General features: G+C 43.5%; 1 protein-coding gene across 4 annotated transcripts; it reads right to left on the bottom strand.

The window, feature by feature from the left end:
* Window positions 1-18,684: 18,684 nt before the first annotated feature.
* Window positions 18,685-68,118, bottom strand: DUSP10 (dual specificity phosphatase 10). 4 transcript variants are annotated; one of them, XM_033144730.1, is made up of 4 exons: window positions 68,034-68,118; window positions 62,888-63,727; window positions 25,126-25,506; window positions 18,685-19,977 (listed from the first exon to the last, which is right to left on the bottom strand). In XM_033144730.1, exons 2-4 carry the CDS (start codon window positions 63,684-63,686, stop codon window positions 19,712-19,714), a joined length of 1,446 nt encoding a protein of 481 aa, XP_033000621.1. In that variant the 5' UTR covers window positions 63,687-63,727; window positions 68,034-68,118; the 3' UTR covers window positions 18,685-19,711. The 4 variants fall into 4 exon arrangements, with proteins under 4 accessions (XP_033000621.1, XP_033000623.1, XP_033000620.1 ...); XM_033144732.1 differs by lacking the exon at window positions 68,034-68,118 and adding an exon at window positions 66,606-66,632; XM_033144729.1 differs by lacking the exon at window positions 68,034-68,118 and adding an exon at window positions 66,495-66,612.
* Between the last annotated feature and the right edge of the window lie 3,971 nt (window positions 68,119-72,089).

Raw genomic sequence — 72,089 nt, 5'->3', positions numbered from 1 at the left:
AGTGGCTTGGCACACCCCAGTTCCCAACTCTTTGATTCTGAAGGCCCTCTATGCAATAGAATTTTAAAAGAAACAAGCAAATTAATATCCCTGCCATTATGACCACTGCCATTCTAGCAGTAGACAATTGTGAGCGTAAAGTACCTGTAAACAATAGCTTGTACTTTCACTGTTTATTGTTCATCTGATAGAGCAAATACTTCCAAGGTTAGGTGTGTTATGCAATGCATTTTTGATGGTATCTGCATTTTGACATCAACACTGAATGCTGACATTGCACCTGCTGTTTCTAAAAAGTGGCAGAGGAAATCCTATAATATACTCTGCGATTGCATTACAAATCCTGAGGCATGTAGCTAAGAGCTCCATAAAGCCCCCAATGACAGATTGCCGAGTTAAAAATAGACTGAAAACCCACATAACCTGTCCAACTTGTAGGTTGCAAATGAAAGACATTTATGAAGTTCGTGTCTATGATTGGTTTGACTGATAGTGGATGTCTGGCTGACCTTGCCGACTCAGCTGCAACTTACTTTCAAGGAGTCAGCAGGCAAAGCAAACAAGCTAATAATGAACTAAAACCAGCAACCTTTTTGCTCTGTTTGTCCTCACAGGAGCCCCTGAGCAGATGCCTCAGTGTGCAACCCAATGTACATGGAAGACGGGAAGATGTGTGCTGGGTTGCATGTGGATTTTATACACTTGGAATCCAAACCATGAATTCCCATGTCCATCAAGGAGAGCCGTTGAGAATCATGCCTTGTGTTTTCTGAGCCTCATGTATGTTGGATCAATTAACTGGAGAAACATAACCTGTCCTGCAATAAAATAAATCCCAGTTGAATATGCCTTAATACTTGAGTTTCATGACATTTTCCCCTCAGTATCTGCCCCAAGATAGCTAAAATGACCCCTTTTTATAGACTCCAAATGGGGGGCATATTTTCTCAATGATGGATAAAAGTGTAAAGCTACAAATTGTATTGACCAAATCACACAATAGACTTGACTGCAGCAGGTAGGCCAAGAAGCAGAAAAACAGTCTAGATCAGGCATCCTGAACTCGGCCCTCCAGCTGTTTTGGGACTGCAACTCCCATGATCCCTAGCTAACAGGACCAGTGGTCAGGGATGATGGGAACTGTAGTCCCAAAACATATGGAGGGCCAGGTTTGGGGGTGCCTGGTCTAGATCACCAGGCCATCTTAGAAATGGATAGAACACATGTGGGACTCACAAAGTTGCTTCAGGATGGAGTGCTGCTGTTCAGAATCCAGACCAGGCATAGGCAAACTCCAGCCCTCCAGATGTTTGGGACTACAACTCCCATAATCCCTAGCTAACAGGACCAGTGGTCAGGGATGATGAGAATTGTAGTCCCAAACATCTGGAGGGCCAGAGTTTGCCTATGCCTGTTCTAGACCACTCCATTTGTTTCCTCATACCCCCCACCCATTTTCCATTCACCTCCTACACATAGTTAGCATTTGGTGCCACAGAGTATGCTCAATCCTCATGAGAGTGTTTTCAGGGCTCCCTCCAAATTTAATAAATTTATTGTTCCAAGTGGTTTAGTCATGCTGGCCACATGACCCAGAAAAGCTGTCTGTGGACCAACGATGGCTCCCTTGGTCTGAAAGTAGAGATGAGCACCGTACCCCATGGGACTTAACCGTCATGGGGTCTTTCCCCTTTCCCTTTTACCTACCATTTGGGCTACAGAAACCATGTAACTCCACCTGAACATCGTCATCATTCACAGCAGGTCTCAGGACAGGTTACAACAATTCATAATTAAAAACAGATAAAACAAATGACCGTCACAGGAATAGGGTGTATCCTAGTCGGTGATGATCCATTGGGCAAAGGATATTGGACATAACATTATGCTAGAAGACTGGGAAAAACTATGGAGGGAAGGAATGAAATTTACGGCATGCACGTCAATAAAAGAAAATTTATTAAAAATGATGTATAGATGGCATATTACCCCAGTTAAACTAGCTAAGATGTATAAGTTGGACAATAAGTGTTGGAAATGTAAAGAAAATGTCGGTACTTTTTATCATGTGTGGTGGGAATGTAAAAAGGTGAGAATTTATTGGGATATGATATACCATGAGTTAAGAAAAATGTTGAAATATAATTTTGTTAAGAAACCTGAAGCTTTTTTGTTAGGCATTGTAGGTACAGACATTGAAAAGAAGGATATTAAACTTTTCCAATACGCAGTGGCTGCAGCTAGAATTCTTCTAGCACAAAAATGGAAACAAGAAGAATTACCGACGAAAGAAGAATGGACAGTGAAATTGACTGAATATGCAGAAATGGACAAATTAACGGGAAGAATCCGAGAGCAGCGGGACCAGAAATTCATCAAAGACTGGTTAAAATTTACAAATTATTTGAAAGACAATTTACATTTGAATACGTAAATAGGATTTCAAGAAGTTTTTTAGTGAATGTGTAGAACTATTATTGTAAGTAGGATAGTAAAAGTAAGGAAAATCTTTTTTGATAATGTAAGCAATGGTTGATTAAAGAAGTATAATGCTAAGTTAAAATTTAGAAAGCCATGTGAAGGGATTGATGGAAGTCACGGCTTGTTAGCCAAATGGAAAATGTATGAAAATGTTTGTTTAAATAATATTGTAGTAGTTTAGTATAAAAAATAATAAAAATTATATATAAAAAAGGAATAGGGTGTATCCTATACATCAGAAACACAGGCAACGATGAAAAAGTGACTCACTCTTCCTGTTTTCTGTGCGTCTTTGCAGCATCCACTGAGGAGCTCTCATTTCTTCCCCTGTGGTGAAACATCTGAATTGTCCATGCATTAGGACCTTGTGTACAGCACCATCAGGGGACGTTGCAAGATTTGCATGGATGTCAGATATTACAAAGAAGTACAGAGAACAGGAAGCACTTGCCACTCACACACTCCTATTTCCAGGCAGCCTTTCTGTGGGGACGACAAACCACAGATTCCTGACAACTAAGGTACAGATCCCTGGAACCTCCCTTGGTCACCAAGCCTTATGTGACCTGATATCTGTGTTTCTTTCATTCCAGTCCTGACCATGATAAATGATATAGTCCCATTACCTAAGTGATTTGTAAGTTGTTAGAGTGCAAAATATGGTCTGAAGCTCAACATAAAAACACACACAAAGATCATGGCCACTGGTCCCATCACCTCCTGGCAAATAGAAGGGGAAGAAATGGAGGCAGTGAGAGATTTTACTTTCTTGGGTTCCATGATCACTGCAGATGGTGACAGCAGTCATGAAATTAAAAAATGCCTGCTTCTTGGGAGAAAAGCAATGACAAACCTAGACAGCATCTTAAAAAGCAGAGACATCACCTTGTCGACTGTTAGAGATTTCAGAATTGCCTACGTGCAGAAATGCAGCTGCCTATCTCCAAGCAAATAACTAGTTGGCAGAAAGCCCAGATCTGCTCTCTCTCAGACCCTTAGCAACGACCTGTGATTGGTCAATGAAGTTCCTAAAGACTCAGCTCTGTGTGAGAGCTTTGTGGTTAGTGTGGTTAGGGTTGGTGTGAGAAAGTAGTCAGTATAGAGAGAGAGAGACAGAGAGGAAAAGATTTTATGTTTTGTTTCGTTTTATTTTGTAAAGTCTGTACATAGTAACTTTATGGATACTAGTTGTTTCAATAAATACTGTATATAGTTATCCAGTGAGTTGCTGAGTTCCTGCGTTGTGCTGTCCAGTCAATTACACAACAGCCAGAAGCTTCCAGAAAAGTCTGCGTCTAACTCTGCGGTGTCCAGGAATACGTTATACTTCTGACACTAAATCTTAAGATGCTGGGTTACCATATAGTTTCCCCAGTAGTGATGTATGGAAGTGAGAGCAGGACCATAAAGAAGGTTGATCGCCGAAGAATTGGTGCTTTTGAATTATGGTGCTGGAGGAGACTCTTGAGAGTCCCATGGAGTGCAAGAAGATCAAACCTATCCATTCTGAAGGAAATCAGGCCTGAGTGCTCACTGGAAGGACAGATCCTGAAATTGAGGCTCCAATACTTTGGCCACCTCATGAAAAGAGAAGACTCCCTGGAAAAGACCCTGATGTTGGGAAAGATTGAGGGCACTAGGAGAACGGGACGATAGAGGATGAGATGGTTGGACAGTGTTCTTGAAGCTACCAACATGAGTTTGACCGAACTGTGGGAGGCAGTGAAAGACAGGAGTGCCTGGCGTGCTCTGGTTCATGGGGTCACGAAGAGTCGGACATGACTAAACGACTAAACAACAACAATTTGTACGCAGGGCCTTGGCTCCAGGGCAGGAAGCTGTACTAGAAAACCTTCAAGTCTCTTCTAGACCAGGATTCTGCCCGCCCCAGTTGTTATTGGATTCCACAGCTAAGATGGCTGCTCTCAAACATTGGAGCTCCCTTCCTAGAGAAGTTAGACTGGCTCCTTCCTTATTGTCCTTTCACCGGCAGGTGGAGACTATTTTATTTCGAAAGGATTTTGGGAATTGAATGTTTTTGTTTTTTTTAAGGAAAGGGCTTTAATAGTGCTGTGCTGATTTTATTTAAAAGATTCATTTTTCGTGTTGTTTTAATTCTATTACATTTTATTTATTTATTAAGTTGATATACCACCCCTTCACCCGCAGATCACAGGGCAGTTTATTCTTCCACATTATTCTTCTAGACTTCCTTTTTTATGATGACGTACCATTTTCCCTTATGACTATGGCTTTCACTCGCCTTCGCATCCTGCACCCCTCTTGAATCATAGCTGACTTTTTCTCTAATGACACATTGGCTTTCTATAGCTGCCTGTAAGGGAGGTGTCTGTGAGGAAGCCAGTTAAGGCCAGTCAAAACCCTTTGGAAGTCCTTGCCTCTCTTAACCTTTGACAGCAGTTCCTCCGACGATGCAGGTTACTAAGTGCAAGGAGGGCACTTTTGCTATGTATTACACAAGGGTCCATCTGGGGATAAGCAGACAACAGGTTACATTACAGCAGACCTTGGCCTTAAATCCCAGTGAGTATACTTGAAAAGAGTTCGACTAATTTGCCAGACTGGCCCAGGAATGGAGCGTATTAATCCAATTACTTGACCTAGCTTCTCAAGCCAACACACAACCAATTGTCAGAAGAGTTTACACTCCCGCTGTTGGGATGAAAAGTTAGACTTCGTGTGTTTATGGCAGGCCTAAAAATACACGAGAAAGAATTCAGAGCACCTGACATCATTATGAGGCCCTTCTATTTCAACCAAGCCCAATTACGCATTTGCAAAAATTTGCAGTTTGTCAGTGGTGCAAACCAGGCTGTTTTAGCTCTCCCCAAGATTACATCAGACATGTTTTGCTCACTATAATGGAACAAGAATACACACAGACACCCCCCCCAAAATATTTACACCAGGGGGAGTGGGGGCAGGGGACGACGTGTAGGTATTTCAGGTAGATATTTTTTAAAAAAAAGATTTTTATTAAAGATTTTCTTGATTTACAAAGGTAGTGCAATGTTTCTCTTGTATTTTTCCGTATAACATTTTTACAAATCAGTTTTTGTTGTTGAGACATTAGGAAGAAAAGGGGGAGAGAGGTGGGTGGGATGGGGGGATAGGTGGGGTGGGGTGACGATGTTTCTATTTTACTTAATATGAGTAGGGTTTGGTGTCAGCGTTGTTTGTGTAGGTTCTCTGTTGTTCGCTTGTGCTCCATTGGCGGTGAGAGAGGTCGGGGTTGGCGTAGGGTGTGATTGTTCATTTGTGGTTGGCTGTGGTGATCTTTGGTTTCCTGTCTGAGTGGGGTTGGTGGGTGTTTTGGATCAGGTTAGCCATATTGATTTGTATGCTGTCGGTAGATTTTTGTCATTGTCTTGTTGGGCTGTGTGTGTGATGAAGGGGAACCATACCAGGGTGAAGGTGTCTTCTTCTGTTTGTCCCTGTGGTTTCAGGTAGATATTGCAAGTGACCCATAATTCAGCACCTGATATAGTTTCTTCTTCTTGATTCTTCAGTGACAAGTAAGTGTCAAACCTAAAAAAATCAAAAAAATCATGTTGTTTGTGATTTTCAGAGGGATAGGCAACTGGTGGCTAGAGAACTCAGTCTGAGATGCCAGGGGGTAAAAAAAAAAGTTCCTCTTTAACTAGGCCTTTGGATGAGTGACAGCCAATGTCCTTTTAAAATGTGTTGGGGGTTTATTGGGTTGTTTTCGTTTTAATTTTTATCATTTATTTTGTGTTTTTATATTGTGATTTTATGTTTTAACCTCCCTGAGACCTGCGGGCATAGAGCAGTATACAAATCTAATAATTAATTAATTAATTAATTAATTAATTAAAATAACTGTAATTACTTTCTTATTATCCTGTCAAGCTCCTAGCATTGTTCTAGATCACAAGTGCATCCTTCTCCCATCATAGCCCTAAGGCATACACACTTTTTGCAAAGCAATTTCCCCGATAGAATACATTTTATATGCTGTTTTCACGAATATATATATTCTTTTTTATGCACACTTTATTCCAGTACCTGCATTTTTGTGCATATCAATTTGGGCTGTAGAACTGCATCACAATATTCAGAGAAGTGCAAATTTCAAAGGAGGGCTGTGTTTCGGTTCATATATTGTTCTGGAAAGTGTGAATCAGGTAGGCTTGCCTTCGGATGCAAATTGAATGGAATTCCTAGGGAAGGAGACCTTGGGAAGTGCTGCTCAAAGTAAGAGCCACCAACCATTTTGTGTCCCTCAGCTCTGCCTATGGAGTCTTGCCTTTTTTTCTGTATATGCCCACAGCAGTACATTCACTGTTTTCAAAGCTCTCCCCGGGATCCGTCTGTCTATACTGAGAGCTGTTTGTTCTCAAGTGAGAACACAAGCATTTAGAAAAGGGCCTGTGTTTGTCTGAAGTTTGTAACATCTCAATGGCTAAGATATACAGAATGATATCCTTTGGACTGATGGAGCCATAAAAGCGAATCTTGTAAATTCCCATCTAATGAGCTAGCTGCTGTTTTATAAGAAGCCCCCTGATGAGATTCTTGGGGACTATGTGGCAAAAAGAGGGGGAGCATTAGAATCAGGAAACCAGAGAGATCTCATGTGGTGGTATTTCAGGCATGCAGTTCCTTTTAACTACTAGTTATCATTCTTCCTTACTTCCTTCTTGGATATACACAAATTTATATATTTTTTGCCTGCGGGGTCTACCTTTAGCTTGGAGAAAGGCTGAACAATATAGTTAGCCAGATGCTTCTTTTTTACTCTGCCCTAAGAAGTCTAGGGACGCGGGTGGCGCTGTGGGTTAAACCACAGAGCCTAGGGCTTGCCGTTCAGAAGGCCGGCTCCCTCGGCCAATAAAGCAAGATGAGCGCCGCAACCCCAGAGTCGTCCGCGACTGGACCTAATGGTCAGGGGTCCCTTTACCTTTACTTTTAAGAAGTCTAAGGTGAATACCTGGCCACATCTGCTTGTGGCAGGTGTTCCAGTAGGAGAAACATCTACCACACCAAAAGCTGGCCATGAAAATAAGCCTAAAACCAGTGGTGGGGAACTTGTGAACCTCCAGATGCTGTAGGACTACAACTCCCATCATCCCCAGCTGTTGGCTATGCTTGCTGGGGATGATGGGAGTCCAATGACATCTGTAGGGCCACATGCTCCTCATCCTTGACTTAATTGCAACTAGAATCTCATCACATCTCAGTGAATTTCCAGTGACAGTGGTGAGGGTGAAGGGAATCTAACTGCCATCAAATCAGCTGCCTAAGAGAAGAATTGTGTGGTGGAAACTGCCCTCATCTCTTGGCCAGGCCATTGACACCAGCTCTGCTGGTGATGTAGCAGAGAGAGTCCTCCTGGGACAGGACTGCTCTTTGTCAAGGGCAAGATAGCCAGAACCACCACTGATGTTGGTAAGGAGTTGTTGCTTTGCTAGGCAGCCAGAATCTGCCGAAGAAAACTATATAATTGCACTGTAAGAACTGTAGCTTTAAGAATTTATGCTTGAGCTTGCTTTTTCCTCTTCCCCCGCCATTCCATTTTTCTTGTATGTCATGACTTGTTCGATTGTGAGCCTGAATGCAGGAAGCATCTTAAGTACTGATTTTTGAAAGCCATTCTGAGTACCCTTTGGCTAAAGGTCCGGGTATAAATGCACAAATTAAATAACCAAAGCTTTACACTTACGCTTGTCCTGGCAGATTCCTGCTCACCTTCGTCAGAGAAAGGTGAATGTATCCTCACCCCTCTGTTCTGATATTTGCCATCTTCTCTTCTTTCTTTGCCAGTAAAAACTTAATATCAGCATGAAAAAGCCCTATGTGGAATTAATCAAAGGAAGGCAACCTCCACCCCATTTCCAAGTTATCATTCAGCCAAAACCACATATACAGTACTATGCATTTTTCATCGTCTTGCCTTTGTGATGCTATTAAAAATGATGGGTGATGTTTTAATGTTGCCGGAATGATGCAGCGCCCTGTGAATGCTGCGAGCCTGCCAATGAGAGTGAGATAAATGGGCTAGGATTCATCAACTATTATTCATTCAAAACCAACCAGTCATAATAGTCCTAATGTGTGTGCATTAATACATTAGTGTGTGAGGGGGGGGGGGAGAGGAATAAATGGACCCACACACAAGCCACATTCAGCCCCAATGCTGAGATCATTTAGAGTGGCCTCACATGTCCATGCCCCTCCCTAAATGATTGCTATAACTTGAATAGAAATACAATACATCTCACCACAGCGGGGAAGACCGTGAACAAGTGGGTGCCTGCCAAGTCTGTTTGTTTAAGTGTTAATTCTTGATGGGTAACTTCAAGGCCCTTGCTGTCCCCCCTTCTGGTTCTTTAATCTTTAATTCAGACAGCACGTCAAATAGAGGGCTGTCCTCTGTACGGTAGGATGCATTGTCGCACTGCCACACGGGTTTCAAAGAGGATTTCTGCATGATTACAACATGGCCATGATATATTGGATTTGAAAAATAGATGGAATCTTGCACCCAAACATCCTCTGGAACAGAGAGAAAGCAGATGCCATCTATCGAAACTGTGCAGTTCAGTCAGCAGTTCATTCCATAATTGCTTTGTCAAGGCCAGGACTTAAGGAGGCCCCCATCTGATGCCCGTGTAATTCAGAATGCAACTGTCAGCCAGTCAAGGATAAGCACTGCAGTTGGCACAACTTTCTTCTCTCTAAGAAAAGTTTGCTTGCAATGCTTTGACCATTTACTCCAGAGAAGTCCTACTAACTGAAGGCAACTGAAGAAGTGACTAGAACCACAAAGATTGCACAGGTGAACCTGAAGGTGGTTATTTTGCAAATCACCATGTCTTAAAATAATAATAATAATAATAATAATAATAATAATAATAATAATAATAATAATAATTGAAAGCATAGTTAGAATAGCAACAAATTGTAGCAATGGAGAATTTCTGGAACAACAATGGGATATTAGCTCCATCCAAGGCATGATGGAGAACAGCAACAACCAGGAAAAGATAGACATAACATTTTACAAGGACAGGAAGAAACATCATGGACAGAAAGATTGAAGAACAAGGATACAGTTTGAGTGCCTCACTTGTATATTTATATATTATTTAATGTGTCAATACGAATGGAAGTTGTTAATATTGCAGTTGTTGTATAAGGGATTATTATTTTGACTCGAGTATAATTGAAATGAATAAGATTCTGGAATGCAGAAATAAAGTAAATCATCAAACCATCAATTCTAGCATGCAGGCAGCCACCTAAATTATATAATTTGGTATTTGAATGATTAGTATTAGTAATTGTATCATAATTTGGCATTGTTATAATGAGGCTATTATTGAAAACTAATAAAAATTATTATCAAAAAAAGTGCAGCACAGTGTACAGCAAGCTGAATAACATTGTTTTTGCAGGAAACTGAACTGCAGCAGAACAAAAACAACACTGCATGTGATGCATGTGGGTTAGAATGGAAATCGATACCTTATATCCCTAGTGGTAACTCAACTAATATTCCTTGGACACTCACATTCCAGCATTCATCTCTCTTTTCTTTCATTCTTACCCACCTTTCTTCATTGTGTATCCTTTTCTATCAATATTCAGTGTCTTTTTAGTTAGGCTACTTATTCCCATTTGTGCCTAATTCCAAAGTCTCACAGAAAGCCTAACCTTGTTTTAGTGACAGTTACCGGTAACTCTACATCACACAAAGAGCTCAGGGTCACAAAGTCCCCTCATAGAGTAACTAAATTTTCCTGAAAAGGCATGATTGCTTTTAAGCACAGTATAAGCATAAAAGGTCTGAGGACACTAGTGTGCTTTTGTGTTCTGACACCTGTCTGGTTGAGGCATAAAAAGTCCTTCATGGCAGTTTAAGAAATGCTGTTGAATGTTTGTGAAGCCACTGTCATTGTGTTTTGAGGGTAGATCAATCCCATATTTAAATAGGTTGAAATGCTTATGTTTAAGGGCTTAATTGCTCCATCATTTGCCAACAACTTTGGGCCAGTGGAGACATTTTGAATTTGGATAGTGCTGTAGGCGCTAGTCACAAGAGGGCCATCATGGGGTGTGTGGCATAATACAAAATGGCTGCCACATCTAAGAGAGCAGAAAAAGAGACAGGACCACAAAATGGTACAGCCAGGCCCTCCCAATATCAATGAAGACCTACATCTGCCACTGCAACACCTGCTCACAGAGAAGCTCTTTGCACTTTTCCTCTGTTCAGAAGGGAAAGGAGGAAGTGCATCCTGGCATCCAATGAAATGTTGCCATGTTTGAGGGGACATGTCCAGTACAGGAGAGCCTGGACCTGGAACCAAGCTGGAAGAGCAAACATTCATTCATGCACTGTGGATTTCTGAAGGGAAATTTACTGAGACCTTTTGGGTGCACTGTAGCAGGTACTTGTGTCCATATTGGTACCTGCAGGCACCATGCTGACAAGCTGTGAATTATTCAAGCTGGTGGAGCCTCACAAACTGCACAAGCGCAATGCTGTCCAATGGGGTGGGCAAGTCTTGCTCGAATTACCTTTCTCTGGCAGGGCACCTGGGATTTCATCAGCCATGTGGCAAGCAGAAAAGATCATCTCACACCAAGGAGGTGAAACGATGCAGGAGTATAATCAATTCCCAGAGTAGTTAAACAATCTGGGAACTCTGGGAATTGTAGTCCTGGGAGGGGAAAAGGGGTCTCCTGACAACTCTCAAGAGCCTAGCTCCCAGAATTCTTTGGGGGGGAAGCCATGGCTGTTTAAAGTGGCATCATAGTGCTTTAAATGTAGTGTGTGAATGTGGCCAGAGTTCCTGGAGGGGCTGCCATTGAAGTAATGCAATAGAGGGCCTCGCCTTCTGACCTATTCAGTGCTGCTCGGAATTGGAGTATGAGCTGGTAGTTCTCACATGCTTGTTTGCTTTCTGACAAAACAATATCTGATTCTGTGCCATGTGTCCTGTTTTCCTCTCACCAAAGGGACCCTCTATTATAAGAAGGGAGAGAAGGGGGCATTTAGGACTCAGGCAGCAGAATGAGCAGGTACACAAGATGTCAGCTGGCCACAGGCTTGCCAACCATGGGGAAGATGCATTGTATTTTGGTTTAAATAACAACCCTGATTTCTAAACTAGCATGTGCAAATTGTAGGCAAATATATGTCTTCTTTTGCGCTCTCTCTCTCCGATGCCTGACTCTGCCTTTCCACGGCCATCTTTTTGAACGCATGGAATGCGCACAGCCCTGAGCTGCAGCCAACCCAACACTTCAGAGGGGCGCTACGTGATTTATTTATTAGCAACAATGGATTCTTTTCATAATTCAAGCATGCGCTCAATTATTTATTTCTCCTCTAAATAGGGAAAGGATCTTCAATATTTGATGGCCCCAGCTTCCCTAGCTCCCACAGCATTTACTAGGACTGTCCTTGTTCCTGGTACATTTCATGGACACTGGCAAACAGGAGCAGATCCACAGGAGCGTAATCCTTTAAAATCTGTTAAAAGAGGATTGAAGAAATTCATGGAGGAGAGGGCTCTCGGTGGCTACTGGGAACGATGGCTATGCTCTGCCTCGAGAGCCAGAAATGTTTCTTTTCAAGGGGCTCTGGGAACTATAGCTCTGTTAGGGGGTCTCTTAACAACTCTCAGCACCCTTAACAGACTCAGATTCCTTTGATGGGGCAGAGCCATGACTAGGCAATTCATCCATCTCAAATCTTCATTGGCATATAGACAAAACTCCGAAAGGTTCAGTACAGTAAAACCGCTCAGCGAAATCTACATCTAACAGTTAAAACACTGCCGTATAATATTCACAAATCCTCACTGCGTGTTACAGAAACCTGGCTACTATCTCCATCTTATCCCCATCCTGTGGAACCCATCCATTAGGAAGGTTACCTTACATTTGTCTGAGAGCCACTGCCTGCTAACAACCAACTGATTAATGAACATAGATCGAATTGTGTGATACAAGAGGCAGTGCAAAGGAACATGCATGACTGGTTCTATACCACTCAGTCCATGGGGGCATAGTCTCTCTGCGAGGAGTATTTTCTGGACTCCTCTCTGTAGCATTGCTGAAGGTGTAGCACATTCAGTCTCGCTAGCATGTACGCCCTGTGTTGATTCAGGTTAGCCAAATGGGAGAGATAAGTCACTGTTGGCTGTTCACATCGCACCATTCCCAGACATGCACACAGTCACTATTCATGATTTGGCTACTAAGTTCTTGAAATTCGTTGTCTAACAATCTGCGTTTAATGATATCAAATGCAGCGTTTTCTGATAACCAGTACAGGGAGTCTAGTGAGATTCCTATCAGTTTAATTTTGTTCTCAATCCCTCTTAACCCTCCCGGTGATTGGCATTCAGTTAACATGGCCGCAACAAGACTATTAGATTCAGATCCGTAATGCAGCTGAAACTAGTTGACATGGTATTGTAGTGCTTTAAATGTCTAGGGTGAATGTGGTCAGGGTCTGTATTCTGAGGTGAGCCACTCCCATGATTCTCTAATTCTTTTATTTCTTTCTTAATTTTTTATTTTATTTTGACAAAGTAATAATCTTAAATGAGTAAGAATAAAAATGTGCACCCCATCACCGAGAACATTCCATTGTAACTATCCAGCCTCCCAAAATTTCAACACCTCTTGTGATGGTTTGACCCCTTTCCGTTTTAACAGTACAAATTCTACAAACACCCTCCATATCTCCTCAAAATCATTTCTCCTGCACATTCCCCGTCTTACCTTAATGGCACATGTTGATTTATCATTAATAGCTATATCCCACACCTCTTTATACCATTCTTCCATTTTGTATGCTGCTTACCCCTTTCACTTTTTAGCTATAATAACACGTGCAGCTGTCAATAAATTTGTGAGCAAGTCCTTCATAGCCTGTGAACCTTCCACCCCATGGTAAATTGATAATAATGCTACCTCTGGACTTTCAGTCAGCTTTAACCCAGTGATTTCTGTTATCTCCTTAAACACCCTTTGTCAGAAAAACTGTACATATTTACACCCCACCGCATGTGAACATAATTCTCCGTTTCCTGGCATCTCCTCCAACGTAATACTGAATATTCCTTATTTATTTGATTTAATCTGACTGGTTTTAAATACCATCTCTAAACTAATTTATAATAATTTTCTTTTATTCTTATAGATAACATTATCATTGTACGTTTCACCCTCTTCTCTCCCCACCGGCTGCCACTGCTCCACCCTTTTTGCCTTGCACACACCTATTTTATTTTATTTTATTTTATGCATTGCATTGCATTGCATTGCATTCCACCCTCTTTCTCTCCCTCTGGGCTTCTTCCCCCAGCTGCTGAGAGACATAGGGACACAAAAGTCATATGCTGTTGCCGTGGTTGCAGCATTGCTGGAAAGCCAGGGTTCAAATCCCCAGTGAGCCATGAAGCTCTCTGTGTGACCTTGGGCCAGTCACTGTCTCTTAGCCTAACTTACCCTCACAGAGTTGTCGTGAGGATACCGTAAAATGGCGAGTGGGGAGAATCATGGGTGGTGCATTGTGCTCCTTGGGGGGGAAATCAGATATAAACGTGCAAATAAATAATTTAATACAATTGGTTCCCAATCCCTAATTTAAATCAGTGCATACTGCTTTGAATTCTCTGCTGCTATTCTAGACTGTCTTTAGGAGCAGTCCAAATCTAGGAGCCTTATCTACAAGAGATGCATGAAATTTGCTCCCTGCACATTAAAAAGTATTGGTCCAGTAACTGCAGCAAAGACTGCAATACCCATTTGACCAGCAGTCCATCTCGAAAAGATAATATATTTTTTAAAAAGTGAACTTGTAAATCAGCAGATATTTAGGTGTTTATATCATCTATAGTAGGGACCCAGGTGGCGCTGTGGGTTAAACCACAGTCTAGGGCTTGCTGATCAGAAGGTCAGTGGTTCATATCCCTGCGATGGGGTGAGCTCCCGTTGCTCAGTCCCAGATCCTGCCCACCTAGCAGTTCGGAAGCACGTCAAAGTGGAAGTAGATAAATAGGGACCGCTCCGGCAGGAAGGTAAACGGCGTTTCCGTGCGCTGCTCTGGTTCACCAGAAGCGACTCTGTCAAGCTGGCCACATGACCCGGAAGCTGTCTGCAGACAAACACCGGCTCCCTCAGCCTATAGAGCGAGATGAGCGCCGCAACCCCAGAGTTGGACACGACTGGACCTAATGGTCAGGGATCCCTTTACCTTTTTATCCTCTATAGTGGAAGGAGTGTGGGGAGAAGAGGAGACAAAAATAAAGTATTTCGCCTTTCCCCTTTCTAACCCAGAGCATGGTTTGCTATTGTGTTCCAAAAGAAAGAAAAATAAAAGACATCTGCTAAATAATGTGGCTGGAAAAAGATTCCTCTAAATAATGCAAACATAAAGAGCACAGATATATTTTCTTACGAAATGACATAAACCTCGGTGGGTGATGCACAGCCTCGACTATATATAACGCCAGCTCAGTCAAGTAGAAGTCCCCTTGGGCCTGTGGTGGAAACTTGCCTTTCCCAAATACGTTGAACACACAAGCCCAGGGCTGAAATGCAGGATTGCTGAGATCAGGGCTATTCTGGTGCAGACAAGTTATGCACTGCTGATAGGGGAGGATTAATGAGCCAGTCTGCTCATCCGTTGCAATTAGAAACAACACACTGGAACTATTCTGGGGCTGTTTCTGCGCTGAGAACGACAGCTTATCAGAGCCCAGCCTCTTGTAGGCCTCCATGGAAAATGAGGCGAGTTATAAATATAGGATAATCAAACTGGGAGCAGAATCATACATGCCGCTCTTTGTTTATCGAGTCAAAGGGCTGTTTCTTAGCAGTCATGGAACAGTGTTCATAAAGGATAGCATGAGGGAGCAGCCATAGCACGATTTTTTGTGTCTCTCTATCAAGAAGCTCAGGTTGTCCGAGTATTGTTTACCCACAGAAGGGTGCGCAACAGCTCACAGCTCAGTGGTAAGAGCAACTGATTCAGCTGAAGAAGATCCCAGGTTCAATTCCCAGCACTGACATGGAGAGGTCTATGGCCTCAAAACCTGGAGGTTGCATATTGCCACCATGGCTAGAAGCATTTCCCCTCTTTATCTACAACCCCCTTTTAAATCCTCACAGAATCAGAGAATTGTAGTGTCAGAAGGGTCATCTAGCCCAACCCCAGCAGGAACTTCCTAAACTAGTATCACCACATCTTGTTGCAGTCGGTTCCATCAGTTAGGAATCTAGGAAGCTGCCTTATACTGAGTCAGACCATTGCTCCACCTAGCTCAGCGTTGTCTACCCTGACAGAAACCATCCTCATGAACTTTCCATGGTATTCAGAATCTGCCAACGGATTAGAATTACATTTGGAAGATTCTGGAAATTTGCAACCTAAAAAATGCACACTACTGAGTGCTTAAGAAGTATGTGGTCCCTTACTATTGGCCAAGTTCCATACATATAAAAAGACACTGTAAATATAACCATTGTGAAATTTGGGGAGCAGCAACAGAAACCCTTTCCTCTTTATGCTTTTTGAAATTTAGTCTACGTGCTGTTAAGCATACGCTTAACAAATTGCTGAATGAAATGTACGCTTTGTATTTTAGTTATTATGATATTTTAGTTATTATGATATTTTAGTTATTATGATATTTTAGTTATTATGATATAGAGGCATGTGCTAAGTTTAATGGGTTGTGCCCCATGTTAGTCATACTCAGCAGCAACCCACAGAAATTAATTGACATGACTAACACATGTGCATCAATTTCAGTGGGTCAAGTTCCAGTAGAATGGAGCTTGAAGCAGACCAATATTTATAACTTTTTCAGGATGGGTGCAAAGAATTGGAGAAGCAGCCCTAGAAATTAGCCAACTAATTTTAGTCAAATGTTCTCTCATCATTTTTTTCCTGAAACTCAGGAGGCTCTTCTTTGTATTAACAAAATTCCTTGAGGAGAAACAAAATCCAGACAGAAAGTCTACTACTGTTCAGAGAAAGCAAAAATAACCAATCCTTGTATAAAAATAGTTTAATAAAGGCATAAAATTTCAAGAAAATATATGTATAGTAACAACATTGTTCAGTAAAAGTGCACAGCAATTTACACATCTGGGGTCAATATACACAGTGGTTTTTTGTGTTGTTTTTTTTACACACCTCACTTCACTTTATTCTGCCTGTATAGAATTTGATCTGAAGCAGTGGGGTGGGGGTGGGGGAGCCTTCACTGCAGTACAAAAATCCTACAAAGGTAATCTAACTGGAACATCTCTCTAATCATTCCAAATTCATACTAACAGGAGGCACAACTCACTGGGAAGCTCTTCAGCATGCTCCATTGAAATGAACAGAAACTGCACAAAAGCACTCGTTTTAATGGCACTTGAGCAGCAGAACTTTACCATGGATTATATCCAATCTTTGGACTGGCAAAGGGAGCAAAGACTAGCACATCTAAATGAGAGATCAGTGATAAATGCCCACTTTATAAGATGCATCTCACACTGATGTGACCATGGCCAAAAAAATAAAATAAGGCTGGGTGGGCAAATGAAGTCTGCTATAGCTCAAACACAAAATAACTATTCAAAAGCACAAGGAGCTGGAAACCAAAAGGCCTTTTCCATGTGCGTGTTAAAATTAGTCAGCGAACTAGTGGAGGAGTGGGGAAAGCAAGGCTCTGCAGCGTTTTCCATGGAATGGATTGTTACTGAGCCTCCATTCTGCTTCTATCTTGCTGTTTCCCCAATTGAAATTCACGCAATTGAATCATTTTTTTGTTTAATGTGGAAAATGCTCCAAGTGGTGCAAAATTGTAATTGGTTAGCAGGCTGCTGACCGAGAGGAAATCTCCATAGTCCCTTCTCATGTTACTGATTCATGGATGCATGGATACCTCCTAGGGTTGCCATATTTTGAAGAGCAAAAAAGAGGACGCTATGACGACTCTCATTTTAAATACCCCTACTATACAGGTATGTAGGCTATAGAAGCTGTGATATATTGCTGAGGGGAACTGGAGAAGAGAAGAAGAAAGCAAGTCTTCAGCCACCAGTTATGTCTATGTCTCATCCAGAAAGTATACCTTCAACATTCAAGCATATGGACTATATGCTTTGAAATTCTCCCTTCAGGTATGCGGACAACTGGGGATCAGTGCATGTGCTTGGCAAGTGTTGGAGATGTGTGAAAAACCACTAGCTAAAAACCCTAGGTGGATGTAGCCTACAATCATCAATATTTTCCCTACCTAGCTATCTAATCAACCCTTGCTCCACATATACTCATCACAAAAATAGCAGCTCTCTGGAAAATGCTGGAGTTGGGAGCTTGCAGAATAAACCTGCAGTGAAAAAGGAGAATGGGAGCAATATAAAATTGACCCAAAATGGAATAAAATGGGATTGGACGTCTGTACTACAGAGTACTCAAGGCCTGTTTAAGACTGCATGGGAGCCACAAAAGCAGCATTCACCAGTGTGCCCTGCAGCTGCCATCTAGTTTAAATGCTATTATGAGCATCTGAACACATGTGCAGTCTGGGCCAGGTGGATATGCCTACATGCAGATCAACTTGTTGCCCAGGCCCCTTTCAAACAAGATAAACTTGGTCTGAATAAACCACGTTTTATCAGACTGAAAACAAGAGTTGTATTAACATGCACCCTCTTCCCTTTCTGTTGTGCATCTAGGACTTTAAAAAACAACAACCTGCCATTTCCTATTAAGTCTGAGAAACTGTCCTTTAAGAAACCCCAGAAGGTAGGGTTGGGGAACCTGTGGTCCTCCAGATGCTGCCAGCTCCACTGCCCATCACTCTTGACCATTGGCCAAGCTGGCGAGAGTTGGACTCTGAACTACATTGGGAGGACCACAGGTTCCCTATCCCTGAGAGAAAGGGAGAAGGAAGTGTGTGGGCATCATACTCATTCACTGTCCAACAAACCATAGTTTCACTGGACCAATGCCATAGTTACATGCATCTAGATGAGACAGGGGCCACGTGGAACATCTGCATGGCAAGTACTGCCCTCCCCTTGTGCCACAATCTGCCCTCCCACCACCGCACCATGCCCTGCTGCTTATTGCAAGTGGAAAGCTAACTACATAGGAGCGTTCACGAAAGAAATAAGGGAAAGGAGACACACTCACAATTTCTAAAACAGTTTTCATTTTTATAATCAAACTTTTTACATGAACAGAAAAACACACCAGTATTTTGTGCGAAAAAATATTTTAAATAAACTTTGCTCGTTCTTGATCTTTGTACATTCTGATATACATATGTAACAAGGTGTATGGCACTATAACCAGAATCGGAAAAAGGGAAAAAAATAATTGCTTTTTGTTGTTGTTGTATACCTTCTTCTTAAATCAAGCCAGCCACCTTTATGCTATTTAAAAATATTATTAATATTATTAATGGGCAGCCAGCTGTAACTGCTTTGAACACTCAAAATAAAGAACTCTTTCCATTACTCAAAACTATTATTGCACAAGAAGCCAGTAAAGGCATATGGCGTAAAATGGTCAAGTCCCTTGGTGTTAGCCTACCCCCCAACCCCCAAATAGAAAAATAGTACCAGAAGATGAAACACAGCAAATAAAAAGATTTTCTCTAGTCAAGAGGGTGAGAAGGGATTTGCAGATAGTTTTAAGCTGCTCTGATCTTCTTTGCACCAGCAAGCATTTTGCTTAGGGTTTCTGTAGCAAAGCCTTTGCAAACTCAAGGCCGCCCGTGGGTTTTAGTTGTCTTTTCGCTTTTTTATTTTGGCTGGTTGTATTTTATTTTGGAGGGGGGAAAATAGCTGTCTTCGGTCTATGAACCTGCACAGACTACTTAGTCATAATCTCTACAAGTAGCTGAATAACCAAAAAGGGAAGAACAAAATTGTATAGTGTCCAGTTTCTCTCTTAAAGGAGATTTTAAAAAACTGGTTTCTTCAAAGCACCCCCCCCACCATCCTCTTTTCAAGAAGGGACTTGCCCAATGTTTGTGAAGTCCTTGTATTTTTAAAACCTTTTCTTCAAAAAGGTTCCTGTCCAAAGTTTTGTCTTATAATAAACCCTCCTCAATAAAGCTAAAAAGAAAAAAAGAAAAACGGGGTAAATCCAAGCCTTCCAAGTCGATGTCAAGTGAAGAATACGAACATCTCTTTTTAGTCACGTGCTTCCTTGCCATCACACGACAGTCTCTACCCCAATCAGCTTTGGCGTGAGAATTCGCGGCGTGACTCCATTGTTTAGATCTTCCTCGAACTCCAATAACTGCCCCATAAAATTAAGATTAGGAGAAATGATTGGTCGCTTGCCTTTGACAAACTTATAGGCATCAGTCATGGTCATCCGCGTGTGCTTCATAAGGTAAGCGATGACAATGGTGGCAGAGCGGGACACACCGGCCTGGCAGTGGATGAGGAGGCCTTTTCCACACTGGTGAGCTTCCTCTGGAAAAAAAAAGCACAGAAATAAAATGTCAACATTCACTTCCATGAGTGAAAGCCAGAGGTCAAGAGACCGGAGCTCCTAATGCATCCCTCAAAATAAGCAGCAGCCAGAGATTCACTTACAAGAGTTGGGAAGCCTATAGCCCCTGCAGAGGTTACTCAGTATGCACCTAATTTCTCTCATTTGCAACTGGGAAATGGCCAAAAATCATTGTGCCTGTTTCCCTCCCTCGATCTGTAGATTATTCTTGCAATAACCAATTCCAGGCTAATGCATTTTAAAAATATTGCTCCTCAGAGAAATGCATGTTTATATGGCCATTATATTATAGGGCTTGCGGATCAGAAGGTCAGCGGTTCGAATCCCTGCGACGGGGTGAGTTCCTGTTGCTCGGTCCCTGCTCCTGCCAACCTAGCAGTTCGGAAGCACGTCAAAGTGCAAGTAGATAAATAGGTACCGCTCCGGTGGGAAGGTAAACGGCGTTTCCGTGTGCTGTTCTGGTTCGCCAGAAGCGGCTTAGTCATGCTGGCCACATGACCCGGAAGCTCTATGCCGGCTCCCTCGGCCAGTAAAGCGAGATGAGCGCCGCAACCCCAGAGTTGTCCGTGACTGGACCCAACAGTCAGGGGTCCTCTTTACCCTTTTTACTCCTAACAATGTTGGACATAGAATGTGCCACAAAACCAGCTCCTGACACCAGGAAGAATGTGCTCAAATGAACAGAATAAACAGTGGATTTTGAAAACTAGGTGCAGTGCCTCCAAATGATGTAAGGCTTTCACACTATACCAAGTGAACCCACAGATAGGACAAACTGGAGAATATGTTAGGCATGCCATTGTCATCATTTGCAGTACGCAAGTCCCACTTTTTAAATACCACTTTGTTCATGCACATTTTTGGGGTGGTGTCTGGACCATGGGCACAATGGCCTCTGTTAGTGCGCATTCTTCATTCAACAACATAACATGACCATTGTGAAATGCCCGGGGGAGGGGGGGTGAGCTTTAAATCTGGGAAACTGCAATTATATAATAAAAGAAAAAGTGCTGATTTTATATTGAAACATAATGTTGTAGTGTGGAACACACCTGTTCTGGGGGTATTTGTGTGTGCATCATAGGAGCCAACTCCTAGGGGTGGAATAAAATATTTGAGGGCACCCCCCTCAGTTGATGGGCATTGTCATTCAAATGGTGTATGTGTGCCACGTCTTGTGATCAATTATATGGGGCGGGGCTTGCCTGCTCCCACTCTCTACAATATTTTACTGTGGTACCTCTGGTTACGAACTTGATTTGTTCCGGAGGTCCATTCTTAACCTGAAACCATTCTTAACCTGAGGTACCACTTTAGCTAATAGGGCCTCCACTGCCATCGTGCCACTGCTGCGCGATTTCTGTCCTCATCCTGAGGTAAAGTTCTTAACCTGAGGTACTACTTCTGGGTTAGCGGAGTCTGTAACCCAAGGTGTTTTTAACCCGAGGTACCACTGTATTCAAGTTGGCATCCTGGATACACATTCACATTGATATTTTGAAACACAGGCAACAGCAAGAAGGAAAAATAAAGTGCTGCCTTAAGGGCAGGGAAAACCAATATTAGATAAATTCTGGATGGCAGATGTGGTTTGTCCTACGTGCCACAGGTGACCCTCCTCACACAACCTTTTCTCCCAATAGCCCTTCTGATCTGGTAGGGGGAAAATATTCACTGTTTTTTTACACTACAGCAAGTCATATGTGCCTTTTATCCAAGGCTTGCCAAAAGCCAGCTGAATTATGGAAACCACGTAGAATCCAGAATTTTTGTTTCGAAATTGTTAAGTATTTGTAATTCATGAGTTTTGCAAGGGCCAATTCACACATTAAGAGACAGAAACCTAGGAATGCTGGGAAACCACATTTCCCCTGCAGCAAACCTCCAGTTCCTAATGTGTTGGGTGTGTGCTTCTCCACATTTGTATATATCTTTAGCTGCATCCCTAAAAAAGGTGATGTGAAAGTGACCTTCAATATGACCTAAACCAGGTGGATTGGTGGCCTGATCCAGCACGACTTGTCTTATGGAACCAGACTGTGCTTCATGTTGATTCTTGGGAAGGACACACATTGATTTTCCACAAGCCTTCTGCCTTTATTTCAGCCTTCATAAACCCCTGCTTTGGGAGCAGGGAGAAAATCTATTTAAGACACCCAGATCTTTGTAGATCCAATTTAAACTGTCCCTAGGGCAAAGCTAAGCTCTGACTAGTTACTTAACAGAATATTTATCCTACTAAAAAGTCAAGACAAAGAAATATATGTTCATCAAACATGCAGGCATAGCTCTAGGCTATAGTTACCAAAGTGAAAAGGGGTGGGGTGTGAGAATTTAATTTAGGTAGATGATGACAGATAGATAGATAGATAGATAGATGATAGATAGATAGATAGATAGATAGAAAGAATTGTCCAGCATATAGCCTTAAGTGGTATTTAAGAGACAGTCTGTAAAGTATTGGTTAATAAAGGACCAGTCAAGGGTAGACATTTTTGGCCCTCCATTTCACTGTCCTCCCACATTTATGACACAGTAGTAAAAGATAGATACAAAAAGGGACTAAGATTTCCACAAAGACAACACTGGCTCTGCTTTTCTTTATTATGAACACCTATCCTAATCACAAGAAGGTATTAACGGTATATTAAACGGGGGTGGGGGTGGGGGGAATACTGCGCCTCAAAACATTGAGCAAGCTTTTGAGTTCTCCAGAACCCTCCATCATTGTATTGTATGTCTATACAAAGTCTATACAGGGTGGGGCTGGGGGAGAAAAAACACAAGAAAAGAACTTTAAAAGCTTGCTCACTATTTTTGTGACATTTTGGTTGGTCCAAATAAAAGGTATTGCTCAACTTTGGATTTCAGAACTCTGGCACTGAGTAAACATTTATGTCACGTGGTGAGATCAGTGCCGTCAGGAGAGAAAGGCTTGCAATCTCCTTTGGCTGTGGTTAAAAGCAGTTAAATTTTCAAATGGGAGAAATGCTGTAGTCGTATCTCTTTCTGTAGTAGAATTTAGAATTAGTAGTATCAGGTGGTACCTTTCTAGGAAGAAAGCCACAAAATGATTTTTCCCTGATAGCAAGGATAGGAAAACTGCCACAGCAGATCAGCCCAAAGGCACCCTCCTCCCTACAGTGACTAATAAGATGCCTCTGGGAAGCCCCCAAGCACGACATGCATGAGGGCAACTGGCTTCTCTCACTGCTGCTCCTTCCAAAAGGTATTTAGAGGCCTAATGCCTCTGAAACCATAGGTAGCATACAGTTAGGGATGGGGAAAGAAGTTGTTCAGCCTGCTTTTCACAGCAGACTGATGTGATCCAGCGCTCCCGAAAGTGCAGGCAGATCAGAATGCAATCCCCTGTCGATTATGTACTTTTCTAGATGCTGCAATGTAGCTTGTGTGCAGATTATGTGCACAAAAATATAACTTTTGTGTGAAAGATACAAGCAAATTGCATATATTACAGATTGGAGAAGCATTAAAAAGTGTGCATTTTGCATACAAAATGCATAAAATTTAAATGTGGATTACATCTATCATCTATCTATCAGTTGATTGATTGATTGATCAATCCATCTATAATCTCCACCACAGAACAAAATGAGCCTGTGTCTGAGCACCAGCAAGAATGAAATGAGAAAGAGTTAGGCTGTTCAGTCCATCTCCTACGTATAGCTGCCATGACTAGCAGTCATTGACAGCCTTATCTTCCACGAATTGGTATATTCCTTCTTTTTAGAAATATTCACATTGGTGGCCATCGGCACATCTTCTGGCAGCAAAATCCCCTATTTCTACCACCCCTTTAACCAACATTCTTACTCTGAAAGGTAAAGCCAAATGGGAGTTTCAGCGTATGACCTAGAACACCCCACTGCTGTCACCTTCTGTGCACTGGGGTGTTCAATCAAACTCCTTGCTACCTATATGTCATACATGGAGGTGCGAGCAGGATCACACCCATTGGCCCCACCTATAATGTCCACATGCTCCTGGCTTCCTCCCACTAACACCCACATGTTTAATGCAATGCATCAATGAGTTGCCAACAGATTAATGCACTGCAGGTGTGACTGTGGACATGATCTCCCTGCCACCAGTACCCATTGGCTTGGCTTTTATGTCAGCCCACGTTTCTCATTCCACCCTCCCTCTTGCAGCCACCTTTCCTCAACGTAGAATTGAGGCTGCAGGGAGTTGCTTGGGGCACTCGTTTCCATGCAATTTAATTCCAGGAAAAAGATCCATTTGCAGCCACCTTAACCAAGAAAATGATGGAAGTGAAGTGATGAAATTTGGGACGTTATACTGGCGTACTGTTCTTTCCTGAAGAGAAGCACACATGTGTGGAAAGAGCGTGGGAGAAGCAACATTGTCCAATGACATTTGTTCTTGTGTCACACCATGGCCACTGCTGGGAATGATGTTTAGTGTGGCACGCTGGTATATCCATCAAAACACTGCTACTCCATAACAGGTACTGCAGGGTGCAAGGTGCAGAAGTGCTAGCATCATAATCAGGAAAACAAACTCAATATTTCCCATGTCCGAAGGCAGCCAAAGTTTGAATGTGAGAAACTGGTGTTTTGCAAACATCTGAATCATACAAGAATGGCCACTGTCAGCAGCTGCCCATCTAGCATGCCCCCTCCAGAAAATGCAGGTGTGCTCCTGAAATCTTGCAAGTTTAAACACACATGCACATCGCAGAATCAGAGTTGGAAGGTACCCCCAAGGGTCATCTAATCCAACCACCTGCAATGGAGGAATCTCCTGCCCATTGTGAGGCTTGAACCCACAACCCAGAGATTAAGAGTCTCATGCTCTACTGACTGAGCTATCCCAGCTGCATAATGTACGAAGAGGCCCAAAAAACGATAATAAAACACTGGAAGCAACCAGATTTCTTTGGCAGCACTACCATAGGCCGACGGAAAGTTTTGCAAGTGCTGAAATGCTCAGACAACAACACAACACGATAAAGCTGCTTCCCACCCCCTTGGGCAAAGATAATCAGTTCCACGCCTGTCAGCCCAGAACTAAATGCATTTGCGCCGCAAAAGCAGCCATTGTGGCCGTTTTGCTGGGATAGTTACCAATGAATTCAAAAGCCTCTTCGAAGTACTGCCTGAGATTCTGCTTGTTGCTGTCTGTAGCCGGCAGCCGCTTGTAGTTGAGCAAGCCTTTCTCGTAATGGTAGAGAGGGAGGTGAGTGGTGACGTTGATGACGTAGCCGATGTTCAGCCGCTGCATCTTCTCCAAGTCCTGAGCGTCGTGCTCGTTGCCAAGAAACAAGAAGGGCAAGATGGGCGTGAGCTCGGCGTTCTCAATGTCTGGGGTGGTCGGGATGGACTGAGGTAGCGTGCAGGTCACCGCGGCGGCAGCACCGCCCCCTCCTCCGCCTTCGGGGCACTCTTGGAGTTGGAGGGAGTTGTCACAGAGGTTTTCGTGGTTCTGTTTAAAACTGCTGAGTCCACCTGCAGCACAGAGGGATTTTAAAAAGGAGAAGGTCAGGAACCTGAGATATTAATTAGTTAGTATCATCATCATCATCATCATCATCATTTTTAATATTTATATCCCACCCATCTTCCCAAAGGAGCCCAGGCTGACAAGCACACAAATAATAAAATGTTGCAATTCAAATAAAATAAATAAATAAATAAATAAATAATACCCCACCCATCTGGCTGGGTTTTCTCCAGCCACTCTGGGCTGCTCCCAACAGAATATTAAAACCACGATAAAACATCAAACATAAGCAGGGCTGCCTTCAAATGTATTCTAAATGTCAGATAGCTGTTTATTTCCTTGACATCTGATGGGAGGGTGTTGCCACCGAGAAGGCCCTCCGCCTGGTTCCTTGTAACCTCACTTCTCAGAGTGAAACAAAATAGAAAATTCTTTCCATTAGCACCTTAGAGACCAACTGAGTTTCTTCTTGGTATGAGCTTTCGTGAGCATGCACACTTCTTCAGATACACTGAAACAGAAGTCACCAGATCCTTAAATATAGTGAGGGAGTGGGGAGGGGTATTACTCAGAAGGGTGGTGGGAATGGGTGAGTGAGGGAACCACCAGAAGGCCCTCGGTGCTGGACCTTTGGGTATACAGGGCCAAAGCCATTTAGGGATTTAAAGGGCCAGCCCCAACACTGTGAATTGTGCTTCGAAATATACTGGGAGCCAATGTAGGACTTTCAGGACTGGTGTTATATGGTCTCAGCAGCCACTCCCAGTCATATAGATGCAGTCATATAGATGTAGACTGGGAAACATCTCTACTTGAAAGGCTTGTTGGAAGATGATGGTCTTCAGTAGACGGTCTTCAGTGACGGCACCTATGTGATATTTAACAGAGCGGAAATTCCAAAAGGGAGGGGAGGCACCTCAACCCACAAGTTCTGAGTTATACACTGTGTAGAGCCTGGATAGCTCCATTGGTTAGAGCATGGTGCTGATGAGACCAAGGTTGCAAGTTCGATCCCCGTATGGGACAGTTGCATATTCCTGCATTGTAGGGGGTTGGACTACTGATGATCCTCAGGGTCCTTTCTATGATTTACCCATTAGATTTGGAGGTTTGCTTTCAATCAAACTCTAGGATCTCCTAAAGGTATCTGCAGGAGGCCCTCAACTCCATAGTGCACTGATTGATTGGGTATATAAGGGGTGAGATGAACTTTCTGGTATCCTGGTCCCAAACTGTAGGGTGTTATACACTGGTAGCTAATTGGCGCACAGAAAAAGTGGAATATTCCCAATAGTGTGAAAAGTCATTTCCTTCACTTACCTGGGAATTGTAGTTTGTTAAGGATGCTGAGAGTTGTTAGGTGTCCTCTATTCCCAGAGGGGCTTAACAATCATTCCCTCTTTCTAGAGAATTCTAGTTCTGTCTCCTAACGACAATCAGCACCCTGGACAAACTACATTTCCCAGGATTATTTGGTGAAAGCCATGCTTGTTTAAAATGGCCTGATACTGCTTTAAATGTATAGTGCACATGCGGCCTTGTCAACATCCAATGATTTCAATGGGTCTACTCTGAGTCTTACTAACAGTGGATATCACCTAATATATTTTAAGCAAGCCTATTCTGAATGCAGTCCAGTGACTGCTAAACTGTTTTTCAAAAACAGTTTTTCGAACACTTCCAGGTTTTTTTCAAACTAAAAAAACAAACAAAACATGGTTGTGTTACACATGTATTTTATAATTTTTTCAATTCCCAGATAGCACTTTTTTCAGATGCAGAAAATAAATACCCCCCCCTTTCTCAAATCAAGGAGATGATCCATTTAGATTCCACAATAACATTTTTGTTTTGCCTATGAAAGGGTAACACTCCTTATGTAGTTCCATAATTGATGATTCTGCTCCATAAAAGAAGATTTCTCAAAGAGAGGACACTTGGAAGGGTGAGGGGGTTTCAACAAATGCACCCAAGACTGATACACTTTTTAAAAATAATATTGTCCTAACATACTTTGGGGTTTTCCAATTTGTTGTCTAACGCCGTTCCACAAAATCTGAAGAGAAAAACAGGAGCTTAAGAACTTTCTACACCTCGTTCCGAGATGACATCAGCTCAGGCTCCCCACCTGCCTGGTTTCCATGGCAATTACACAAAGACATACAATGACATCAGCTCGGCATGACATCAGCTCTTTGAGTGCAAACAATGCAAGAAGAGCTACTTTGTTTCAGGCCTTTTGGTACAACTGTGTTCTTGGGAGCCAGTGATGTAATGCTAACAGGTGGTTGGAGCAGCATTTGCCTGACAGGGAGGAGGAAAAATACAGCTATATCCCTTGTGTACACATGGGTGATTATAGGTTAAGCTTTCACTAATGGCATGTGAAATAAGGCACTAATGCAAGAGAAATGTTGCTTTATGCAAACTGACAAAGATAAGAGAAAATTGCAAGAACCAGAGACACCTTGTCTAAAAAGTGATGTAACTCTTGGAAAGAAGGTTGAAAAATAATAGTAGTTGCTTTTGGTAAAAGGCAAAGGTTCAAACTATGGCAGCTCAGAGACCTTTTGGTAACAATTCTTTTTTATTCTTATTTTGTCTATAAGCCTATGTGCCAGAAAAAAACACCTTTAGACATTCCAGCCAAGATTCCCCCCCCCCCCAAGATAAGACACTTATCTTTTATCACTTTAACAGAGATGCTTTTATACCATGTGAAATAATGAAACACCAACCGGTTACTTTAAGAGAGGAACGCAAGGTAAGAAGAGCACAGGTAAAGAGGTGATGGACAGATTACAGATCTGAGCAACCTTCTGCCATTTTTGTTTGCTCGCTTATGAATCAGAAATGCTCATTCAACTGACAAATCTGACAATCAGAATTTAGAAGTTAGTTGCATAAAGGCATTTCAGAATGTTTGGCGTAAGTGAGTTTATTTCGCTTTGGGCTTCATCCAAGTCCTTTCTGGTCCCTTTCCCCCAATTCAGAGCAAAGGTAGCTGGATAACTATTTTTACCTACGTCTTCCCATATTACACAAGAAAGATCAACAGATCAACACATCAACAGATCAACACATCAACAGATCGCAACTCTGGCTTTAAGCACAGCTGCAAACATTTTTTCTACTAACTCTCAGTGCTTATTTAGCCATACCCAATTGTTCTTTTGGGGGGAAGTAGGGTTGTCACTCCCATCCACACACAGTAAAAGCCAGTGCAGGCTGGTCCATTAATGCTAAAGGGGCCCAGGCCCAGTTTACCCTCAGTCCGCCTCAACCTACCTGCCTTCTTACTTAGATGCAGCCTGACAGCTTCCTCCTCTTTAGTGTCAATGTTGAAACAAACTTTGTAAGAGCTCATCAAAGAAGAGGATGGGGGAGAAGATTAGAATTAGTTGGCTCTGCCTGCCATTGGCTCTGACTCCATCTACCCTTGGTTTCTGCCCTACCAGTCCCAATGGGCACCAGCCCATAGGGACAGAAGCTCCATCTCTTTAACAGCTGCAGGATGGCAAATTTCAATCTGCGCAGACTTTCTTATCGCTATGCTGTACCTGATTCATTTTCCTTGCTATGCAGCTCCTAAAAAACACAGGGCCTCTGCCCAAAGAGAGTGAGCAACCTTCAATACAACTTCAGTACTTGCTAGAAATATAAGAGCATTTCCGGCTTACAAAAATGTATTATTAGGGGAAATTTCTTGCAGAAAATTATATGTCATTTCCCCTAACATTTGCATTTTTGTGCACAAACCACTACCCCCCCCCCCCAATATACACATTTCTTGCAAACCGAAAAGGAGTTTGATTCTTTGATGGTTGCTGCAGGGGAGGGACTGCGAGGAACAACATGGGAGGGATGTTTCTAGGACTAAGGTCAAACTAAAGCTCCCTTGTTCTTATTGCTTTAGGATGTTGCATGTTGTTTAAAGAACCTTGTTATATTTACAGTATTGAAATGTGGGTTTTGGGTATGTTGTCATATTTATGTTTTGCTATGTTATTATGGAATTGTTTTCGTAGCGTTTGAAATGCATCCCTGCTTCTTTGTTGGAGCCACTTTGAGCATGATTTTTTTTTTGTAGAGAATCAGCATACAAATAAAATGAATAAATAAAAGACAACTATGTTTCACATTGTTTTGAGAAGTGCAAATTAGGTAGGTTCACCTTGAAATGCAGAGTGAAATCAAATTTCTCCTCTCTCTCTCTCTACTCATGAGATCACTAAAATGGCAGGCAAGCAAGGGAAAGTAGCCACCTTAAAAGGCATACCAGTGTAAGAAGTAGCCAAAGGTCAACCCTAAGCCTATACAAAAACATCCTTTCCTAATTCCAAAAAGAGTAGGGCCAGGAAAGTCACCAGCAACCATAATATGGGAGAGGGCAGGCGATTATGAACAACAGAAACTGATGAAGGGCAGCATATAAACATTTTAAATCAACAGTGCAGATTCCAAATTTCTATTTCAGGGAAGTGTACAACAGTAAATTGCAACAACATAAGCAGAAGTGAATAAAACAGAAACACAGAAGTACTATAAACATTTTTTTAAAACCTGGGTAAATAAGAATGTCTAAGCTAGTGTCTAACAGGCCACCTTTCCCCATACAAAGCAGGCAAGTCTTTAAAAACCCCTGGGGAAACCATACTGGGTGTTCAACGACCACCCCATTGTGACTTCCTACAACGCAGAAGTGTGCCTCCTGCAGCCTAACCTTCTGTAGCGTCCTCCCTTGTGTAATTCATGAGTTAGAGACTGTCATGACCTTTAAACACTTCTGCTTTCCTGGACTCTTTCCCTTTTTTATTTTTGTTTCATTTCGTTTTGTACACCACTCTGTTTGATTTGAGATACACAGTTGCATTTTATGTTCCCCTTGCTTTTAAGGAAATTTCACTGGCGTGTATTGTTTTTATGCAAGCCACGTTTCGCATAAATAAAAGTGAAAATCAGTAATATAGAAATAGACATTTCTATTCTATTATTAAGGAGTAAAACAATTGTATACCTAAAGCAAAATGCTTGTGAACCAGGCACGTCTCTATAAGGACCTCGCAATGGAGACATTCCTGGTTCACAGGCATTTTGTTACTTTAGACTTCCTGAATCCAGGGAGGGCTTCTTAAGGAGTGGTCTGACCACTGGCTTCCTTCAAGCAGGCAGCGACCATCCCCTCTCGCAGGGAGGCATTAACCCTGCTAGTTTTATCAGCCGCTAGTGACAAGAGTCTAGAGCACAGGGGGTCATCCTGACTGATCCAAGCACCTTGTCCACATGCGCAAGCCTTACTAACTGAAACTCATCCAACACAACGGGACTAGAGTGTGTTCTGGACACCCCTTAAAATTAATCTGTTGTAGTAGCAGTCAGGATCCTGGGGGATGCAAGCAATTTTCAAAATGCTTTGCAAACAAGCAAAAGATAAAATCTACCCAAGAAGGACTAAAGTTTATTTTTTAAATTGTTTTTATTAAAAAAAAAAAAAACTTGGGTTACAAAATTACATACATTGTCTGTTTTCTGATGATAAAGTCTTTTTTCCAAACCATTCCTATTCAATATGAGACTTTGATACTGTATACAGCACAGTCGTACCTCAGAAGTCGAATGCCTTGCGACTCGGACATTTTGGCCCCCGAATGACGCAAACCCGCAAGTGATTGTTCCGGTTTGCAAATGTTCTTTGGAAGCTGAACATCCGTTGTGGCTTCCGCAGCTTCCAATTGGCTGCAGGAGCTTCCTGAAGCCAATCAAAAGCCGTGCTTTGGTTTCCAAACATTTTGGAAGTTGAATGGACTTATGGATTGGATTCTGTTCGACTTCCAAGGTATGACTGTATAAGATTGGGGGAAGAGAAGTGGAGAGGGGGGGGGGTTGTAAACTTCCATTCTTTTACATTCTGTATGTGTGAGGTTTTACAACAGTAAACAGGTTCAGACAGGAGGGGGGGATAGGAAAACTGGCTAAAAATACAACATAATGGCTTACATTCAGCATACATTTATTTATAAATGGAAATATTAATGTTTTTGGAATCTGACTGTATCCGTAATATGTATTGAAGTCCCCTCCAAAACATGCACCTGGGAACTATTGGGTTGCATCTGACTAAGTCCTATTCAGAGTTGTCCCATTGAAAAATCAGCTCTTTCAGTTGGTCTGCTCCAAGTATGACTTAGACACAATCCATTGGTTGTAGTTGGGTTCAGAGTATGTTGTTATTTCTAAACATATATGTGTCATCATGTTGTTAGCCAGAGAGTAAAGCAAAATTATATCCTGCTTGGACATTATTGAAAGCAAGCTCGGAGAGACCATCCAGTTATCTGAAGCTATCTTTTGGATGTATCTATGCAAAATCAGAAAAAGAAGTCATCAGATCCTTTCCTCTAGCAATGCCCCACAGCCCACCCATCAGCAATGATCATGGAATACGTGCTCCAAAGTTCACTAACATCTAGCGATGGCATTAAATGCAAGTTCCGAGCCTAAAAAACAAGCACTTGATATTCCGAAAAGTGTTGTCGTCCTTGCCTATGACAGTTGATGAACTTTATATTTAAAAAATGTATTTTCAGCATAGCCCATTCCTGAAGGCCTTGGGGCCTGTGCTGTGTAATGTTTTATAGCTCCATTGATTTATTTTAATTCACCCAAAAGCAAGTTAACCAACCACCAGAAAGCTCTTCTTCTCTCAAGGACTTTCTGCAACACACTCTGGTTTATACCAGTTCAGCTATGTCTTCACTAGAATGTACCGCTGAGGATAAAAGATGCTCACCAAAGCTAGTAAATGATCGAGACGATCAGTAACAAGTTGTGTTGGGGGGTGGCATAAAGGCGGCACAGTTTTTTTGGGGGGTGCAACCGAGTATTCTCTCATGCTGCCTCCAACTTTTCTCCGTGTCCTAGGTAAAGCAGATATGGCGAAGCTCTTAGACGTATTGGGCATTCTTTGCGTTTAGGTTGTAAACCGCACTGTGAACTTTGGATGAAGAGTGGTATAAACATTTTAACAAATGATAACAATCATCTCTCAAATGCCAGACCTCAGCCTGCCTCTGACCCCGGCTGGGATTATCACAAAACAGTACCATTCAAAAGCAAGAAAGAAAAAAGTGCTATGAGGAATTCTGGTGTACAGGTAACTTGCAAACTCACGGTTATTTTACTTACACGATGGCAGCTTTGAGTGGGTGCGAGGGGAATAAATAAATAAACGGAGAGCAGAGAAAACCCACTCTTCATTTATTTACACACACACACACACACCCCACAACACACATACCTGCACAAAACTGCAGTTGCAGGCTTATCCAGCTTTGGGAAGGCAGTGTGAGGCTTGGCCTTTGGGAAGGAGGTAGGAGGGCTCTGGCAGACTCCTAGTGCTTACTGGGCTTTGGGAAGGCAGTGGGAGGGCTCTGGAAACCTGTTACAGCCCTTGTGCCAGCTTTCAAAAGCCAGGCAAGCAGCCCTCCACCTTGCAGGGTGGGGCAGGATTCAGGGGTTACTGGCTTTACTTGATTTTACTTATTCATGCAATGGACAGGAACATAATCCCCCATGTAAGATGAGAGTTACCTGCATTCTAAATATGTTCAGGAGGGTTTTTATTTTATTTTTAAGTTTGGAAAACTATGCTATTTTGTTCATACTCTCTACCTAAGGCAGCAGGCCATTTCAGAGGTTCTGAAGTTTCCCCAGCATCACCCCCCCTTTAAAAAAAAAAAAAAAAAAAAAGCTGCAGAAACAGAAAACATGGAAACGTTATCCTGACATTGGATGGCATTCATCCTCCCCACTCTCCGGAAATTCAGACCAGAGAGATCTTCTTGTGGCTCAAACAAAAAAGAGCTATCAATTTATATAACTCATATTAGTAGCCTCATAACATCCGTTCTATTCCCTCCAGCAGTGAAGCTGCTGAACCTGATAGTTCATTCACAAACGCTTTGCTTAGTTCACTCTCAGAAGAGCCTCTGTCTGGACAGTCGGTGTGGTAGAGTGGATGGTGTTGGACTTAACACAGGCAGGAACTGGGTTTATATGCCCATTCAGCTGGTAAGCTCACAGGCAGACTGACCTAGAGTAATAGGGTGGCCACTTGCACATTGTCAAAAAGACACAGATTTGCACAAAAATTGCACATGCCAATTGATATTGTAAGTATAGATGCAAATTTAGAAATAGCTGCTGTATTCTGCTGACAGCACACAGAATGCTCTAGTAGGAATCCCAAAGCATGTCCACTCTCCACTAAGCAACAATAACAGCAACAACACCACAACCTTATAGCTCCCTAGAGTTTTGTGGGGGGAGGAGAATGAATGAATGGCTATTAAACCAGTTTAACTCTTCAGTATAGATATGTCTGCATGCATCAATTTCAAAACTAAATGGAGAACTTTACTTTGTGTTTGTGGATCCTGTCCTAGTGCATCTTTTTCTCCCAGGTTTATTTTTAGAGTCACATCATTGCACAAGTTAAGACTTCAAGATAGAAGTTCAGCTGCTGAGCAATATTTGATGATTGACAGGAGATGGTACAGATTACATTAGTTCAGACAGTCTGGGGATTTAAAAGCCTCCAAATGGCAAAGAGCTCTGCGCACCAGACGGTTATTTCCAAAACTGGTATCAAATAAGTAACATTGGGGCAGTAAATTTCAAAATGTAGGCATATAAATACACACACACTGTTTTGAGTGCACACTTGTGAGGTCCTGCAAGTACAGCCTGTTTAAGAACTGTGACCTCATTTATTTATACTGCTGCAGAAAGCTTTGCCAGAGCAACAGCTGATGACAGCCTTATGTATTTTTCCACTAAGCCAACAATTAAATGGCTTCTGTGGTTTTAATGAGCAGAGGACATTATGTCAAAACTGATTCAAAGCATGAGATGGTTGAAGGATAAGGCAATGTCATTTAAAGTACAGAAAAACAAAACACACACAGCAGAAATATACTTTGAGCTTGGGACCTTTCCGGGATCCTGATCTCTGTAAGAGTATGAAAAATTGCTTAAGCCAATGTGGAAACGCCCCCTAGTCCTTGCTTAATGGCTAAAATCTGAAGTGTCATCACCGAACAAAAATGTTAAGGTGGGGAGATATGAAAAAAATGTTCTGTAATCCACTCCATGGGGTCACGAAGAGTCGGACACGACTGAACGACTGAACAACAACAATCCACTCTGCTCAGGCAATCAGTCCTACTGCATTCAGTGGGGTTCATTCCTAGGTATGCATTGCATACCTAGGGGCTTGTGGGAGTTGGGAGTCCAGCAACATGCAGGTTCTTTGACTTTTAGTGTATAGGACTGCAGCCTTACTTGTTCATTCGAAAGTGCATTTCCAGACATAGACACCAGGTATACAAAATTGTACTCACCAGAGGTGGTGAGAGAAGAGCAAAATATAGATGTCATTAACTGGCAGGATGACGGGGTGGAGGAAAAGGATCCCGGCGAGGTGTGTAGCCAGGGCTGGGACACGCTGAGGCAAGGAAGGGTTGGGGAAGGAAGCACCCACAGGGTGACTGAGGGTGGCAAGGGGGTGGAGGTCAATGCACAGGAACCAGATCTGGAGGACTCATCACCAGAGCCAGAGGGGACCCTGCCTCCATGAACACGGCAGGCTGTAAGGCTGAGGCAGGCAAGGGCCAACAGCCCAGCTTCCTAGCTGGCCAGGTAGGGTTCGCTAGCTCTGTGAGAAGGTGTGTAATTCCTCTGCTAGAGTGGGTTTGGAACAGGTGAGGGTCACCTGCCTCGTGATGCGACAATAAGCATGCAAATATGAAAGGGAAGCAGAGCTGAGGTGCTGTGTCTGCTCAACTTCTCCTGTTGGTGGACCTTGGCTTGGATGCTCCTGGACCTCTACATAACTATGCTTCAGGTTTGGCTCTGGACTGCATCCTGACTGCTGGATTTGGCTTACTTGGACTGACCCTGGACTGCATTTCCTGACTTTTGGTCTTTGGGCTTTGCTTGCTTGGATTGATGCCGGGACTCTGAACTTTGGACTTGACATACTGACGTGCTTCCAGATAGGCCAGAGGTTTAGGACAGCAGAAGTCAGTGGTGCTGTCAGCCCAGGCCTTGGGGACTGAAGCCTAGGGCCCTGTCCTGCCGAATTAGCCTTTAAAAAAAATATGAACCATGATAATTCTTGGATTACAGTCGCTGAAGGTCTACCTGTTGGTTCTTGGATAGAGGCCAAGCAGACTATTATGCTTACTTCCACATAACCTTTACAGATGATGCACAATGCAGGGCTATCAACCTGCAGGGCACAGGTTTCATTAGACAGGTTGCCCCATGTGTCAATTATAATTATATGCAAGGCAAGATGAAATGCTCCAGCAGTACTCTAAAAAGAAGACACACTCCCTTCTTGCTCAAGGCAAACTCAATTCAAGTGAGTCTTCATTACAGCCTCCACCATACTTTTAAAGTAATTTCACCCACCAGCGTTAATCCATCAGTATCACCCAGGGATGTCAAGGAGAGGTTTGCTCTAAGGAAATTCAGCCCTTGGGTTTTAACTAAGGCAAACCTAAAACGCTAATCTCTGTTACTGTCTTATTGTCTCTGGCAATACCACAAAATGGAAAAAGTACTACATATATCTTTAGGGTTACCACTAATCCGGATTCCTCATTGTTCTTCTAATCAAGCTATCAGGCATTCTGGTCAAGGAGGTCAGGTCAGGGAGGTCAAACTATTCCATAAAGGGAGGGAATCCAGGTTTAGAATTTATGTTTGACTCACAGTGTTATTTTTTAACTAACATTTGTACTTCCATTCTAGTTGTACAGTTTGCACTGAGGATCAGAACAAGGAATGGTTAGGTCAATGGAGGCTGAAGCAATGACAAAGGGTTGATTCTCGGCTTCTTGGCTGAACTTGTGGGAGAGGGAGAGAAATGGATCACCAATTATTATGTCCAGCATCACCCTACCTAGAATAAGCCTTTAGCCTTCCTATGATTCTTACAGCTAACAGGTCCAGAAATTTATATTCCAGCTCACAGAACCCATTTTGCTGCATCTTTTTTTTCAGAATGCAAAGTTAAATTACCTTTTATTCTCCAAGAGAAAAAGGGGGAAGCTTGTTATCTTAGTTAACATCCTTCCACGTACACACACTTTGAAAAACATGCACACATTGGTTCAGAAAGCAAAAGACATCTAGGCAGGGATCAAGGGAGCTGAGAACTCTAGATGTAATTATTTTCCCCAATACAGCCATTACTAATTTCAAGAAGTAGTAAAAGTGCAACATTGATAATAATGGAGTACATTTATGCACCTATAACTGCATTGTATAACTATTCTAATCAAAGATGTGTGGAAGAATTTTATGGCTGAATCCTACGTATATTTGCATGGAAGTGGTCCCACTGATATCAATGAGACTGGAAAACACTAGAAATGTGTGCAAATTTGCAGCCTTAAAAGCAGCAACCTTTGCTTAATGATCAAAGAAAAGGAGCACCCTTGCACACTTCAGCCTGTGTGCCATCATCTCTACAAATGGGGTGGGCAACAAGGGGTGTGATCAGGGACCACATGTCAATGGGCATGGCCAGAATAGGCCATGGGTGGAGCATCGGCTGCAGATAGGTAAGGCCACTGATACTCATTCTTCTGTATGCTATCCAGCACCACAGGTAGACTCCACTCAGCCTCCAAAACAATGATTGGGCAAACAGAGAGTGAGATTTACCTGCAACACTCAGTGGGTGAGGATTCAGAAGTATGGGTGGGCTTGTAAGTCCAGCAACATCTGGGGACCCAAGGTTGAAAAATGCTGCTCTAAAGAAATACTATGAGGACTTTAAACAAACTGTACTATAGAACTTACTGTATAGGAGGGATTGCGGTTTCATCATTGGTTGCTTTTTTTAAGATAAAGGAAGCTAACACTGAAAAGCTGGGGCGTGCAACCAGCGAAGAAAATCAAACGGCAGGCCCCTGCAATAAGAGGAAGTGGGTAACCTGATATGTTTCCACCCTTTTAAAAAGGCCTACAGGAATTGCGTAACATGACAGCTCGAAGCCTATGGTGGAAGAATGCTCGAGATCTAAATAGGAGAAGAGATGTGTGTCAAGACAGCATGAGTAGAAGGTAGACTGATCACCACCACTAGTAATGTTCAGTCACTATCCAGGCACTGCTTTGGATTTTCACAGCTATGTTCTACTAGGGTCACCATACATCCAAAATTTCCCAGACATTGCCGGGATTCAGCCATTGGAAGCAGCGTCTGGGCAGGAATTGCTTTAATTTCCGGGAAAATCCAGACATATGGCAACCAATGTCAGAAGTGTAGATTTCGGTGGATTTCCTTAAAAATAGCCCCCCAACCCCCCTCTCTCTGTGAGTGTTTTTAATAGATCTTGCAAAACTAAAAGAAGCTCAACGACTTTGGCCAAAAACAAAAAGCTCAACAATGTTTGTGTCCAGATTTTCACTTTTTGAAATACGGCAACCCTAGTTCTACACATGCTCCGAAAACCTAATGAAACCAGAGGCTTAAAAGCATAGGGTTTTTTCTGCTGTCAAATAATTGTTCTCTGAAGCCTTCAAAATGCACAGGGTCCCCGCTGTGGCAGAGGCATGGCATGGAACAGATATCTAGATTCTTTCCAGAGCAAAACACATGCATTTGTACCTTTCTTTTAAAAAGTACAAAAGTACACACTTCTACAGCCCATGCAACCAACAGACGAACATGGCAAAAAACAACAACACCTTGTGAGTATTTCTTAACTCTACAACAGGGGTGGGACACTTGGGGCCCTCCGGATCATTTCTGGACTCCAACTCACATCAGCCTCAGTCAGTGGCCAGGGATGATATGAACTGCACTCTAGCTATATCTGGGGGGGTCACAGGTTGCCCACCCCATATACTGTGCAATAGGGGGAGAAAGAGGTGGCAGCTAACTGACAACCAGAGGACACATTTCTCACGAGAGCTTCAAAGGAGAAAAAAAGGAAACCCCATGAGGACAGTTCTTCCTCTTACCCAAGTGTCGGAAGAGTAAGCTCATCGACACTCAAGTCCAATACTCAGGTTGTGTGTCACCCTGTCATTTGCCACTAGCCGTGATGGCTATGCTCTGCCTGGAAATCACAGACGGAGAGTGTGAGCTGTGCTGCTTATGTTCTGCTTGTGAGTTTCCCATAGGCATCTCTGGTTGGCCCCTGTGAGAACAGGATGTTGGACTAGATGGGCTTTTGGCCTGATCCAGCAGGATTCTTCTCTTCTCAACGATATAGCCAGTATTTATTAACAACTGTTCAGGGAACCTTTTAATGTTTAATAAATTATTGCATTTTAATATTCTGTTGGAAGCCGCCCAGAGTGGCTGGGGAAACCCAGCCAGATGGGCGGGGTATAAATAATAAATTATTATTATTATAACTACACAAATTACAATTACTAGACACTGACACACACCCAACATCTCCACCATTAATACATGAAATGCAGCATTCCTCGTTAAGCTTCCATTCTAGAAGGTTAGGGTTAACACCAAATGGATTTGCTTAGACATGGATTTTATTTATAGCAAACGAGAGTGAAATTCCAGGATCATACACAACCTTATATACTATAGTCTCTTTCTAAGTATAGCTGTATTTGGGTACGCATATCTAAAAAAAGATTCAAGAACCACTGTGAATTATATGAACTTTCACTTCAGGTGCAGGTTGTGGGTGGGTATGAAATTCCCCTGCAGCACGTTTCAGGTGCAGGAAGGAAACCAGAGGTGCAAGAGGGGAGCTCAAATTGGGACTGGATACCAAGCTCTTACCCTACAAAGCCCTCATCAGAGTGTCATTATAGGCTTGTTCACATGTTACTCTTGAACACAGGTACAAGCGATCTCTGCACAAGTCGTGTTTCTATGAGAGTGTCTATTTCCTTATTTGTACTGCTCAGACTGTATGTCTATATGTGAACAACTGCAGAAGTGCACAGCTCAGCTATTGTGTACACTGAATGTACATGCACTGGGGAAACACAGCCAAATGGGTGGGGTGTAAATAATAAATTTATTAATTATTATTAAGCATGTGAACACCACTTATGTGATAAATGTAGCATTGTTTTGGGGGCTTCCAAAGGGGTATGGAAACTACCAGACCTTAGCAGCTGGCTTCATCCACCTCACCTCCACTGCCCAACGTAACACCTCCAAAAAATTGACAATGTGCCCCGTGTTTTGCTTTTGAAATCAGGCTGTGAAACGGGGGGCATTTTGACTACAGCCCAGCCTGTATCAGATGTGTGGAGGGAGCACATGGACAATTAAATGTTCCTCCCTCCAGAAGCTGAGCACAATTCATGCCAGTATCTACTCTGTCCACCATTTTGGTGGTTTTATGCCATGAAGCAGTGTATCAGCTTGGTTCATAATAACACACATTTTTCACTCAGAGGGGGGGGCAAGTGTGTATATTTTATGCATTTTATAATAAGAGAGGAGATTCCAGCTAAACATCAGGAAGAACTTGCTGACAGTAAAAGCTGTTCGACAGTGGAACTCTCCCTCGGGAGGTTGCGGACTCTCCTTCCTTGGAGGTTTCTAAGCAAAGGTGCGGTGGCCATCTGTCATGTAATGATCTAGTTAAGATTCCTGCATTGCAGGGGGTTGGGCTAGATGACCCTTGGGGTCCCTTCTAACTCTATGATTCTATGGCATTTATATCCCACCTTTTCTCCAAGGAGCTCCAAGTGGCATACATAGTTCCACCCCTTTAATATTACCCTCCATTCCAGCATCTTGTTCTCATAGTGGGCAAACAGATGCCTGTGGGAAACCGGCAAGCAGGACGCAAGCACAAGAGGCCTTTCCCATCCTTTGGCTTCCAGCAACTGGCATTCAGAAGCATTACTGCCGCATACACTTTAGTTCAGGAAACCATGCTCACTCGAAATATTTTGCACATGTCACACAACCAGCCTCAGGAAAAAAATAACTTCTGGAACTTTCTACAATATGACATGCTACTCAGAATTGTCAGCTGTGACACATGAAAGGCCAGTTCACACAGGCATGGACATCACTCAGAATCTAGATGATTAACAACTGAACCTGTGAACCACATGCCAGAAGAGGGGACATTTGCCTGAGGTTTTCCCATCTGCAATTGGATTTACAAAGCCACTGGTCACTCGAATGCTTCAGTCACAGAGTGACTCGACAAACTTGCGAACCCTGACACACTTGTTTTGGAAAGCAGCGATACATTACACAATGCTTCAAAATCAAGACTTCTCTACCTTCTAGAACAAGGGTCATTGTTGCTGTTGGGTCTACAGCTCCCTTCATCCATTAGTCCTGCAGGCTGAGGCAGGGTGGGAGTCCTACAATGGGACAGTGTTCTTCAACGATTGGTTTCCCATCATCCTCAGCTCACTTAGCCAGTGGTCAGGAAAGATAGGCATTGTAGTTCAAAACCTGGGGACACAAGGTTGAAAAGCACCAATCCCGAGAGCCCCATATTAGCCACCCCTACTCCTGCTTTGCTTTTTGGTGCTGGAGGAGACTCTTGAGAGTCCCATGGACTGCAAGAAGATAAAACCTATCCATTCTGAAGGAAATCAGCCCTGAGTGCTCACTGGAAGGACAGGTCCTGAAGCTGAGTCTCCAATACTTTGGCCACCTTATGAGAAGAGAAGACTCCCTGGAAAAGACCCTGATGCTGGGAAAGACTGAGGGCACAAGGAGAAGGGGATGGCAGAGGACCAGATGGCTGGACAGTGTTCTTGAAGCTACCAACATGAGTCTGACCAAACTGCAGGAGGTAGTGGAAGACAGGAGTGCCTGGCGTGCTCTGGTCCATGGGGTCACGAAGAGTCGGACACGGCTAAATGACAAAACAACAACCCCTGCTTTACAGGGGGTTGTACTAGAAGACCCTCAGGCTCCCTTCCAACTACAATTCTGTTATATTATCAAGCACTGGAATGCTAGATCCCAAGCGTTATACCTTTTCAGAATGTCTGAACCCATATTTACTAGCTAAGTTGATAGGGGACTACACACTAAGGCTTTGCTTGGAGCTTCCCCCCCCCAAGTGCTGTGCAGGGGACAATATCACCACTCTCTGCATGCCTTGGAACCCTTTGTACATGTGCTGAGAAGCTTAGCTGCACTAGCTTTCTCTGTGCTTGTCCAGGATCAATTGAGGAATCCATTCTGGGTGCTGCAATCCACTCCAGAGTTTGGGTAGAACAGAACTGGATTCCACTCTCCACCAAAAACTCCCAAAGCAAAATTGCTAGAGAGGAAGCAAGTTATCTAATCAGCCAAATATGTGCAGTTTGAACACGAGCGCCTATATTAGTTACACAGCAACAACTAGCACACAGTGAGAAAAAGGGTAGGTGATGTTTGCACTGTGGGAAAAGCATGCAACTCATATGAATCCAGTTTCTCTCCGTGCTCAGACAGCATGTGGCAATAATAATAATAATAATAATAATTTATTATTTGTACCCTGCCCATCTGGCTGAGTTTCCTCAGCCACTCTGGGCAGCTTTCCAATTGAGTGTTAAAACAGGGCTGCCTTCAGATGTCTCTTAAAAATAGGATAGCTGCTTATTTCCTTGACATCTGATGGAAGGGTGTTCCACAGGGTGGGCGCCACTACCGAGAAGGCCCTCTGTCTGGTTCCCTGTAATCTCACTTCTCACAATGAGGGAACTGCCAGAAGGCCCTCGGCGCTGGATCTCAGTGTCCGGGCTGAATGATGGGGGTGGAGAGAGACGCTCCTTCAGGTATACAGGACCGAGGCCATTTAGGGCTTTAAAGGTCAGCACCAACACTTTGAATTGTGCTCGGAAACGTACTAGGCCAAAAAGGTCCTTTTTCAATTTTCCACTTCTCAAAGGGGTTTGGGGGAAAAAAAGCCTTCTGCACGGCCCCTCCTGTTCCCATTCGCCAGTATTCAAGCACATCCACCCCTTGAGTTAAGCTGTCAGGGTGAATAATTTGCAGCACTCTGGAACAAATGAACTGGGAGCATTCCATTCACTGGCAAGGTCGATTCCCCACCTCCACCCCCATTCCATTCGCTAGTTACCTGGAAAGGCAGGTTCATAAACAAACTCAAGTCTTAAAGTAGATAATGACATAGCATTGCAGTCCCTTTTGGGTATGCGAAACAGCTAGCACAGCCAGGATTTTTGTTAGGGAGGCAGGCTTTGGTTAGGAGGGGGCAGAACCTCAGATTTGTATTGATTTTGATTGATTTGGGGGGGTCAGCTGCCCCCTGCCCCCCCAGCTACACCCATGTCCAGACCCTGCCCTTTCATCATTCTTTGCAGAGTGCCTTCTCTCCACAAAACCTAGACTTGGGGTGGGGAAACATTGCCCTCAGATGCCGGAATCCCAACTTAACAGCCTTAGCCAGTGTCACCAATAATCATAGGCAGTGTTAGAAACTCAGTTATATAATCTAATCTCCAAATGGTGTCTTAAACCTAGGTTATGTCCGCCACAATGGAATGTCTAGGCACACTACTACCCCAGTGGAGTTTGTTGTTGTTGTCATTTCATTACTGTTTTATATTTTAAAGAACTGATCTCAAAGTGGTTTACAACACATTAAAACATCAAATAAAACAAATTCAAGCTTCCAGGAAAATATTTCAGGTCTTTAAGTGATATTTTGCCTCCCCCAGCCACCAACCTGGCATCCAGAGATCTCCATGTGGTCACAATTGGATACGAGCTAGTCGCAAAATGCACCTGGCGCCTGGCTAATTTCTAACACTGATCAAAGGTGGTGGGAGTTGTACGTCCAGCAACATCTGAAGGACCATAAGCTCCCAATTCCTGATTTAGAATCATAGAATTGTAAGTTGGAAGGGACACAGAGGTCATTTGGTCCAACCCCATGCAATGCAGGAATCCTGCCCTCAGCTATCCATGGGTGGGCTCGAACCACCAAACTTCTGGTTAACAGCCAGATGCACTGACCAATTAAAATCATCATTTTCTTTTACTCCCAAGTCTTCAGTACTGGATATGAATGCAAAACAAGTTTCTATCAACTAGAAGTTGAAGGCTGTGGGAAGGAGGATTAGGGTGAATGCTGGATGGGAAAGGGGAAATCCAGAAAATATAAGATTTCACCCCACTTTTGAGCTATTGCTATTCTTTAACCGTACTTCAGAATTTAGTTCTCTCTCCTTCTATCACAAATGCATGCATTAATTAAAATGTATATACAGAGAGATATTTGTTTTTGCATGACAATGCTGAGGTCAACATAACCATTTAAGACTAGATGAAAGCAAACATTCCCCCGTTTTTCCCCAATTAGCAAAAACTAAGAAACCTTAAGGCAATTCTGGGATGATGCAGAAGCCTGCAGCTATATCAACATGGGTATATTTGGAATGACTGTTTGAATAAAGCTAGGGCATTCATATTTTTAAAATACATAAATTAAATATGTGCTGGGTGTGCTAAATTGTACATAATACATGTTGATGTTTCTGTTTGCAGAAAAGCAGAGTTGCCTGTATTGGTTTAAGGCTCAACCCTTGAACTCTAACCCAACACAAGACAACTTTTTCGGAGGATTGCCATTGCTCCAAGTTACCCATGCATCTTCAGTCTCTGAAGCAGTGGGACCTTGCCTTTTACAAACTGGTTGCTCCAATGGAATCTTGCGCCTGGGGTCAATGAATCAGCGAGGTTTCGCTGGGTTGGTACAAGCACTTATTGAAGCCATATTTCCGGTTCTTATCATCGTAGTTTAGAACCACTGGCTGTAGGGATTCCTCCATGGAGGAGAAATGGAAGAAAGGAGGCAGAACAATTCCAGGAAATTTCTTTCACACAGAACAGGATGATGGATATTCTGGAATAGCAGCAATCTGAAATAATTTTCTCCAATAAAGCCCATGAATGCCCAACCTCGTATTTTTAAGATGACATTTTTATTCTGGAAGGTTAATAACCCCTCAACACTGTAAACTGATCTCAGTATGATTTTGCATTGTTTACAATGTTGAATATTAATGGGGGAGTTGTTATAGCTATATTAGTAATTTACTGTGTGGAGTATACAATGCTAAAAATGCTTCGAATTAAAGAAAAGCAGGAGGAAGTGTCTCTCTCATCTTACTGTAATCACGATATAGTGCTCTTTTTGTTTGACTACATATTCATTTCTCTCCAACCTCCAGTTGTTGTTGTTGTTGTTCAGTCGTTCAGTCGTGTCTGACTCTTCGTGACCCCATGGACCAGAGCACACCAGGCACACCTATCTTTCACTGCCTCTCGCAGTTTGGCCAAACTCATGTTAGTAGCTTCGAGAACACTGTCCAACCATCTCATCCTCTGTCGTCCCCTTCTCCTTGTGCCCTCCATCTTTCCCAACATCAGGGTCTTTTCTAGGAAGTCTTCTCTTCTCATGAGGTGGCCAAAGTACTGGAGCCTCAACTTCAGGATCTGTAACCTCCAGTTACAGTCCCCCCAAAGTCATCTCTCTCTCTCTCTCTCTCTCTCTCTCTCTCTCTCTCTCTCTCTCTCTGTGTGTGTGTGTGTAGACCTGCAATTCCTGATTAACATGTCAGACGAAGTGGACTGTAGTCTACAAAAGCTTACTGGTATGCCATAATAAATTTGGTAGGCTTTAAAGTGCTACAAGACCCTCTGCTATAATTGGGGATGTGCGGGGAGAAACTTGGCTTGGTTTCCATTTTAATTCATTAACGGCTCTAATTCACACATCCCATAAGAATGTGCAAACCAAATTGCATCGATCTTTCAAAATTCACAATCCTCCAATTTTTGTTATGCAGTTCTCCAACTAATGTGTATATGTGTGTGTGTGTGTGTGTGTGTGTGTGTGTGTGCGCACACACACACACACACACACACACACACACACAATGTGTCTATTAGGGACATACTGTGCATGTAAAAAAATGCATTTTATTTGTGAAAAATCAAAAGTGCAAAATCAAATATGCAAAAAAGCAGCAAACTGGGGAAACTACCTTACCCTTGGGGTCCCTTCCAACTCTACAATACAGAAATGTGTCCTGTTAGGAGAAATGCACACTAAAATAATGAATTCTCATTAAAGACTTTACAAACTGAAGCAGAAAAGTGGCGAACCGAATTCAAGATTTGAAAAATGATAAAAGTGAAGAAACTGACAGATCCTTCGATCCTGTTTGCAACAGCAACATGGTTGTCCCTCCGGAAGTCGTTACAGATTTGTTACCATCTCTTCAAGTCAGCAGATGCAACAAATATGTTAGCATGTAATATGTAACTAGGTCTCAAAAAACCCTTTCTGTAGATTAAAGGAGACCTCTCTTTCTAACTTGAGTCACTGTAGAGAACAACTAGATCTTTGTTTTTGTTTGTCCACTGGGCTCAAGGAACCCACAGGCTGATTAAAGCAACACAGAACTAGAAATGCCACAGAATTTCCGCTGAAGCAAGACTGGAGCCAAATTAGGAGGCTCCTCTGAAATGAAAAATCTGTTTCAATTTCGGGGAAAAGATCTAATACTTCAGTTAAGATCAAAGGTATTTCCTGCCAGGGAAGAGTTCACACCACTCTAAGCGAAACAGAATACTCTGCCGATAATAGAGCAGCATTAGAGACTAGGACACTCCAACTTTACAACATCAAATACTGAGTAGTACAGTGCTACCTCCGTTTAAGAACAGCCCTGTTTACGAACTATTTGGTATACGAACTCCACAAAACCGGAAGTAGTGTTCCGGTTAGCAAACTTTACCTCGGTCTACGAACGGAAGCCGAATGGTGGAAGGGCACCGGCGGTGGGAGGACTCATTAGGGAAAGCGTGCCTTGGTTTAAGAATGGCTTTGCTTTAAGAATGGACTTCTGGAACGGATCAGGTTTGTAAACCAAGGTACCACTGTAGTACTCTAGTGTGCTAGAGAGGTGTCAGCGCATCTCAAATCTGGACCACCAAATTAAAGAAACTGCTATCTATCAGATGGAGAGAATTTCAGAGGAAAGGGAGTTCTAGGGGCTTGATCTAATCAAAGTTTAACAGAGAAATGAAACGCAAGAAAAGAGATTGAGATTAGCCCCCTTAATCAAGACAGATAACAAAATGCTGCAGTTTGGAGTATTCCTATTCAATGTTTTAGCCAGCCAGCCATGCCTTTTCCAAAAACACTCCCTTTGATTTCTACACCCTCCTAGTTTTTTGTTCCAGCAGTCAGCATTTTGCGCTCACGGAGCACGCTCAGGCTAATTTTGGGTCATCCTCCCTACACACCCAACACTTAGGATCCCCTCCCCAATGATTTTCTCCTCCTGCAAATCCTAGGGTTCTCCCAAGCCTGCTGATCCCATATAGCTAATAAGGATGGGCACGTTTGAGAATGCGTACACTAGAATCTTGCAATATGCTTTACGTGCGACTGCCTTTAGAGAGACCTCAAAAACTCCAAAATGGTACAGAGTGCAGCAGGAAGAATGCTTGTGGGAATCATATGTCAGAGCATATTGCTCTGGTTTTGACTACCAGCTCCCATATGCATCTGTGCAAACTCTACAACCAGTTTCAGAAGCCCTGCACTCTAGTCCATCAATAAAAGGGGGTTGGGGCTGATGGGTACAAGGCCTTTCTAACTGTGGCTCCAGATTTATAGAATATGTTTTCTCATGAAATGCATATGGCCCCATCATTAGTGACTTTTCAAGGAAGTCTCAACACATTTAAATTTTGATCCATTTATTAACTGCCATGTCTTAATGGTGTCATATCACTAATTTTTCCATTTTTGAACACACCACCTAGATCTGGTGTGCGGAACCTTTGGCCCTTCAGATGCTGCTGAGCTACAGCTCCTATCATCCCTGGCCATTGACCATGCTGGCTGGGGATTATGGGAGTTGTAGTTCAGCAACATCTTGAAAGCCAACAGTTCCCCACACCTGACTTAAAGGAAGAACTGCATTTCAAAATTCAGAGAGGTGCAGATTTCCAAGGGTGGCTCTGTTTTGGCCCATGTACCATTTCCAGAAGTGCAAATCAAGCAGGTTCACCTTCAAATGTGAACTGAACTACACCCCCCCACACACACTTCTCACTACTTCTAGTGCCACATCTTCCTTTCATCAAATTCCTCCTCAAAACCCGCCTTTCCCATGGAGCCTGGGGAACATACTCCTCATAGCCTTACAAACCAAGCGCAAGCATGTGGAAGTAAAATAAATGCATACAGGCACACAGACCCCATTTACACAGGTGTTACACTTCAAGGCACCATGTGCATCAGTGAAATTGTGTATATTTGAAAGGCCTGCAAACGCCCCATTCTGTCTCTGCCCTGCCCCGTTCTGCCCCCCTTTTGGTGACATTTTGGGGTCACTTCCTGGTTTGGTGCACTGTGTGTTTGCACAGTTGCACGCATGAAAAGGAGGGCCTGCCTGTATAGTTGCCTGTCTCCCTCCGTCTTCTCCATGTTGAATTTTAGACTGTGGCCAAGACCTGTCCTCTGGTGGACATTCTTGGAGGAAGAACTCACAGCAGCTCATTTTGCCCACCATCTGTGATGAGGAGTGGGGCAGAAAATGGAAGGGCACCAACTAAAAATACAGTATTAGACAAGCTTGGTGGCTTCAACGTTTCTAAGCTTTGTTTACAAAAATGCAAGTTAAACAAGCATGCTAAACTAGGTCACTCTCCAGGGCATCGGGGGGGGGCATGCAAATTACCCTATGCAAATTACCCTAATTTGCACAGGATTCCCCTCCCCCCAGAAAGGAAAACTTATATCACTGCCAAAGATATCTAGTTCCCACTAAAGAGCTCTCTGCTGGATCAGAACAAAAGTCTATCTATTCCAGACCACATTTCCATAGTGATCAGCCAGATGTTCCTGGGAAGCCCAAAGAGGCAAGGACAACCAAGGACAATAGCCCTGTCCTGCTCTTGCTTTCTCCCCAGCTGTGACTTTCTGCCTAACTTTAGCAGGACTGGAGCTGTAGAGTCAATCATTACCACAACAGAGTGGTGGATTGAAACAGGGATTCCAATGCGAGAACCTCCGCATGATCTTTCGCACGCCGAATAGAAGTACAGAAAGGCCTGCCACCTCCATTGTGCTCACACCCTGAACCCTCTGCATCTGCTACCTTATTCCCTTTCGCCAAGGTGATTTCCCCCTCCATTGCAAAGAAGGACAAACCTGAGGATGCTGGATAGCTCAGTTGGTAGAGTGTGAGACTCTTAACCTTAGGGTCACGGGTTTGAGCCCCACGTTGGGAAAAAGATCCCTGCATTGCAGGGGGTTGTGCTAGATGACCCTTGTGGTCCCTTCCAACTGTTGTGTATTAATTAAGACATTCTATGATTCTATGTGGCCTTCCGGTTGTCGTTGGGCTATAACTCACATTTCCCCCAACCACTGGCCATGCTGAGGGCGCTGGGAACTGTAGCCCAAAAACATTTGGAGGGTGACAAGTCTACCATCTCTGCCTTGGAGCATTTCTGCATGCAACCAAATTGTTCAAAGGCCTATATATTTTCCAGAGGAAGCCCTGGGCTTTTTGCCCATCACTACTCCATGATCACTGCAGATGGTCACAGCAGTCACGAAATTAAAAGACGCCTGCTTCTTGGGAGGAAAGCAATGACAAACCTAGACAGCATCTTAAAAAGCAGAGACATCACCTTGCCGACAAAGGTCCGTATAGTTAAAACTATGGTTTTCCCAGTAGTAATGTATGGAAGTGAGAGCTGGACCATAAAGAAGACTGATCGCCGAAGAATTGATGCTTTTGAATTATGGTGCTGGAGGAGACTCTTGAGAGTCCCATGGACTGCAAAAAGATCAAACATATCCATCCTTAAAGAAATCAGGCCTGAGTGCTCACTGGAAGGGCAGATCCTGAAGTTGAGGCTCCAGTACTTTGGCCACCTCATGAGAAGAGAAGACTCCCTGGAAAAGACCCTGATGTTGGGAAAGATGGAGGGCACAAGGAGGAGACGACAGAGGATGAGATGGTTGGACAATGTTTTTGAAGCTACCAACATGAGTCTGGCCAAACTGCGGGAGACAGTGGGGGATAGGGGTACCTGGCGTGCTCTGGTCCATGGGGTCATGAAGAGTTGGACACGACTGAACGACTGAACAACAACAACAACTTTTGCAGGAGAATTACCTTTTTCACAGAAATATACTTTCCTTAGATGATGGGGGAATGTAAAGGAACCGTCTCCCTCGGGAAGTTGTGAAATCTCCTTCCTTTTTTAAGCAGATGTTGGATGGCCATCTGCCCTGGGTGCTTTAGTTGAGATCCCTGAATTGCAGGGGGTTGGACTAGATGACCCCTGGGGGTACCTTCCAACTCTCCCTATTCTGTGATTCAAGAGCATATTCTCTGAAAATTTCCTATATAGAACATAAATGTCTATGTGCTTCGACTCTGGAATATTTACATTAGACACTGATTTTAAGTGAAACAGTGGAGAGAAATCCAAAAGAGCAAGGCATTGAAGCATGTGCCTCATTTTTTACATAAGCTGAAGGTGCTTTATCACTTTGCACAGACTTAGTCAGCACACGTGTCCTCACTGAGCACTCAGAAAGGGACTTGTATGAAATATTAATCTGCCCATTTGGGGATTTTAGTGCTGATTCGCTCCTTCATCCAGCCAGCCGGGTATTGGTATCTAATGCAACACTGACTGTTTGCCCTTCATTGCAGCCCTCGTTCAGAAACAAAATCAGCAGCTGGCGCTGTCATGTGGGGGATTATGTGAGCATTAAGACAACACAAAGGGCAACATTCAGCGATTTGGAAGAGGGGCGACGTAAGAATCTCCTTGGGTGGATTTAGAGATCTGAAACCCTGTGAAAGGTAGAGAATGCTCATTTTGCTTAAGTCGCAGGTTTAACAAAAAAACAACAACCATGTTTACAACAGCTGTGGTGCAGAAGTCAGCTTTTTTTTTACAGAAAGGAACAGAGCATTGCCACCTCCTAAAGTCTACAGATGAAGTACAAGAGCAGCGGCCGGCCAAAAGTTGGCAATCCCAAGTGTGCCCTTCCCTCAGCTGCAATGTTATCTGTGTTCTCCTTCTCCAGCATTTCTCAAAAGGCTTGTGACTAAAGCTGGGGAGGGGAAGAGAGTAACTTTGCCTATATAATAATTCTACCCTTTATTCATTATGTGACCCTGGATCCCAGCCAACGCTAACACTAAAATGGAATTGTTGTTGTCTGGAAACAGGGCTGTCACCGCAGGAGAGGCAGAGCCCTTCAGGGATATTCCAGGCCCTTATCCTGGCTGCTCAGCTCTCAGTAGGAAACCATCCCCTGGCTTCTTCACTCCTGGAGATATACAGTAAGGAAAACGAAGCAGATGGTAGGCCCTATTTGAGCCAACTGTTCACTTAGTAGTAAGGAGCATCGATGCACACTCTCCTACTCTCAGTCTGAAATAGTACAGTCCAAGGGCTATAGCCTGTTATTCCCCTGATCATCAATTTCAGTTTTAACTCCCAGACTTCCTACATCAAACTGCCTGTTTTTCTCAAGATGAGCATAAAAGGGGACCAAGTATTCCATTTGAAGAGTGAACCAAGCGGTGTTCGAAATTAGCCAGGGGCATTTTACACCTGGCTTTCGACCACTTGTGACCAAGTGAATATGCCTGGGCTCCAGGAGGGTGCCTTACATCTCCACCATCTGGAGGTGCCTGCCTGGGAACCATTGGATCCGGACTGTTTTCGCACACTAATACCCCATTCTGTAGAATTCTATCAGTTATATTTTATCTGCACAATTGGAATGAATTTCTGGAACCAAAATGTTTTACTATGTTTCTATATATGCTGGAAGCCACCCAGAGTGGTTGGGGCAACCCAGTCAATTGTGCGGGGTACAAATAAAATTATTATTATTATTATTATTATTATTATTATTATTTCCGTGCAGCCTGAGCAGGAGGTTGGAATAGGCCCGTAGATATGTGGACTGTCCCTGGGTCAAGTGACTTTTCTTCTTTAAGTTATTAAAGTTCTCAACCTAGCTCAAGGTTGTCATCTGAACTAGCCAGATGTTAAACTGATACTCACAGTCAGTCCATCATTTGAAAAATAAGACTTTAGAACTGTCTTGCCCCCAAATGGCAACTAGACATTCCGTTTTGGTGACTGCAAGCTTGGTTTAAGGAGCCATTTGGTGCATGGCTTATATATATATCTGAATTTCCAACACTGGAACCAAGGATGATAAAAACATTGATGGCCACCAGCTTGGATGGCATTAAAAAAGGACCAGACAAATTCATGGAGGATGAGGCTATCAGTGGCTGCTAACCACGATGGCTCTACTCTGTCTCTATAGCCAGAGGCAGTAATGTTTCTGAATGACAATTGCTGGAAACCACAGGAGGAGGGCAGGCTCTTGTTCTTGGGTCCTGCTTGCCAGTTTCCCACAAACATCTGGTTGGCCACTGTGAGAACAGGATGCTGGACTAGATGGGCCAGGGGTCTGATCCAGCAGGCTGTTCTTGTGAAATGCAAAAAAAAAAAACAATGGTATCAGTTCTGACACACACAACAAATAGCCTTGCCCAAGTCAGGGGGACCGTCTCGATCTCTGCTTCTCAATCTTCACGTATTCTGAAGACACAATGAGGGTTTAAGAATAAAAATGGCACTCACACACCATTTTTAAATTTGAATGTGCGTTTCGATAGTCATTTCAAAAGTATAATTCATTTAAAATTGAAAGAAGCAATCAAATGTTCAGTGGAAGAAAACAAATGCTCCTGGCAAAGCTATTTATATGAACAAACCTGGCAGAGGCCTAAAAGCTGGAGAGAACAGCCAACAAGAACCTTGATGGAAAATCCTGGCAGGACATGAGAAAGTGCACGATAGAGCGTGATGAGTGTTCCTGTGGGGAGGAACATGGCACACACATCCCCAAGATGCCTTTGTGTAAATATTGGCATCTCTTTAACTAGGAAGTAGCTCACCAAGTCAAAGCTAATAACATGAGTTTGACCAAACTGCGGGAGGCAGTGGAAGACAGGAGTGACTGGCGTGCTCTGCTCCATGGGGTCACAAAGAGTCGGACACGACTAAACGACAAAGCTCACCAAGTGATTACATGCTGAAGCAGTGAGTGGAGTTCTAGCTCATTTTACAGAGAATCTAAAATTTAGGGATGTAGAGAAAATAATTGACTGGATAGTTCAGTTGGTAGAACAGGAGATTCTTAATCTCAGGGTTGTGGGTTCGAGTCCCATGGTGGGCAAACGGTTCCTGCGTTGTAGGGGTTTGATGACCCTCATAGTCCCTTCTGACTCTACAATTCTATGATTCTCACTCAGGCTGACACTAGCAAGACTGTCCTGCAAAGAGCTCCTTACAGTAGCGCGGTCACCTTCTAGCTTCCTTACAAGTAGCATGGACAGCTTTACTGCAGGGCAGATGTGGACAAGTTTTAAAGGGGTCATCAGGGTAGGCTCAGATAACGGTCTAACCCTGGTAATTAAGAACATAACAGGAGCCTGCTGGGTCAGGTCAATGTCCCATCTAGTCCAGCACCCGCCCTTACAGTGCCAAACCAAGATGCCTGCAAGCAGAAAATGAGTTGGTTGCCTGTGGGACAAGTTCCATGGTTTAACTAGGTGCTGCATTCATGCCATGTGGCTCCTTCAAAAGTTGCCTTATAGGTAAAAAGATAAAGGTAAAGGACACCTGGACAGTTAAGTCCAGTCAAAGGTGACTATGGGGTTGCGGCTCATCACGCTTTCAGGCTGAGGAAGCCAGTGTTTGGCCACAGACAGCTTTCTAGTTCATGTGGCCAGTATGACTTAACAGCTTCTGGCACAAGGGGACACCGTGGCGGAAACCAGAGCACACAGAAACGCCATTTACCTTTCCGCCTATTTATCTACTTGCACTGACATGCTTTCAAACTACTAGGTTGGCAGGAGCTGGGACAGAGCAATGGGAGCTCACTCTGTCACGGGGATTCGAACCGCTGACCTTCCAATCGGCAAGCCCAAGAGGCTCAGTGCTTTAGACCACAGCGCCATCCACATCCCAGGTCATCAATCCCTGTGTTGTCCCCACTGACTGATGGCAGCTCTCCTGGGTTTTAGACAATGACTTCCCAGGTGCCTGAAATCGAACTAGGGACCTTCCATGTGCTCTACCACAGCCCTGCTCAGAATCTAACGGGGGGGAGGGAGGCCTATGGTCACCTTCGCTTCTCCTCCACATCCACTGACATGTCATGCTGATTGCCAAGCCTTGCCTGCTGGATTCAGACTTTAGTAGTCAAGGTTCAACAGTAGCCTATCAGGCTGAGTAATAGCTCCTTGGCAGGATTCTACAGACAGACCTCCTAGGAAAATGGGAGGACACCGCCTGGGCTGGATTTAAAGGGACAGTGCAGAGAACACTTAATATATTATCCATTCAGGGGCCCCTGAAATTGTAGCAATGTGTTACACAGCAAGGTCTGCCAACACCTGTACCTGCCAGCTTCTAGGAAAGAGCATAACATAGATTATTTATGAGCTTTCCAGGACTTTTTCATCCATTATGCTTTCCATTCTCTCACAAAAAGACTGTGCTGTGTCTAGTGATTCGCAAGCCTCCCTTATGGAAATTCTGGACCCTTAGATTAAGAAGCTGGCCTTGCACAGGGTCCCTGCATGTATAAAAACAGCCCCCCCCCAATCCATTAATACTATAGTTCTATTCTTTCTCTAAATGAGCAGAAGACTGCATGAGCAAACATTCTCCAGAACCCCGTAGCCAGAATTATTTGCCTCTCATTGCTCTGATCCTGCAACACCCTTCCAACATTGCCCCTTCCACTTTCCAGCACAAATGCCTCATTGCTCATTTTAACCCAATTTAACACCCACCCTAACCATTGTAAAGACATACTGGGATGCCTCTTAATCGGGGTTTACAAAACCCAGGAAGCTACTTTATACAAGTTAGACAACTGATTGGCAAACCTCAGTACTGCCAACACTGACTAGCAGCGATTCTCCAGATTCTCAGACAGGAGACATTCCCGGCCCTACCTGGAGATGCCAGGGAATGAACTTGGGACCTTCTGCATGTAAAACAGTTGCCCTACCACTGAGAGCCTTACCCCAACCTAATTAAAGGCCAGCTGCAAATCGTATTGGCCACAGATTAGCACTCATGCAAATGTTAAACACTAACCACAGTTAAGGCTGACTAAGTGTGGCAAGTTGTATCATCCAAGAGAGGAGTGCACCAGTCCCTTAACCGTGGTAAGAGATTAGCAAAAAATTACATCTGCATTGGACTAAAAGAACAACTGCTTTTAGGCCAATATTGCTCTGAAAGTTTGTAGAACATGATCTCAGTAGTACAATCTCCCTAAGCCACCTCAGTAACACCAAGTGTGAGTCATCTACTCATCTTTGGGGATGACAACCCTTCCAAAAATTGCTAAGAAAGCAAAGCTTTGCTCAAAGAGAGTTGTCATTTCGCAAATATCGCATCATAGGCTGTTCTCAGTTCTGTATCAGGAGATGCAGGAAGAAAAACATGACGTTCAAAGAAAGGAATCCGCTCGAGAAACTGCTTTTTGCTTAGAAGAGTCACATGATAGGTATATTCTTAAAGGGACCGAGGAGGAAGGCTGCGCACATCGAACCAAGAAGCCAAATGCAGGAGGAACTGCATGGAGCACAGTTGAGTCCGTCCAAAATTGCAGCAGGTTAGCTTGGGACTCTCAACCACCATTCACTCTTCTGTTATGAAGGTGTCACTCTCTATCAAAGCTTGTGATTTACAAGTCAGAAACAAAAACTAACCATGGATTCAAACAAAACATTCCATAGCTAACGTCTCAGGGCCTTTGGAACAAAAGAGAAAGGATAAAGTGTCAGGCATGACAATGAAGAATTTCAGAGCAAGGAAAACTCAGGTGCACTGGAGGAGGGAGAGAGGGCTCACCTGAAAATATCAGCATAAATTATCCATTTGATAGGAAATAGTGTGTCCATGTATAACATCTGTCCCAAGGTCACTGACATTGTATTATAGTATAGCAGTTTTGCCCACCAGGTGCCCTACAGATATTTTGGACTATAACTTCCATCATCCTTGACCACAGACCATGTTGGAGTCCAACAGCAACTAGAATGCTACATGTTGGGAAAGGTTCAGTCTCAAGACAGATTTGTTATTTCTGTTTTAAGAAGCAGCTATGAGCCATTCAAGGTACTTGCAGTAGCCTACTGGTCAACACATCACTTAACTCTTAAGTACTGCAGCCCGGCTGCAAGGAACACATGGCCATGATGCTCCATGCTCTGCTAACTTCCAGACTGGATTATTGCAGTGCACTTTATGCAGGGCTGCCCTTGAAGACAACTCAGAAACATCACCTGGTCCAAAATGCAATGGCCAGACTACTAGCTGGAGTTGCCTTTAGAACTCTCATAATCCCTGTTCTAAAGTAACTGCATTACCTGCCAGTTCATTTCTAGGCCCACTTCAAAGTGCTTGTGTAGGTTTTCAAAGCCCTAAATGGCTTAGGCCCCAAATATCTGAAATATCCCTTCTTCCCCTACGGTCCCTCTGGCATTAAGATCAGCAGAGGAGGTCCTCTTGATAGTTCTGCCTCCCTCCAAAGTTTGGGGTGGGAGGTGGCATTCTCTATGGCAGTCCCTGAGTTGTGGAATTCCCTCCCCATAGAGGTGTGTCTGGCTTCCTCATTACCGTATGTGGCTTTCAGTGAATGATGATGAAGATATGGCCCTTTATTCTGGCCTTTGACACGTGTGAGATATGCGTTTCAGGAGGACCCACCCTGTTCATTGTTTTAAGTGGGTTTTTTTTATTCTGAATTTTAAATTGTGTAACCCACCATACGATCATGAAGGGTGGGTATTAGCCCTTTTCAGTGCTGCATTTCACCCAGCAGAGGTGATGGGTAAACAGTGGTTCTCAGCTTTAGCAACAAAATCATCTCCTCTGCAGGCACAAGCCCTTTGCATAAGCACGACTCCCTTGAATCAGGGCCACTTCATATCTACTCATTATAATGCATGCACAAGCTGTTAACTTTGCAGAGTGCTTTAATGTATTTTTTCTCTTCAAAACCCTGTTAGAAAGTCTCACTGTATAAAGCATGGGACCAAGGCTCCAGTTAATATTTAAGATGAGGAGATCCAGGTTCAAACCCCTGCTCAATTATGGACTCTCTAGGAGGCAACCACTACCTACAAGACTAACCTAGATCATCATATCACAGGAGAGAATTGGCTAACCTGAGATCCTTAGAGAAAGAGCAGCTAACCTAGTGGCCCTGTGCATATTGCTAGGAATACAATTCACACCAGCCAGCACACGCCCTACAGAGAGACACATGAAGAACAAGCTAGAAATGTAATGAAACCGAACCAGTGTTTTCAAATCTATATTCCAGTGGACACATTTCAACTGTATTTTAACAAAAGGACAACCTGGCCTTCTATTGGTATTGCCACATTTCTGCACATCACAGAGCACCAGCAAAAAACAAACCAAAAAAACCACTAGACGTCTAGAACAGGAATATATATTTGATCGAGGTCACCAGCCAGAGCTGTAAATTAAGCCTGTAATTTAATCCCTAGGGGCCAGGGCCCTCTGATCAGTTTCTCCTCTGTGTGACACTGTACCACTGAAATGGCAACAGAGAGCTGCCTGCTTGACAGGCAGCACCAAACATGGAGAACATGGCACTGGATCAGTGGATGCCGGGAGGCGGGGAGGGACAAACTTGGATGGGGCAGTTAGCAACCAATGTTTACTAACATAAACTGGGAAGATCAGATGGGCCAGCCATAAATTATGACTGGATCGCAGTCAAGGCAAGAGCCTCACTCAACATTAAAAGCAAGAGGGGCTTTAGAGCGCAGCTTCAGTTTTAGTTCAAACTCTAAAAACAAAAATTGCATCACATGCAGGACATTAAGAGCTACTGAAGCATGATGGAAAAAATTCCACCCGACAAGTGAAATTGAATAACAAACACCTCTCTGGCCGCACTGCAAGCACAGATGCTGAAGCAGAGCCTTATTATGTCTCCTCGGTCCAGATCACACTTCCAAACAAGGCAGGGATGAGAAAGGGGCTTTTCGTTTGTTGTCCTCGCCTTTAAGCACTGCTGCTTTAAAAAGAACATAAGGAGATGTGGCCATCGCTCCCTTTCCTGCTCACTCTTTTTTTCTGGCCACTGTTAAGTTAAAAAAAAAAAACCTGCAGCATTAATCCCTTGATCTCTACCCACAATTTTTCCTAGCTGGCAGAAGGGGGAGGAAAAAATTAATCTTTTCTTCTAAAGCTTCTTTAGATCAAGCGGCTAAGAGCTTTTGGCTAATTTTAAAACTCCCAGCTTCAGAGCAAGGCCAGAACAGCGTTTGCTGGGTGACATTGTAAGGATTCTTTTCCCTCCCAAATGATGCAATCAAGGACTAAGAGGCGACCTAAGCCTTTGAAACTCTGGGGACTTCATTCCTAAGGACTACCTGTCATATTTCAACTATGATATACACATATTCACTGTTCTATTGGACCCCAATTTTCTAATAGTTAAGGCAGAATTCCAGCAGTGCACTAAGTCGTGGATTTTTGAATTTGTGTCTCTGTGTGTGTCCTTTCGCAATTCCTATAGTCTCAACATTGCTAGCAGAGATGGTAATTTGAGATGGATTATTTATCTATAATCTCTGTTCTCAATAGATAGCCTTAGTGATTCACCATAAGATAAAGGTGCACATAGGACAATAAACTGTTATTATTGGCTACTCAGATGATATTCACATCTAAAACATATCTAAATGGGACCATCCCAAGTAGCTTCACTCCAGATGTCTACCTGTGCAGAGTAGCCCATCCTGCTGGTGGCTCTGTGTTCCAGATGAAGTGCATAGAAGAGTTTGTGCATATGGAATATGGATGCAAAGCTGTGTCACTGAAGACAGTCACACTGTATGTATGGACACCAGGAGGAGGAGCTACTCAAGAGTGGGGCTACTCAGTCCCCCTCTTCACATGTTGGTTTTATACACAAATACAGTAACTAACCGTAACCATTTAAAAACATTCATGCACCACTTAATGTTTCAGAAACCTCTAAGTGGCATAGAGTCTACAAAAACCAAACAATGTATCATTGTAATAGAAGCATAGCCTAAAAACAGGTCACCACTTTGAGTAGAATTTCCTGAGGTGATACAAAGGATTTCATGGGTCTGTATGAGGGCAGGAGGTCCAAACAGGGCGTTAATATAAGTTTAAGCAATTACCACTCCAATTTACATTCCACATATACCTTCTTCATGTTGTTTATCTGTTTAGTACATTTATAACCCACCTTTCTTCTGTCATGGAACTCAAGGTGGAAATGATGGGGACAAAGTTCGGCCCAGACATGGAGATTCAGCTCCGAGGGCCTTCTGGCAGTTCCCTCACTGCAAGAAGCAAGGTTACAGGAAACCAGGCAGAGGGCCTTCTCACAGTGGCGCCTACCCTGTGGAACACCCTCACATCAGATGTCAAGGAAATAAACAACTTTCTGACTTTTAGAAGACATCTGAAGGCAACCCTGTATCGGGAGGTTTTTAATGTCGAATTTCTTACATTTTTTTATGTGCTGTAAGCCGCCCAGAGTGGCTGGGGAAACCCAGCCAAATGGGCTGGGTATAAATAAATTTAAAAAATCATTATATTATTTAAAATATCTGTGTGATGGACTTAATTTGGCAGGTCTTCAGAACATAAGGAGAGTTGTGTTACTTGCAAATTTACTGCTGGCTGTTAGACTATATTGTGTGCAAACACAAACCACAACTTAACAGTAAGTGCAACCATGTCCTCCAAGAGATTAAGCTGTCTGTTAAGCACCTGTTTATCACCACCCATTTATTAGCGCTTAAAGTGGTGCGGAACGCCATCCCACTTCTTTTCAGTGAATGCAACAGTCAGGCTTCATCTGAAACAAAGCCACCTCACCAGTTCTTCCTACTTATGCTGAGCCTACACATATTCCTCCAGAGGCCAGGGCAGGGCAAGTAATTTTAAACTGGTCCATCTAGCTGAATACTGTCTGCTTTGCTCTGCCTGGTTCCATCTCTCAAAGATCTCAGGCCAAGGTCTTCCCAAGGCCTACCTGGAGATGCAAGAGATTGGATGCCAGACCTTCTGCATGCAAATCATGCACTTTACCACGAAGTAAAGTTCTTCCCCAGTGTGTGATGCAGTGCTCACATTACAGGGGAAATGATGATGCCCCGGCCCCTACCTTTGTGATTGCCTACTTCTACAGGTGGGCCTTCATACTTTGACTAAAATCAAAGCAAGTCAGAAGCTGGAGATTGTGGTTTTCATTTAAGGATCTATTACTTTTCCTCCCCATTAATGAATTAAAATAAATTATTATATTCAAATCCCAACTTTTCTGGTATGAAGGCAAGGTAGCATACATGGTTCTGAGATGAGTCAGACTCTAAGATAGCGACTGGCCCAAGGTCACCCTGTGAGCATCATTAGTGAGTGGGAGTTTAAACCAGAGTCTTCCTATTCCTAGTCCAATATTGTGCTCACAATTCATTGGTTCCCACAAGGATCATAACTCCAATTCCCATCAGCTCCTGCCAGCATGTGCGGCAATCAGGGATGGTGCATGTTGTACCCAACAACATCTGCAGGGCTGCAAGTTCCCCACCCCTGCTTTAAAAAGAGATCTGGGACATCCCTAGTGCCAACATGTGCTCTACTAAGAAACTCTGGCTTCTCCCTAAAGAACGCTGAGACCATTGGGTGAATCGGGTTTTCAGCCTCTAGTTTACTGGTTATCTAGTCCAGCAGTTGTCAACCTTTTGGGGGGTTTGTGGACATATTCTGGAATTTTGAGAGTGTGCTATGGAAACTATCCCCTCTGGTTCATTCTCCCTCCCCACTTTCCCTGGGTCATACCCACCACACTGACAGAAAGAGAGAAAGCCAACACACACATATAGATTATTTGCTTTTCCCGTAGGGTCTGGGTAAAAGCTGGATCCAATCAAATTAAAATGGATTTCACAGAATTTGCATGAATTTCTGGCAGGTCCCCCAAAACACCACCAAATTAAAGCTTACACTGGTAGACTGCTCTGTACAAAAAATTGCTTAGGTACTTGCCAGCACCACAAATACATTGATGCAAGGCACAGATCATGATTTGTACGCAGGATGACAACAAAACCACCAAATCACAGAACACATCTGTGGACACAGATGCGACCTATGATTTGGTTCTAGCTTTGTGGGGATCCTTTGCAAAATTATGAGCATCATACCATCTGTGCCTCAAACCCATGTTTTCACATCATTTATTTAGGCTACTTATATACTGCTTAATTACCAAAGTCTGTATGGTGTACATAATTTAAAAATGTGTAATAGTTAAGATCAATTAAAACATAAAAATAAACATGGCAGTACTGAGTCTTTTAACTTCAGTCAAAAGACAGGTATGATCTGATGCAGAGAGGAACCCTTTACAAATGATGCAATTTCATGAGGAGCATGTGGTGGTATGTATATGGGCCCCACCACTACCTTCTCTCTCTCTCTCTCTCTCTCTCTCTCACACACACACTCTCTCTCTCCAGTCTTCCAAATCTTGTGGCACCCTCTTCTTCCCACTATCCTGTCTACCCCCTTACTCACTATACTTTCTTCTCATGTAACACTATACTTTCTTGCTCATGTAACAATCTGAGTCTTGAAAAGCATATTGATCTGAAAGAGGAAGTACAGAAGATTTCTTCTTTGAACTTCCTCCTTCAGTTCTATGCACTTTTCAAAGGAAAGAAAAAGGTACCCTGACCTCACCAACTCATTACAAAGGGGTCAGCAAGGAGGGGCTCAGAGGCTTCAGAGGCAACAGGAGATGTTCTCAAAGGCACCGTTGCTCCCACAAGTGCCACACTGGTGACCATAACTCTAGCCACTGGATCTATGATCACCTATTCCTGCAAATGACATTCTAGTGGTTAAGTTTCTCAGTCACAATGACCTTGTTTTATTGCATGACATTTGTGTAAAACCATATTCTGTCAATAGACTAATGCAGTTCTCAGTTGCTGTATGCACACGCAAAGTCACAGCTAACCTTCATGGCTCACATGGATGCTCATTAGTTCTAGTTAATACATGTTGTCCAACACAAAGCTAAGCCCACAAACAGGCAATCCTAAACACACACACTCACAATTCCATTGCATTAATGAAGCTTCATAGCCATGTAAATGTGTTCAGGTTGCTGGGCCAATAAGATCAATAACCATTTCCATAAGAGGGCCATCTCAACTATATTACCTTTTAGGAACTCTATTCCAACTCTATTCCATCATTCCATTTCAAAGTCAAAGGCTATTTCATATGTTACTAGAAAATGGCAAAAAAGGAACTGTAGTTGACTTGCACTATCTCCACAGCACATTGAGTAGAACTCATCTTACTAGTTTCAAGACCCATGATCTCCATAAGCTACCTGGCCCCCATAGATTTCAGAGTTCCATGTTCAAAAGGAAACAAGGAAGCAGGAAGTTTCAGTCACTTGCCCTTCTTCCTCTTTGAGCTCATGCTGTGAAGCGGCTCACAGGAGACTCATCAGTCTTCAGTGTAGTTCTTGTCAAGGTCAAGCTCTACTCCTGCCCCTAGATTCACTGATGCTACCTAATTCGCCTTCTAATTATTCTGGACCTAGAACATTTCCCAACATTCATCTCCAGCTTTGCTAACATGAAAGTTATTGTATTATTATTATTATTATTATTATTATTTTGCAAGGGACCTGAGAGTTTAAGTGTCAAGGACAGTTGCTGATTCTTTAGGGTTTCCATTTCCAAAAAGGATGTTCTATAGGCTACTGCACCTCTGCATAACCCACCAGCTTTTGAAGAAGGCATGGTTCCAACAGTTACCAGCATTAAGACTGAAAGAAAATATACAACAGGCTTAACCAAATGCCCCTCCAATCTCTGTTAAGAAAAATATCAAGCCCAGCTGAATCCGGCAAAACCTAGAAGTTTGCATACCACATTGTGAGCATTAATCCCAAGGAAAGGCACTCCGTCCGCTAGCCTTTGGATTAACCTTAACCTCACAACCATATTAAGAAACAGAAAAAGGTACCAAGACCACATCCTTCCTTTTTCAAGTCCTCCTACATCAAGAGATCCTGAACTATCTCCACAAGAACATGCAGAGCTTTGCCTTCCCAGTGGCCTGGCAAATCGCTGCATCCCTAGCAATGGAGAGAAGAAAGGCAACAGAATATGGGTCATAAATACCTTTGAGAACCAGGGGCTCCTTGCCTTCTCGCTTGAGAGACTCCAGCACTATGTGCAATGGCTGCGAAGGTATGACTCGGCTTGGCTCATTGGTATTCTCGTCATAAACAACTATTTCTTTGGAAAAGATCCTCTTGAAGGAGTCCTTGCCTTCCCGGCAAGAGATCAAGTCCAAGACGGTAATCTTGCCCTGCTGAAGCCTTCGCCGGCTGATCTTGTCAGAGCAATTAATGTGGACAGCTCCTTGGATGTGGCTCTTGTTGTATTCCATGAAGGGCCGGCAATCGATGATGACCGGCCCTTGGTGGCTCTTGCTGCATTTGGTCATCTTCTTTGCCAGTTCATTGGGATAGATGATTTTGACACTAGGCAACTGCTTGGTTGGGCCCGAGACCGGGCTCCCCACGCCGCTGGAGGGACTCAATGGGCCAGAGTTCTCATTGTTGTTGACCATTTGGTTAGCAGGGCACGTGGTCGAGGTTCCTACGTTGGCAGAAGTGCTGCTGGTGCTGGCTTGAGTCTGAGCCTGATTGTCTTTGTCGTACGTTGCCACAGTGCAGCAACTGGCACTGCTGCATCCACAACTCAAGGAGCGAGCAGAGCCGTTGGATGAGGGCATATACGTCAGATTCGCAGCCTTGAGGGACACAACAGCTGTGCTGAGGAGACTCACGTGGCTCTCGCTGGCAGAAGAGGCAGAATCCAGATAGCTGGAATCTAAGCAAAGGTTGAGATCCTGAGGTCGGACGGGCCTGGAGAGTGCCACTACTACCCTGTCGTCTAGTGGAGATGGAGGCATGAGGAAGCTGAGAATGGCAAGTCAAAAGGAACTCAAGCTCTCTGTTAAAAGGGGGAGGGAAATAAAATAACAATAATAAAGTATCTCGCAACACACAAGAGTTCCATCATTATTCCCGGATAGCAATGTTCTAAATATTGTTGATCAAATGCTTTGTTTTTCATAGAACAGGAGGAGAGCCGTTCTAAAGGGCACACAGCCACCAAACATGGAATCATAAAACTGTAAGAAGTTGGGAAATTATCCATCCCAACCTTTATGCCATGGCAGAAACTGCCACACATTGGCTGCCTCCAGCCCAGGATTGTGAGTCTGCTGCAGTTGTGGGGGTGCACAATAAATGCTTGCTGGTCACTAACAGAATTCAGTTTCAGCATCTCAGCCTGCACTTACATTGAAAAGCTACTTTATAGTCCTTATGATTGCTAAAAATATATATATTAAGGCCTATAAGTGGTCAGTATCAGAAAGCAGAGATGTTGCTAAATAAGTCTGCCAGAGAATAGAGGGCTTCTGCACCCTGTATAGAAGGGAGGGAGGGATTTGGAAAAGTGGTTAAAAGATTATATAATAAATAATGGGGGGGACGGGAGATTGTGCAAATCTTAATTGGCATAATTTATGCAAATTTTAATTGATATGCATATTGAATCATTTTCTTCTGCTGCTGCAGAAATTAGGTTAACTTGGTGCAGAATGTTGATGTTTTATCTATGTTATGAGAAAATTCAGGCCCGATGAAGACTAAACTAAATAGTCCACACTACATAGGCCAAACACCCAAAGGTATTTGCAGAGCAGCTACCATCATGTACCCAAGGCTTTCTTGCTCCAAGGGAAGGAAGCTCATTGTGGAAAAGGACCTGCCCTTACTTTATCCTGCCTTCTGCAAATTAACAATAGACAGAAGCAACCAGTGTGATTTTAACAATTATCAATAATGCAGGGCAGCCAAATCTGGCCTGAGGTGATGTTCTAACTCCCTCCTAGCACACAGTTTTCAATATTGTTGGCTTCCTGTAAAAATCCACCAAAAGGGGGGGGGGGTGGAGAGAGAAGTTCGCCAGTAATCTGAACACATACTGAAAAGAAATGAGAGATAAGAAACAGAGGCTGCCATGCATCCCTTATGAGCTGAACTGCTATTCTGGAACTGCCATTTATTCAGATACTAACACACTCCTCATAAAATGACAGGCCTGGAATATCAAAGAATTCAGGTTCCAACCTTCCTGCTCTTAATACCCTAGTTATCACTACCATAACACAAGGAGGGACAGACTGAGATGATCAGAGTTCCCTGCAACTCCCACCCCCATGCAAGTTCATAATATGTATTAGTTTTATAGCATTCATTTAATGACCAATTACATTGACATTTGGCAGAGTCCAATTGAGATCAGTCAAATGACACTCACTTTTAAAAAAAAGTTATTACATCACCCTCTCAGTATCTTTTAGGGCTGAAAGCATAAGCATTCTTATCTAGAACTCCCATTTGACTCAAAAGGGCTTGTTATCTTTTTTTTTTACTAAGCTTTCTTAAACTGGACGAAGTACAGGATGACACAAAATTAAGGACAGTCATGTGGAAACGTGTGGTGCCTCCAGTCAAAGAAGAACAACCTACACAATTTAACCCAATTCAAGATTAGTTTTTTAAAATGTGAATTCCCTTCCCTACATTCTACTATCTGTTTCTATAATCTATGTCCCACCCGCTCAAAACCCCAATACACACACTTTGCATTAAGATGGGTCACTATCCTAGGATAAGAAACCAGAAAACATAAAAAACCCATCTATCTCCTCCTGAGGAGGAATGGAGAGAGAAAAAAGTATTTGCAGAATGGGTTTAAATTGTGATCAGAGGAAATACCATTTATCAACTATGGGGAGTCAGAAAAAATGAGTTAAATAAAGGGAGAGGAAATGTAAAATACAGAATACAAGTTTCCATTCCCCACCTTCTATTTGTGAAGAACAACAAATAAATGTACAGAGAAAAACAACACAACACCATGCATTCCTGAGGAATAAGAGAAGCAAAGATTGGGAGAAAGGAAATAGTACCCTTTTTCTTTTTTACAAAAAGAGAAAACAAGGGGTTAGTTTAGTAACCAAATCACGTGCGAGACCAGTAACGTTATGTTTGAGTTTGGTTTTTTAATGTTTGGATTTATTTTATTTTTTAAAATACTAATAAAGTATTTGGAGACCGGATAAGGGAACCCTGTTTGCCTTAGGATGGCAAAGATATTTGGGGAGCTCTGCATCTCTGCAGCAGAGGTAATATATTTCCAGCCAAGCCATGAAGTCAGACTTGAGAGTTAAAAGAGCCCAGCCAAAATCAGGCACCTTTTCACGCTCACCGATCAGGAGCTGGTTCAGGACCTCACAGGGGGGGGGGGCGTTTTACAGAACAGGCGTAAAAAGGAGGGGGGAGGAAGAGAAGCACTACAAGAGATGCTGCTCCGGAGAGCCTCTTCTGCACTCCGATCTCCCCCTGCCCCCCTAGATACTGCAGCAATCCCGGACGAGAAAAGCCTCCGTTTCTTACAATCCAGTCGGTGAAACGCACGCAAGTCGGCGGGCTCCAAGCGCAGACCGGTGCGGGGACGGATAACATTGCTAGTACCTTATTTCCCATTGCTCCCCAACATTTTTTCGCATTTCCCAGTTTGTTTCCAAACAGGCATCTCTCTCTCTTCCCCAAGACAGGGCACATTTATTCTAGGAGACGCTACGCGGTCGACCTACGCACCACTCAACCGCTCCTCTCGTAAGGAACCCAAGTCTCCCACTTACTTCGTAAAGAAATATTTCCCTCCAGCACCCGGCGCTCGTCTGTGGCTATCGATTTACGCATTAAGCCCCCATTCACTCGGCTTCATTGATCTCCACCAGCAACATACTTACTTTCTCTTTTGCTACACAGTAAATGTAAGGTTCGAAAAGGGCGTGGCCTGGGGAGGGATAGACAGCGCGCTGCCCCAATAGGGGCTCTCTGGGAGGAGCTGCTCGAGCCCCTCCTCGCGGGGATGCCCAGGATTGGCGGCGGGTGGGCAAGGGGGAGGAGCCAGGGGCCGGCCACTCAACTCTTGAGGGATGGCTCGACCGCCGCTGCTTCGGGTCCTGTGTCAGAAGCAGCGGAGGGAGTGATGTCATTGGCAGCCAATCAAAGGCACGAGTGGGCCAGCCGGAGCCGGAGCGGAGCAGCTGCTCTCTATTTACATGTAAACTTAACCAGGAGGATGCGGTTAACTCTTCCCTGCGCGCAGTTGTCAATGGAGCACACTTTTAACTGCGTTCTCCAAATGGTCTTTTTTCTCGCCCTGCACCTTCGCTTAAATGTCTTTATTCGCTCTGTCCGTATTTCCACAGCTTCGCTTTCTCGCCTCCTCTCCCTTTAAGATCCACTCCCCCCACACCCCGGCTTCAATGAATGAATGAATGAATCAATGAATGAATCTCACGTCCGCTGAATTCTTACACAGCAGGCGACACACCAGAAGCTTGAATGGTGATTAGTTGCTGAGTTGGCCACCTGGGGACCACGCAGCAAAAAAACAGAAACAGCTCTTCGAGAACGATGCAGTTTTATACAATTTTCATATTTACCTGCTATCGCTCAGACACTGAAAATGGGGGGGGGGGTAAAAAGTCGATAGGAGTTACGTGTGTAGATATGGTAACATCTCTCCCCCATCTGTTTCATAATGAATGCAAGGGAGGGGGGGGCAGAGAGCAAACTGCATGCATAAGCCATTCATGGGAAATTATTTGAATAAGAGACCCAAAATCATGGGCTGAGACTGCAGTCCTATGTGTGCTTTAGTGGGAATAAGTGCCATTGAACTCAAGGAGACTTCTACCAAGACATGCATAAAATGGCCCTGAAAATCAAATGTTCTGAATATCCCTGCATTTTAAATATCCCCGCAGAACCTTCATTTTGCAATAATCAGGCCTGCACCATCAGTGCTCAAATTGCAGAGGTTGGCGTGGCCGCTGACATATTGCTGCTGCAGCAGAAATGCATCACACACGCATAAGAGGCCTGAGGTTTGTTCAAAATTTGTAGATGCTAATTTAAATGCATATTGAGAAATAATCATGGTAATTTAAATAAAAATAGAATGCATCTCATTATAGTGGGGGAAAGCAACCTGCCTGCTCTGTCTTGCTTTCCAGTTGCAACTGCCAGTAGGCAAGTTCAACGCCCATCCTGCTCTCCCTTCCTAATAGTCTTTTATCATTAAATCAGACTCAGTCTGGACAGCCCATGGAAAAGAGGACTGTCCTCTGTAAACTAGGAGGTGCAAAGATTGAAACAAGCCCCCTTACCTGTGGTGTTGGCTTTTGAGAAGGCATTTGTCAAGACCTAGTTCTTATGCTAAGCCTTGCCCTCCAAGGATGGTTCTGACGGGAGCTTAGACTTCTGGGTAAAGAGCTGAGCTCATGAGGAAGCTGTTTATTGCTTGGCTAATTGCCAAGTGCTCTGATGGCTTGCACCTGTGTGTTGTTTTTGTCTTGGCTGAAGATGGCCAGTTAGCTAGTTGGGAAAATTCCACAGCTTTGTAGCCACATGTACACTCATAGATTCTCAGTTCTGGAAAGTTACAGTCTAGATGACTAGTTGTTGAAGACCCGTGCTGGTTGCTAAGCCACAAAGTTACCCATATTCGCTTTTTGTTCCATACCTTCCTCACTGGTACCTTTTGTTGGGTCTTTAATTGTTAACAATGTATTAGACTGGGTTAGTTTGCATCCTTAACCATATTTCCCTGTTCTATTCTCCTACTGGTAAACAGGTTCCATTCTATGCTGCTACCCTGTTTATTGTTAATAAAGCTCCCTTTCCATTATGATGCTTCCTTGAATTAAATCTCAGTACTAAACCAGTCCCTTTGGCCTTCTTGATCTAACCTTTTACTCAGAGCCGTTTTTCCCATTGGTGTTAGTGGTTCATTGTGCCAGGGCGCCAGCCTCTCAGGGGCGCCCTAGTGAGTGGGGGAGCTGCGCGGCTTTGCTGGCAGCCTCCCCTTTCGTTGCACGCCCGTCAGCTGCGCCCCACCTACTATATGGCTGGTGGGTGTGCAGCTTCCTTCCCAAGCCTCCGCAGAAGGAGAGCGATCCCCGCAGAGGCTTAGGAGGGAAGCTGCATGCAGCTTCCCTCCCAAGCCTCTGCATCTGCTAAAGACGGCCCTGCTCCTGGTCACTGTCCTCCTCCTGCTTCCTGGCAAAAGGTGTGCAGCCTTTCTGTGTTGCCTTCCTGGGCACCCCAATGCCGGAGAGCATGTTCGCCAGCACTTTTTCCTGCTTGATTGCCGCCACCATGCTGGGGATCGAGGCGGTGGGGGAGGCAGAAGACATTTTCCACCGCCCCCTGCCTTGTTTTGGAGCTGCTGGGGGTGGGTGGAGGGATCTTTGCACCACGGCGCTGGATATGCTTAAGACGGCCCTGCTGCTACTGTATAATTTGGTTTTCTGCTTGAGACCTCAGAAGCAAGGAGTGGTACTTTGAACTCTTGATTCTTGGGATATTAAAGATGTTTGGTGTACAGCCTGAGATTCTCCTGGCTCTGATTGGGTGGGATGACAGGAGAGGTGATAGCTTCTATGGGCAAGGGTTGGTTTTAACTCCTAGACTTTCTGGCACCATCTGAACCAACAAGAGCTCTGGCCTGGGTTTTGCGGGCCAGGTTCATGACTGCAATAGTGGGAGATGATTTGCCAAAAATTGGGGTGTCAAGACATGTAGATTTTACAAGCCCTTGGGCTCCCTAACAGACTTGTACTTTGATAGGGTTACCATATAGCAAAAAAAGAGGACAGCCTGAACCACTGCCGGTCCAAGCTGGGGAAAGGGGTGTGCGGCTGCATATGGCTGCTGACACACCTCTTTCCCTGGCATCCCCAACCCCAAACCCCCATAAATTTCCTTTAAAATGTAAAAATCTGCCCAGATGGGCATGTTGGCCCCCAAAAGAGGACATGTCCGGGTTTTCCTGGAAATAATACTAATACTAATCATAATCATAATCATAATCATAATTTATTATTTGTACCCTGCCCATCTGGCTGGGTTTCCCCAGCCACTCTGGGTGGCTTCCAACAAAGATTGTTGGAACACCAACTTTGAGCATGGAAAGATAAGCACCGCACTATCTGTTACACAATGGTCTGAGGACCTCACTGTCCTCCATTAGAACATATTTCCTATAAATGTCAATCTCAGGTGGATACCAATGTGGACACCTGGGTGGCTTGTATCAACTTACATGTTTAATTCAAGATGAAAGTTCTGGTATCCTTAATTTGAGCTAATGACATTATTTATTTATTCCCTCTCCTTTGCTTTTTTCATTTTCTTTTCACCATTGTTAAATCTGCTAATGAAAAATTAATAAAAAGAAAAAGGTACTGGACTACAGGAGATATTGTTGCAAGGTGTTTTGAGAACTTATAAAGTGTGATAGAAATGCAGTCAACAAGTGACAGATGAACAGACATGGTATAAGAAACTAGTTGTTTTTGTCATATGTGTGTTTTGGTTTTAGATTCTTTTTTGGACATACACATGTAGCATTGGTCATATGAATAAACTAAGCTCAATCCAGTGGAATTACCAACAGTATATCATGATTATGATAATTAAAAACAGCACAGAGAGTTTGGAATACAAGGACAACATAAGTAAACAATACAAGAGCCATTTACAGCAATATAGAGCTTTTTACACAAGGTCCTTAATCTTAGCTAGCTAATTTGCAGCCAGTGCAATTCTTTCAGGACTGTTGTGACATGGGAGTGGTGGTTTGCTCCAAAAAAGAAAAAAGAAAAGAAAGACACAGTTGAGCCACTGCATTTTGTAGTAGGTGCAGCTTCCAGGACAATATACAAATGCAATGATCAGGCGTGGAGGAAGCTTCTTGGCCGCCTGGGGTGGCACGTGGAGGCATCCCCTGGGGGCGGGGCATCGTGACGCACGTCGGACGGGCTGCACATGTGTGGAAATGCCGCGCATGCGCAGTTGATCCGGCCCAGCACTGCTGCTCCTGTGGTGACCGGGCGACCCGCCAAACGGGCGGCAGGTTGTGGGGCTGCCCCATCTGTGCTGTCGCTCGCTCGGCCACCGCAAGAGCAGCAGCACCGACTTGGATGCACTGCGCATGCCCGGAATTTCCGGCCATGCGCAGTCGATCTGGCCTGGTGCTGCTGCTCCCGTGGCGACTGGGGGAGTCGCCAGGCAAGCGGCGGCTCGTGGGGCTGCTCAGCCGTCCGTGGAGCAGCACGGACGGGGTGCCGGGTCACAGGGAGTGGCGGGAGGGGCCGCCGAGTGTCACCCCTCCTCCCCTGGAACACGGGGCGCCCCGCCCGTATCGCCCCTCCCTTGCTACACCACTGGCAATGCTTACTTACACTGACTGTTCAGTTTGCCTGTTGAAAGGCTAGCTCTGTTATTTAATTATGAATTAATGCGCATCTTTCTCAGACTTTGCCACCGAGTGGGAAAAACATGGACAATAATTTGGGAGGGAGCACTGTTACAGAGGGATTTGAAGTGACTGCCAAAAAAAAAAACTACAATGGAAACATAGGCTCAATTTAGGAAATCACTCTAGCAAGATTACAGAAAAATGCGGGTGGAAATATACTGTTTGTATATATTTGCATTTAGCTACTCGCTGGAAGCAGTTTTGGTTTGAGTTCTTTGGTCTGGCCAGCTATTGAAATCTTGCTGAATTATGCTGTGGTTTTAGTTAACTAATCTAGTTCTTTGCTTGCTAGACTCCAAGGGCAAAAATGATGACAGGTCCCTGTTTACTGCACTGCAGGTAAATGTGTATCCGAAATAGGGAAATGTAGATTTAACATGGGTGCTTCAAGGGATATTATTTGTCTATTTGTACTATTCATAGGACACTCTGTCATGGAAGTTCTCTGGGTGGTTAACAAGATAAAAACAAGTTAAAACAATCACAGTGACATTAAAGATAGAATAAAATGAAGCAAAGAAAATGCAACTGTAGGACCAAAAAAGACCACTTTAAATACAAAAGAGCAGAGGAAAAGATACATAAATAACAACACAAAGCAGAAGGATAAATATTTACAGAGGTAAAGCAAATTGCCCATGTTTAAGACTGAAAAAAGTGGTTTTGTGTATTTATTTGCACTCTGGGCAAAGCTTCACTTGCTTACATGGACTGGGGAATTGAGTTACTAGCTTATAAAAGATGTGAAATGTTGCTGTGATCCAAAACTCATTCATGGAAAGCTAATGTGCTTCTCCTAATTGCCAATGACATTATTTCTTTATTCAGGTTTCCTAAATAAACCCCTCTGTTAAGACTTCACAGGACGAGATAGATCAGGGCACAAGCCAGCTATGGGCAA

The sequence above is a fragment of the Lacerta agilis genome, chromosome 3 (genome assembly GCF_009819535.1).
Source record: "Lacerta agilis isolate rLacAgi1 chromosome 3, rLacAgi1.pri, whole genome shotgun sequence".
NCBI classification, from domain to species: Eukaryota; Metazoa; Chordata; class Lepidosauria; order Squamata; family Lacertidae; genus Lacerta; species Lacerta agilis.
The sequence above is the reverse complement of the archived record's forward strand: the minus strand, read 5'-3'. Positions and strand labels throughout refer to the sequence as shown.

What these genes read in the sequence shown, in the direction of transcription:
- DUSP10 (XM_033144730.1), bottom strand. Translation starts at nt 63,686, where the DNA reads ATGCCTCCATCTCCACTAGACGACAGGGTAGTAGTGGCACTCTCCAGG. An exon ending in GGAGCCCCTGGTTCTCAAAG is followed by an intron (nt 25,507 to 62,887) that starts GTATTTATGACC and finishes TCTGTGCTGCAG; the next exon opens with GTGGACTCAGCAGTTTTAAA. An exon ending in AGAGGCTTTTGAATTCATTG is followed by an intron (nt 19,978 to 25,125) that starts GTAACTATCCCA and finishes TTTTTTTTCCAG; the next exon opens with AGGAAGCTCACCAGTGTGGA.